At 43.1% G+C, this 52,093-nt stretch overlaps 1 protein-coding gene across 4 annotated transcripts; it reads right to left on the reverse strand.

Annotated features, from left to right (window-relative positions):
- Positions 1-452: 452 nt before the first annotated feature.
- Positions 453-38,521, reverse strand: ETV5 (ETS variant transcription factor 5). 4 transcript variants are annotated; one of them, XM_060242026.1, is made up of 13 exons: positions 38,370-38,521; positions 36,239-36,367; positions 36,008-36,095; positions 35,847-35,894; positions 35,706-35,756; positions 24,446-24,575; positions 21,911-22,219; positions 15,559-15,815; positions 12,948-13,016; positions 9,857-9,925; positions 9,288-9,457; positions 3,739-3,840; positions 453-2,427 (listed from the first exon to the last, which is right to left on the reverse strand). In XM_060242026.1, exons 2-13 carry the CDS (start codon positions 36,281-36,283, stop codon positions 2,206-2,208), a joined length of 1,560 nt encoding a protein of 519 aa, XP_060098009.1. In that variant the 5' UTR covers positions 36,284-36,367; positions 38,370-38,521; the 3' UTR covers positions 453-2,205. The 4 variants fall into 4 exon arrangements, with proteins under 4 accessions (XP_060098009.1, XP_060098010.1, XP_060098011.1 ...); XM_060242027.1 differs by lacking the exon at positions 38,370-38,521 and adding an exon at positions 37,874-37,978; XM_060242028.1 differs by lacking the exon at positions 38,370-38,521 and adding an exon at positions 36,518-36,542.
- Positions 38,522-52,093: the final 13,572 nt, after the last annotated feature.

Below are 52,093 nucleotides of genomic sequence, written 5' to 3' on the forward strand. Positions count from 1 at the left end.
AGAAGCTGCATCAATAGGATACATATGATTCATTTAATACAGGATAGGTGTTGGGTAGATAACACAGAAGTGAGAGAGAAAAGTGAAGAGATAACTGCATGAGATTCGGTTTTTAGAAAACCATGAAAAGGGAAACTAGAAATATTAGAAGGGTAAGAGAAAAGAGTTTGAGTCAGATTCTTGGAAATGAAATGGGATTTTAATGATGACTAGGCTGCTACATCTCAGGATCACACATTTTGTGATGATGGACATTTTGTGGGGCCTGCTGACTTCAATGGCTATGGCATCTGCTGTGTTTGGGAGTCCCCTCAAGTCAGCACAATTCTGGCAGAAAGATAACGGGCTGCCTTCAAGGACTGAATGGGTCATCAGAAGCACACAAACAGAGGTGATAAATCCAGAGTACCTGAGTCAGGGAGAGGGAAATGAAAAGCATAGCGAGCAGTGCCTGAACAGAAAGCAAAAATCCTTTATTGTACACAGTACAGAATGTAATGCAGCTTTGCAGGAGATATATTATTATAGCCCTGCTCAGGCAATAGTAATTTCACATCAATCCTCAGATTAACCCTTTTTGCACTATAGACTTCCCATGCCAAATTTAAAAACAAAAAGAAAAAGCAAACCCCGTTGGCTTGGTTAAGCCCTGGGGCATGCTGGGAGCCACAGCAGAGTTTGCTGTCATCATGTGCTTTGTGATAGACCACTTGCGGCCACTGGATACATTCTGGGGAGAGTTGCTGAGTCGTCCACGAAGAGTTAATCTTCATATTCATACTTTTTTTCTTTAAAAAAGTGAAGTTAGTCAAAAACCCAAACAAAGTTATCAAAGCAGAAAAAGAAATCCTATACAGCATTTACAACAAAACACAGAGCCCGCAAGGGAAGAGACGCATTGTGGGTAAAGCATTGTACAGGTGTGTGCCAACGGGCTCACAACAAGAGAGATGGCTCCTAAAGGATCCAGAGAAGCTTTATATATACTGAGTAACTCCAGCCTTCTTCCTCTTCCTGCATTTTTACAAAATCAAATTGTATTTTTTTCTTTTTTAAAAAAATCCTCTTAAAATATGTGGCTTGCATAAAACATCGGAAAGAGGGAAATGCAACTTACAAATTAAGCTAAAATACACAAGACATCTCTTTCTCCCTTGCTTGAAAGCTCAGTGAGTCCAGAAATGTCAGTTAAGCGGTAATATGGCAATGGAGTCATAAGGTCAGAACCTGGGGATATTCAACAGCTGGGGCTGCCATGTATTATATACATACAGTTCCCAGACAGAGAAAAAGCCAAGCAGCTTGCACTCTGCTGCTGCACAGAAGCATACTCCAAATGCACAGCATGCTGTGCAAAATGTCCAGGCAGGATCCAGTGCAGGAAAAGCGCAAAGCAGATATGAACACGCTGGGCCAAAGAAGCTCCACCCAAGCAGCAGTGCCCTTTGCAACAGCACTGCCAGAGGCAAGAAAGCAGCAGCTTGGCCAGAAGGTGGACTTGCCACAGATACAAAACCTACAAAAATTTAGTTAGAAATGTTGCCCCACAACATAAAAAGAGTTTGGCCAAGCCCCCCTTTCTCCCTAAAAGCAAGCCATCCATGCACAGCCTTGTTAAAGAGAGGGTGGCCAAGGGCTTGCTGGGCTCTTAGGGAGGTGGTGCTTAAGTGCTGTTCTTTAAGTTGGGTTGTTTACTGGAGACTAAGAAAGGCTTTCCCAGACTGAGGAGCTGTGCACTGAGAACCCAGGAGGGCTGAGCTAGCCCATTCCCAAGGACTTACACTGCATTGGTTCCTCTTCCCCTCTGCAAATCAAAGCCCTTTTCCATTTTGCAAGGTAGATACAAGGATTGTGATTGTAACAGAGCACATTTTCTTAACAAATTTGCTAATTGCACACAGTCTATTCAAGTCCTGTGGACATGTACATCGCACCTGTCCCTATCTGTTGGGCCTAGAAGACAACCCTTCCCAATCTCTGTTCACCCCACAGCTGCACCCAATGTGATCAGCAACTGGAGGTTCTACTCACTAGCCATGCTATTGTCAGTCTTCACATGGAGGGCCTTGAAGTGTTTTAGGCTCTTCTTGTAATATTTGCAAAGAGCAGTTTTATGAACAGCAAAATTTTTGTCTTTACAAAAAAAAATTGCCCTTATTACTTGGAACAGGAGTCTCTCATGTCAGAATTCTGCTGCTTCCCAAGTCAGTAAGCAAAGCCCTCTGCATAGGGGAGGTTGCTGCAGTGATCCAAGTCCAGGAGGTACGCAGAGTTGTCTTCAAAATGTGTCAGAGGTAAGGTGTCATCTTCATTCACATGGCAGTCTGGTTCAGCTTTCAAAAACGGGCGCTGATTGTCAGGGAAGGCCATGGAGAAAAGGGCATCAGGATCACAAACAAACTTGTAGACGTACCGCTCTCCGGCCACCTGAAAGAGCCAAAAGGTTCTGTTAGGTGGTGAAGTAAGGCAAGGGGTGGTGGTGATATACACATATGAGTAGATAAGATTGCCAAGGAAGACCAATAAACATGCAATTATTCCTTGCTCTCGGATAGTCACAGAAAACAACTGCAACTTACAAAACTTTTCCTCCTCCTTCATTTTTTGTCAACTTCTCTTCACACTCAGAGCCTTTGCCAGAAAACTCCTTTCACAGCCCCCCTGCTCAAAATCAAACTCTTTTGGAACGATCTCCAGAATAACATCTTTCCTTTCCGGAATATCCTTACAAGTTCTTATAGTACCATACCCAAAGCTTTGTGTATACTAAGATTCTGCAAGCACAAAGCAGGGCTGATTTTAGTACTGGGAGCAGAATTAATAATCAGAGCTTTGTTTTATTTTTTAAAATTTAAAAACCTGCTAGGGTAGCAAAGGTTGATGGTACCCTTTCAAACCTACATTGGGTAAAATCTCAGCTTCCATGGGCAGAATTTTCAGGGATCTGGAAAAGGATTTCAGGGCTCTGTGAAGTTTTTGCTGTCAATCTTTATTGTAATTATTAATATTCTGTTATAAACCACACAGAACACTCTGCCCTGGCAATACCCTCCTAGAAGCAACCAAATTGGAGTGGGGATACACTTGGAAATGGATAATGTTCCTGTGTGATTGATGGCACAGTTGTATAACTTTTTTGTTTCTTAAAGTTGGATGATGTGTATGCCAGAAAAGGAGAGGAAGAGACCTTATCCTTCATAATAAGTGAAACAGATTAAGCACCCATAAGGAGTTTACCAGTGTTTACCTTGGCAGCAAGCCCTTGATAGAGCCTAGACAAGCTGTTTGCCAACTTTTAGTTAGTTTCGGCTTGGTGGCATTACTGTAAAAAGGGAGCAGACAAAAGGAATCCGCAGCAGACTGCTTTAATACATAGTCCGTTTCATCTCTGGTTGGTGTTCTAGCATAGCTAACTTAAAGCCAGTCTAGTGCAGAGGTTACAGTATCAAATTAGACTCTGGGAGTTCCAGATTCGAGTCTTCATTCTGCCATGGAAGCTTGCTGAGTGATCTTGGGCCAGTCACTCTCTTCCAGTCTAACGTATCTCTCACAGTTGTGAGTATAAAATGGAGGAGAGGAGAATGAACTTGTCAGCAGCTTTGGGTCCCCCATTGGGGAGAAAAACTGGGTACAAATATATACCACTAATTAGTACTAAGTCTCACCCCGAAGTCAGTTTCTGTAGAATAACATCATTCTCATGTAGCTAGAAAGTTCACAGGGAACAGAATTACTTGCCTTTTGCATGATGCCTTTTTCATAGTAGTAGCGAAGGGAGCGACTGAGCTTGTCATAGTTCATTGCGGGCCGGTTTTTTTGAATTCCCCACCGGCGAGCTACCTACAAAAGTGAAAATACAATCAGGAACTTTGCCATGACTTAAAGGTGTTAGTGGAGAAGTATTTCCAGTCAAGATCCTCACCTAGAACATTTATTTACATTTTTTTCCTGCATCAGAGCCACCAAGGTGATTGAACACATGACTGCCTTATATGGAATTGGACCACTGCCTCAGGGTCACCAGCAGAGATCTTTACATCACCGTGATCCTTTTAACTGGAGATGTTTGCATGCCAAACAGATGCTTTCCCATAGAGCACAGTCCCCTTCCTTTTTCAACTACTGTCCCTGAAATATGGCACTTCCTTCCCCAGAAGTAAGGTTGGTGCCATCCCTCCAAGCTTTCCAAAGGAGTGCAAACATTCTTCTTTCAGAAGGGCAACTGATCAAGATTAGGGAATACTGCTCGGTTTAATTTTCGATTTCATCACTATGATGTGTTTTTATAGATTTTTATGGATGATTGTGATTTTAAAAAATGTTCTGAATAAATCAAAATAAGTTACTTGCAATACAAAGGACTGAAAACATATTCCCAGATATGATGGGGGAGCAGATTTCTTTGTAAAGAGTGTTTGTCACAGATTCCCAACAATCTGGGACAAACACTGCAGTTTGGGAGATTCAGAGGATGCTTGATTTTATCTTTTTAACATAAGTATGGGGGGAAATTAAGATGGAATATAAACTGGCCTTCAACAGGGCATTTGTACAATAACTGCATAATTTGTCTCCATTAAATTTCATGGATAACCTTTTCATAATATTGTCCCATGAATGCCTTCATCGGATCACTTTAAAAAGTGACATAGTACCCACTAAATGCTACACCATTACCAGGTAACTCCTTGTTGGGAAATTAAGGGGAAAAATTACAGGTTGCAGTTAACAAGGACTGATGCTCAACTTGTTAAACAAGCCTATTAAGGATCTATCTTTTGCAAGGCTTCAACAATAATAATGGTGTAAATCTGTTTTACTAGCATTTGATTATAAGAGCTTAGAGGACGTGCATCACTCATTTGTGTTCACCTTGCAGTAAAACAGAATAGCAGAGATGTCCAGGCATTAGCAACCTCAACTAGGTGAAACAGTTGCAGAGAACCAAATCAGTTTCCTAGAAACATACAAGGGCTGCCTGCTTGCCTGCCACTCTATCAAGTCAGGGGACTGGCCAGATTTGTTGGTCAAGACACAAAGTATCAAGTGCAAATCTATAAGAATATTACAGTGGAAAAGACATGATTGAGAAACCCAATGAAGGCATAGGCGTGTGCTGATTTAGCATTGATTCAATTCAACATGATTTCTTGAACAGTTGTTAGCAGTCATTCTAGCTCTCTTTGGGAGCAGGATCTGATGACATCAGTCTGTTGCCAGCCAACCAACCAACTGTTTCTCAGGGGATTTCTGGAATGGACAGTCAGCCAGGCACTCAGAGAAGATTAACAGGATTTCCTAGCACTAAGTGCACCAAGACAGTCCATGTCCACCTGAGGCCCAGAAGAACAGCCTGAGCCAAATGCATGGGGTCTTTCCAATGGTCTCATCTGCTAAACAAGCTAACTACACTCATGCCAGCCAGACAAGTTTCACCATCACGGCAAAGAATAGGGAGGAAGTGATGTGCAGGGATGAATTAAAGAAGGGCACCGTCAGTAGAGAAAGCAGAACACGCTTAGCACTCCACAGCACTGCTGTTCTCTCATACAGAAATCTATTTCTCACTGTAAACTTCTCTATTTGTTCTCTGACTACAGTACTGCTTCCAAGCAAAGCAACCAAAGATTACTTCATTTCATGCTCTTCTACTCTCATTCCCCCAGCTTCATTCTCTTTATCTTTCATACAGCCTGAGGAAGATTGTACTGGGAGCCCGCTACAGCTGTATGCACACAGCTTCGCCCTGTAAACTCAGCAAGCACCTTAGACAGAAGAATCGGGGGTGGGGGGTGGGCAGGGAACAGGAAACTCTGCTACGTTGCTTCAGTTATAAGCTAGCACATTGCAGTATGCTTTCCAGTAGCATACAGAATTAAATCTTTTGTAACTGGCTCGAGGGTGGAAGCATGTTCAGTAAATATTCTGCATGTTTAGACACAGGCTCTTTTGCATACATATGCCATACCAGGGAAAGAGCCAAGAGCATGTTGTCTATGCACAGATTCCTAGGAACCCAGTAGCTATTGTTACATAATCATCCCCTGGCACCCAGGCTTTGATTATGGCACAAAGCAGTGAAAGAACTTCCTCTTTACTGCTGGTACAGGCTGGCACAGACAATAATAAACTCAGTTCAAAGCCCTCTTCATCCTCTCAGTGGACAGGATTGCCAAAAGTAAGGTCAATTCTCAGCACTTTGATCTTTTAAAAGGAACCCACTTCTCTCTGTTTCTGTCTTGGGGAGATATTGAGATCTAAAATGTCAAGCCAATCATGCTGTACATCAGGAGCGAGGTCACACAATGTGGCTGTGCATCTCCTACTCACGCTCTCTTGGCCTTCTCACTTACAGAACAGCCAGCCAGGACAAGATTCATGGTGAAAATATTTTCAAGTTCAAAGCGGTGCCTTTTCATAATGCAGAGGGAGTGAAACGGCAAACTATCAAAGACCTTCGTCTAGAGGGGGCTGCCAAATTGCTGTTTGAAAAACCACAATTTCCATGCAGAGCGTACTGTATATTATGGATAATTACCCACCATGCACTGCTTGGCTGTGCAGCTGGTTTCAATTATTAGTCAAACAGCTTCCTCCTCTGCATCATTCAGCACAACCCAGTGCACCACAAGACTCCTCTCAGTAATTGCAAGGGTTTATTTACAAAACCAGTGTCTCCACAGGGCAACAACAGTGCAAAGCCTACAGCAACAGTGGAAATTAGCAGAAAACCTTTCTCCAAGACACAGTTCAGTATCTGAAGTGTAATGAGAAAAGAACATGCCCTAGAGCTGCTGAATGGGAATATGTTGTGTGAGCTGTATAAAGGGACTGCAAGGGTGGGGGGAAAGAACAGAAAACAAAGAATGGGTTCTCAACAGGCTCTTTGCATGTGCTACCAACTTTTAAAAATTTGCAAGCTTTTACAATGCAAACTATGATGACCCTTATCCACTTTCCTCCCTCAGAGGCAAGATTTCCCCAGTTCCCTTTCTGACTAAGCATCCCAAGTGGTCTGTTTTCTTCTTTCCTGAAGAACTTCGGTTGTCCTACCCTGGGCCAGCTCAGCCCAGGAAACAGGCAATATAGATAACTCTGTGGTAAAACCAGTACATGTACAGATTTTAGTTCTTATGTTTCAGGTTAACGAGAGTTTCTTAAGCTATTCAGAGTTACTTAAAATCTCTATGTTGAGAGGCTTTTGTTCCAGTGTTTTACCAAATACTCCAGTACACTTTGAGTATTCTCTGACTCTTTTGGTTTCCAGAAGGCCAGTGCACTCTTTCCAGTGCCCAGCCCCTTCTCTTGAAACACCAGTACTCATCTTGAGTTTTAGCTGACTCCTAGGTCTCTTAAGGCAGTTTCTAACCACACCAGGCCAGGGATCACTGCACTCTTCAGAGCTAACACCATGTTTGCCTGGGTAGGGAAACTCTCCTCTCACTAGAAGATCTATCTCCCTTTTCTGGCCTGAATGGGAGTCTGTCTAATTACCCACTTGTTCTTGCCAACTTTCCCCAGTTCTCCTGTCTGCGCTAAACTGCTCTCAATCAGGGCTGAATTCTGAAACTGTCAGTAATCAACTCTTCTCAGTTATGGCTGAAATCAGACTGAATTCTCCTCAACAAGTCTTCTTCTGCTAAGCTGATGCTAACCAATCAGATCTCGTGGAACAGCCTGTCACTCAAGGCTCTCTTAAGAATTAATCCTTCACAGTCCTTTATCTGTTTATACACTACTTCTATGCTTTTTAAAAGTGCAGTCCATCACACAAACATAAGACGGTGTGAACAAAATATTGTATCTCACCCTAACTCATGATTTTCCCAAAATTATAGCCAAAAAATTCCCCAAAATATAGAGCAAAATTATAGAAAGAAAGAACTAATGAAAGGGTAGGTCATTATGTAGAGAAAGAGAGAAGGTAAAACATAGGCTATAACCAGTGGAATTCCAACACTGACACAACCAACTTCCATCAAATCAAAGTGAAGGTTTCAGAAATCTATCATCCATATACCTTTCTTGTTTGTATACTGAACATGAAGTATTCTGTCTACTTGCTGCTCTGTATTAGGAGAGTGGAGAGCTTTTTGACGTTGATGTATCAACGAGTTTCTAACAAAGAAGGTTTTTAAGCTCATAAAGTATGAGGTTTGGAAAGCAGCCATAAAGATGGACCACAGCATATACACTCTACTTGTGGGATCACCTGGCTGATACTTGCCCTCTCAATGAAGGACACATTTAAAAAATGAAGTAAGAAGCTAGTCTAGCTGGAACAGAACTTTTCTGAATCAAGAGAAGTCTAAGATCCAGTGATGCTGGCCTCTCTCTGTATTCCAATACCTTATTCTCCTTTATGTATAAACAAGGCTCAAGTTCAATTTCATTTTAACTCTAATAAAGATTATATATAACATTGGAGGGATAAGATTATCTATCAGAAGATAATCTATTAAATTAAGGAGTTGCTGCCAGTAATTTAGCTGTGTGCCAGTAATCTGGCTGCTACTAGACCAAGCAACTTTGAGTCCAACAAGTTTGGTGACAAGTGTGAAAGGAGGGCCTTACACATCAGCTCTGTATTTTTTCCATTTGATCTTGTTGTTGACTGGAGAAGATTCAATTAGCAGATTTACAAAGGGCCAGAAATGTCTTTATTTACAGCTGTTCTACCTCTCGTTATACCCCAAGGTACCATTCATAAATTAGAACTGCCATTTTGAAGCTGGAATAAGCTAATAATCAGGACTTACTATTGAGACAAATCAATTTGTATATGGATTGACCTTGTCAAGATGAAATATAAACGAGCCTTCTAGTGCCTCAACCTTCTGATAATGTAGAGGCTGCATCATGCAAAATGATACCATAGGTAGTGCTAATGCAGTTCTGCATGAGGGAGATCAGCAAAGTGCCCTTCACACATCACTTCTGTTTTTCACCAGATCCACATGTGCTCTTGACACACCAAGAAAGAGCCACCAATCCTGCACTGACCAGTACCTCAACTTCCTGCAACCTCAAGTCCCAACTAATGTTATTTCTATTGTACTGTGCCAGCTTTCAAGTGGCAGCACTATGTTGCATCTATCATCTGAAACTACCCTCTGTTCTTGACAAAGAGAAGAGGTATTTGACAGAAAGCCACAGCAGCTAAGAAGTTCATTGTAAATAAGCCATTCCTTTTGCCACATTCTAGTAGCCTTTTGTTGGACAACTCAAAAATAAACTATCATGAATGGTGAACTTGGGAGGCTCCCCTCTCTGCCCAAGTGTTTTACCTCTTCAGGTTCAATCAACTTGAACTCCATGCCTCTGCCAGTCCAAGCAATGAAGTGGGCATTGGCTGGATCATCCAGGAGGGTGACCAGGAACTGCCACAGTTGGAGTGATCCTCGTCTCTGGTAAGGAGGCCCTTCACGATACACGGTGGGCTCTTGCTTCACTTTGCCTGTTCAGTACAAAACAACACCAGTTAAGATTCAGCATCCCCAGAAGGAAACAACAAGCCACTGCAGTTTTCCCCAATTTCTCAGAACAACCTCAAACATTTTAATAAGCCAGGTGAATGCAGAAGTTACAGCACATTTGACCATCTGGCTGGCAGCACTCCTTTTGAATATTCATACAGTTTCTCTCAACTTTCCTATTTGACAGTATTAATCTGCTAATCAATGTAGCTTTACAATTGAAGCCCTGAATCATGCAGTGAGTGGAGACAGTTTCTCCCACAATCTATGACATAAATGAAACAGGGCATCTTGAAGCACACAGAAGGGCTGCTGGTTATCTAATCCACATTCTGGCTTCTCCAGAACTCACTGAAGTCCCTTCACAACCAGTCCCTTACCTTCCAACCTTTCTGGTACAACACAGGTATCATCAAAGTACAACCGGGCATCCTTCTCATACAAGAACCCTAAGAGGAAAGAAGATGTCCAAATTAGCTCATCACAAGTTTTATTTCCTCCTTTGTGAGGAAACATAGATTAGGCCATTTCCTCCTGGACAGCTGGTTTTGTGCCACTACTTTGTCTGTTGGCAGCAATTTCTGAGCCATTTGTTAAAAGCCAACAGGTATGGCCTCGCAATGTTTGCTTGTGAATGTGCCAGCTACTCTGCCCCGCCAACTCCAAGGGCTTGTCTAGACAGCAGGTTCCCCCATGCCTGGCTTCACACCAAAGTGTGCAAACTGTAAGCAGAGGGGAGAGAATTGCAAAGAAAGAGGGACCAGGCCCTAAAAGTCTACCTTGTGCTGTAGTCTCTCATTTGGATTGTGACACCTTGCTAGTCCCTGGCCTGGCACTCAGAATGCCAGAGAGAAACATGGGGATCAGCACAGTCCCTTAATGTGGCTTGCAGGTGTATCAGCTTGAGGCCAGCCCTCTTCCACTCTCAAATCCAGTGGACCCCTAGGCTTTGTTTATACTAATTGTCTGAACTACATAAGCTAGTTCAGACTGAACTTTAAAAATGTACCTTTCATGTAGTCAAACAGCACCGGTCAATCTTATCAGACATCTACATTGTTATAAGGGAGAAAGTTCCTCTACACACCCAAATCTGCACACAACATTAAAATGCTACAAAGAGTAGCAATCATGCATCTAGCCCTGATAAGTGGATACCTATAGATACACAATGGATGGAGTGCCTTGCTACAGGAAGAAGGCACTCTCTGTTCTTTTTTCCTTATTGCAACTACTCCTCTGCATTGGTAACTTTTCAAAAACAAGAGCCATCTTTCAGTTCCACAAGGCCAGCAGCTTTAACCTCTAGCTCCTTCTGCAAGATGAATGACAGGTAAAAAAGTCTCTAAGGGCCAATGAGATATGCCACTGACATCCTGTGAATGGAGCATCTACTGATTTTTTTTTAATGCACACTGGTGGCCAACCAAGCCTGTCACTTAAAAAAGGGGTGGGGGTGGGGATGGGATGCATTAGGTTTGCCAATCCCCAGGTTTGGTTCTCCCGCTTTCCCAGGCTCCTTCCTGCCTCCAGTCAGCTGGCCAGCGGGGGGAAGCCCCGCTCCCACAGCCACCATATGACTTTCCATCTCCGGAGGCTTCAGTCTCTGATTTGAAAGGCTTCCTCTTGGGATGTGTGCCTGTGTTACTTTGAAGAAGTTGGCAGCAACTTGTGAGTAGAGATGCCAGTCCCTCGCTTCAGAGTTGCCAGAAACGGTGGGGTGCGGGGGAGGGAAATGTATGCTGGGCACTTCATTATTCCCTATGTGGAGATCGATTCTCATAGGGTTTAATGGGGAATTGATCTGAAGGTATTGGTGGCTATGGGGGGGCTGTTTTTTGAGTTAGAGGCACCAAATTTTCAGTATAGCATCTAGTGCCTCTCCCCAAAATACCCTCCAAGTTTCAAAATGATTGGACAAGGGGGTCCAATTCTATGAGCCCCAAAAGAAAGTGCCCCTATCCTTCATTATTTCCTATGGAAGGAAGGCGTTTAAAAAGGTGTGCTGTCTCTTTAAATGTGATGGCCATAACGCCCTTGGAGTTCAATTATGCTTGTCACATCCTTGCTTCTGGCTCCACCCCCAAAGTCTCCTGGCTCCACCCCCAAAGTCCCCAGATATTTCTTGAATTGGATTTGGCAATGCTAGGAAGCATTCATGGAATTTCAGTCTACACAGCAGCTTACTCCCATTAGCCTTGCTGCTAGTTCTGTAATAAGAAAAAAACATTTTCAAAACATTATTGAAATCCTTCTTTGGTGGAAGCATGGTCTAGCTACATCATCACTCTAGCTTTCATGATAATTGTGCCATTTTTGAGGGATACTTCACATGTGTGCCTGGCTCCTTTACTTTTTATTTTTAAGAGGAAGTTGAAGACAGTTTATTTAAGATTGTATTTGATGAAATTACTAGCATTCCTAAATTGTGATTTAAAAATTTAGTTTGTTATATGTACACATGTGAGAGATACTGTTTGCTCAGATGAGGTTCCAGTGATGCTAGTCTTTTATTAGCAGCATTAGCCACAAAGGCAGCTGGGGTTGGTGGCACCTAACATGCCAAAGAGAGAGACAGGAAGGAAGAATCAGTTCTGTGGGTAAAATGGAAGGCGTTGTATCAGCAGCTAAGGAGTGAAACTGGCAACAGGCATACTGAATTTCCCAACAGGTCCCAAACACCATTATCAATCTGCTTGCAATGCAGAAAGGGAACCAGGATGATTTACAGTGAGAGGACAAGACTATAGCAGAACAAGATAACATCATCATCTGAAAAAAACTAGCTTCCTTAGTCCAATTAATGTCTTCATGCTGTGAGATGATCCAGTTCTTGCACCTATGCATTTTCTTTTTTGCTTCTAGGGACAGGAGGGGGCACTCTCTACCTTGGAAGACCTCACAAAGCACTCACAATGTACCTCCATCTTCTCGCCAAACTCATAGTTTTGTTTAAGCAGCAGCAAACAGCAGCGCTCTCCTCTTCCCAGAGTTTGCTGAGCATTGAGCTCTCACCCCCAATCAGACTAGTGAGGTTCACCTCAGAAGACAGTTCAGGCATCAACAAGGAAAGAGCCATAAAACTGAGCTCAAAGACAGCAAGAGGAGCAAAAGCAACACCTCAGACCCTTCATCCGTAAAGAAGGGATAATAACACAGTCCTACCTTTCAGAATTGCTATAATGATCGATCATGTTACATGAAGAACTTTGAATGCTTCAAAAGCTTATAACAGTTTTTAATATAATGATTGTTAGCAGCTCTGAGTCTTGTTCTCAATAACTCCTCCTACAGTACTACAAAATGCCCTCAAGCAGAAACACATCAATCAATTGTTTCTAGTTTCATGGGAGAATTTTTGCCCTTACTCTTGGAATAACCATGTACAGCTCTAGAGTGATGTACTTTTTTAAATTTCATGTGCACAGATATACATGAGCTCATTCGCATTTTTGTTCTCCAGCCACTTACCATCATGGCTGTTGGGGAAGTAGCCACCTCCTCCTCCTCTCACATATGCTGACTGGCAATTAGGCACTTCTGAAATAAAGATGAAGGGAGAGTTCATATTGTCAGCATTTCATTGTTTTGTTCAGATTTTATCACTGAAAGACCTATAAAGAAAACCCCAGATACACACCACAAAGAATATGTGGCCCACCTGGTAGTTTCTGGGAAAAACTGTGCCCTGGAACAGCACATTAAACACATGAAAGCACCTCATTCCAAGTCAGACCCCTGGTCCATGGTCCAGGGTTTCAAGCAGAGCTAGGGCATCCCTTAAACCTGCTGCTCAAGATCTTTTAAGTGAAGCCAGGGATTGAACCTTCAACACCCTGCACACAAACCACATGACACAGACTCTCCCTACACCGCGTGGTGAACCAGTTTGTACAATCTAACCAGGTGAAGAAAATCTTAGCTTGCCTGAGCAATCCATTACCTGTTAGCTGTACAGCCTGGTCTTTTAGCTTCCTCACATCAGAAAGTTGTAAACCATTTGAAATTAGGGTACCTGTCTCCTTATCAGCCCACCTGAGTTTTGAGATCCTCCTCACAGGTCCTGTTCTGGGTGCCCCCTCCACTTTTGGACATGAGTGGCCTTTCTGTCAGGGTGCCCGACTTGTGAACAATGTTTTGTTCCTTTGCAGATTTACTCAAGCACCATTTGCTTTTTAGGTACTATTAAAACATTAATTCTTCCAGGCATTTGAAAGCTGATGCTTTTATGCTGCATTTTTTCCAAAGTACTGCTTATTACTTTTAATGATTCTTGTTTTTAGCTATTGCATTGTTGTTTTATCATGTCAGGCCTTGGGTTGAGGACAGCAATGGTTTCCATCTTGGCTGGCACCCTCTTTTGCTATCTACATATACCTCCCCCCACCCCCGCTCACAAAGTAGCTGGCGGGTGGAATTGGGATTAATTAGTACCTGCCATCTGATTGTTAAAATGTCCTGTTAGTGTTTTAATTTGTTTTATCTTGCTGCTCTTTTTATGGATACTGTACATCATCCAGAGCAGGGATTGGGCAATTCATAAAGGCTGCTGCTACTACTATTATTTGCAAACAACAACAATAATGCATTTTAAAAATTGTATTAGTTTACATTGTTAGGTACCTTGTAGGCTTAGCAAGTAGAAAGAGGAGGTTATTGTTTTAAAATAAGTACAATTAGAATTAGATATATAAATACAAAAATAAATACAATTAGAAGTGAACCTCTGCAAAAAGCAAAAGACTTCAGAGAAAGACTATGTTTCAGTTGTGAACTACCACTATCCTATTCTCATGTACTAAGATTATTTACCTCCTGGGATTAGGTGTTCAGAGGCACAATGAGCCACTGACTAAATAGGAGAAGTATTGAATTTGCAGGCATTAATATAATCCGTTGAAACCAGGCACATCATATTGTTCCTGGAAGAAACTACTCAAATAAAATCTCCCTCATTGCTGCAGCTGTCTTTCCCCAGAAGGCAAAAGCTTCCTGCAATCTTTTCCACCGGCACGTGGAAAAAAAATGTTTAAAACATGCAAAAAGAATATTTAAACAACCCAGAGAAGCATGAACTAAAAGTTTTGTCCCTCTGAAAACACATGAGAAACAAGAAGAAGAAGAAAAAAATCCTTTAACTTTAGATCTTCTCCCATCTGTTCCAGCCTGCCTCTGAGAGGTCATGGTATTTTTAGGTCTAAGGCGATTTGTAGCTATGCGGTGGGACCTGCCTGAGCAGCAGCTGCAGAATCTAATGTGATCAGGCCTCCCCCTCCACATCCCAAGGTGAGCATTCAGCAGAAAGCCAAAGTCAACTGCGGGTTCCAAGAGATCCCCAAATGCAGCCTGACTCTTGCACACTAAGAGTCCCCAAGACAGAAAGTAAGGAAGGACAGAAAACTTTTGCACATAAGCACGCAAAGCTGCCCTCCCCTACTGCCAACAGTAATGCCTTTCAGATTATGGAAGCTTAAGTCCAGCTACATCTGTTGAATGCTTGATTTTTAAATTTATTTTTTAAAGCCACAAACAGATAATCTACCATTCTAAGTAGGTTAAACATGGCCACAAAAAGGCAGCTGCTCCCTCTTCCCTGGAAATGTGCAGAAGCAGCACAAGCCATAATTTTAAGGGAATGGTATAAAAAGCCTCTGATAAAAATCCAGCAGTCAAAGCATAGGAGGAGCACATGGAGGGACTGTTGAATACTACAGTAATATTATGGCTTCATCCTCTGTTTCCCTCCCTGCAGGATCAAAAAGGGAGCAGTTGCTACAGAATGCTGGTGTAGAGCAGAACCACTGGAAATGGTTGCAGAAACACACAGCATGCCCATCTCCATCCAATAGGTATTGAGCCATCTCTAGCAACCACACAGAGATCTCCAAAGGTGCTCTGGTAGCTGAAGGCTGCAAAGAAGCATGCTGTGTGTACAAAACTGCATGAATGTTCAGTGATTTTTTCAAGGACAGCAATATTTGCCCAAGGACTGCATGAAAACTGGCTGATTTGACTGCCGATGGTACTGGGACTTTGTAACCCTGACAAGCACCGAAGGATGAGCACCTGCTAGCATACTCACCTGAGTCAATGCAGTAGTCCCTGGGTTCTTGCTTGATTCCCATGGGAGACTGGAATCCATGCCTGGGTGGGCCAGGGATGCCTGGGACACCATGATCATAGAGGGGGTCATGGTACTCTTGCTTGAATCCCTGGGGAGGATGGGCCGTAGCAGGAACAATAGGCTCTGACATCTGCCTGTGGTAGACGGGACGATTGTCTCCAGAAAGCCCCGGTGGCGGATAAGGGTGGCAAGGTTCAGACATCTGTCTCTGAAATCTTGATAAACACAAAACAGATAGGGAGAGACAGTTATCAACCAAAGCTAAGAGAGCAAGGACTCTCAAGATCCCCAGAGTCAATTCTCAGCCCCCAGAACCACACCTACAAAAGCCAGCTCATCTGAAGTACAGGAAGACTCTTGCTTTCATTATCAGGATTCTTAGCAATTCCCTGTACAACTTTGGACCCCTTTCTAACATTCTAGATAGAATAAGTTCATATTCCAAGATGGTGAGCCTTAATGATGTAGGTTTAGGGAGAAAGGTGGAGTATGATGCATCCTGGGGCACTATCTACCAGCTTTCAATCAACAATGATCTCCCACCTCCAAAAGCAGAAGACAAATGAATCTTGACCCTTCCTGAGAAACAGAGATCTTCTACACTATCCTTGTCCTTTGGCAGGTAATTGAACAAGTGGAGATGGGGAGAATTTAGCAATATGTAGAAAGGATGAGAACCCTCCCCTGACTGAATCTTCCAATATTTTAAATTTTAAAGCATGTAGGTAGCTCTGAAGGAGATCGCAGCATGGTACTGGGGCATGTTTTGATGTAGTCAAAGCTATATTTCTGCCACAGGGCTGGAGAGGGATTATATTGGAAATGTGTTAACTTTCTGCTAATTAAAAGAAAGAAAAATAGCAAAGGTAGAAGTATTAACGCTCTTCCACAAGTGCTGCTGCTCCAATCCAATGCAGAGCTTCCTGTTACTACTGTTAAGTAAAAATAAATATATTGGGAGATTTAATCATAAATCTCCTGCATCACTGCACCCAATTAGCTCCTTCTTGTACTTAGCAAAGGAACTGGTTTCTTATCTGCTTGAGCTATTTGCTGACTTTATGGTTGTGGTGGGAGGAAGAGAGACTCTAGTGGGATCTATTGGGGCAGGTTCAAATAGTGTGAGTTTCTATGTGAATATAATTCTCCATAAGAAATATCATGAAAGCCTCACACAGAAAACTTTGCTCTGTGATCTTCCACACACAGTGATTTTTGCAATCCATTTAGGAAATTTGTTACATTTGAAGCATTCTTGTTATCTATGCAGTAGAGCTGGCTGAAAATGCCAACAAGTCAGGAACCATTTATCATTAAAAAGAAGCTCAAGGACACTGAATGACTTGATTTAACTGCCATAACACAAGGCATATCCCTCTCATGCAACCTAGACCTACAATTGGACAAAAACATTGCTGTTAAGAGCACAAAGAGGTTCAATCTTTGCTGGTGAGATAGAACCTACTACTTTGCCATGGCTACGCTTTGGTCAAATGAAGCAAACAAGTGGTTACATAATTCTGAATCTACTCAGCCATCTGAAAAAATCAAGTGGCTGCTAATCTGCCTATAAGGCTAAGGGATTAAGCCTTTCCATGTGTGGAGGGAAAATGTGTGCTTTCTGAAATGCTCTGGTGCTATAAAGTACACACAAAGGCTCTGCATACCACATGATCCTGATAGAGAGCCCAGCCACTCTCATGCCAAGACAAAAACCTACTGAGTGCCTTGAGACTCATATGTCAGAGAGAGACTGGCTGCTATGTTTTCAATTAGATGGCTTCCTTTTTTGCTTCTGTTCCCAGAAAGCAAAGGGTGCAATCTCATCATAATAGCCACACCCTGTGGCCACTGAAATTAGAAAAATGTCCTACACAGACAAAGATACCTTCAAGAAAAATCCCCACCCCAGTTGTTTTTTCTCATCCAGCCTGACAAACAACTCTGGAGGTCTTAAAAACTTGCACACACTATGTTGTCTTATTTTGGCTTATCTTAGTAAAAGATAGGGCATGGCCTTTGGTCCACAGCAAAATCCAAAATCCAATGTAGCCACCTACTTTTGGGAGGAATTTTCAGTATCTCAGCAAAAGAATTTTTAGGATACAAGGGAAAGAACTGTTTAACAATAAATTACTCTTGTTTAAGGGAATGTCCAGGTATTAACTTAGTTTCTGAGGCAAGAACTGAAGGTTTATTTGACACAAAGAATGTGGGAAGTGTCCTGAGAGAAGCAGGAATATTTTCCTTGGATGCTCCTGTTTTAGCAAAGGAATCAGCAGTGGGACAGCACAGCTACACAGATCCCTGTCAACTGTTTAAACTCATTGGGGGGTGGGGTGAGGGATTAATGCAAGTCTAGTTGGCAAGTATCTGGAAGTGTCCTGAACCTCCAAATGAGGTGCCTCTGAATGTGTCTTGAGATGGACTGTACAAGTGGTAGGATGGGACAGAGGTCCCAGCAGCCCTCCCACTGAAGTTTAGAGGCAATTAGGCAATGCATGTTCTCTTCCCCATCTCCCCACCCCTGCATTTTACTACCTTGAAAGGCGACTGTTATCAATCAATTCCTTTCCCAAGCATTAAGCTGCACACAAACTCCATTTGGCTTTGTAACTTGATCTTCTGCAGCTGACAGGCCTGGATTACTCCACTTCCGATTGGTGTCCTTCTAACCTTCCAGAACGTAACTCTAGAGCTATGCTGGTATGGCCTCTGCAGGAAGAGGCACTTCCAGATGGGACCAGGCTGAGTATCCCTAGCATAGCTTTAAGGTCATTTGTAACTCAGGGCCTGGAGGTTTAAAAGCAACTTTAGATGCCCCCAATATAGGGGAGCTGCTTTTTTAGTGGGCAGGGTGGAGATAGGGTCACAGTGAAAGATGAGAGTAGACATATCTATGAAAGTAAGCTCATCTTTTGATGCTTTAATGTTGATTTATGTCCCCATGGTTTCCTCACTTGCCCAGATTAGAAAAGCATTTCACATCTCATTCTACACAAAACAGATCTGCCTAGCTTTGCATGCCAACCTTTTAATTCCACCCTCGCGGCTTTTTAAAGAGCCATTGCACATTTGTTGTCTACCCAATATAGGTGTTCCCCTTGCTTATGGGGAAGAGAGGCACAGAAGACCCCCTATACATATGGAATGACTGCATTTTCCAAATGTGCACCATTTCAAACAGCAAGACCTACCTACAATTATACGTTATCTATGCAAAAAAATTAAGATAGTTTACGACCATATATTGAATGAGGCTGGAAAATCTGTAATGGCCAAAAGCACAGTTGTTTTAACAGCAAACATGGAACCTGCATTGGTTCTGATGTTTCATTCCTTAAAGGGGCTAGGGCAGGACCCTTAGGGCCTTGATCTACAATCAGGAAACTAGGAAGAGCCAAGTCTCTGAGGGGGACTGCACAGAGCAGTTGGAAGAAAAGTTATGCAAAACTATTAGGATCCAGGTTGCTGGAAAAAATGGGGATTTTGAAAGGGACGGAAAGTCTCAGTATAAAAGCAGTTCTGTTGCCTGTGTGGACATGGATCCATCCTGTGCGGTGCAAACTGCACTGTTTGCCCATTGAGTACTAGGTGCAGTTCAAGGTGCTGGTTCTTCCCTTTAAGCCCTATACGGCCAGGGGCCAGCATACCTTCGAGACCGCCTCTCCCTGTATGAACCCCATCATTCATTAAGATCAGCAACCCAACATCTTCTGGAGGCCCCTGGCCCTTGAGATGTCTGACTGGCCTCAACCAGTGTCAGGGCTTTTTCAGACATGTCCCCTGCCTGGTGGACTGAGATGCTGCTGAAGATCCGGGCCCTGTGGGCCCTGTTTCAGTTCTGCAGGGCCTATAAAACAGAGCCTTTCCACCAGGCTTTTAGCTGGGGTGGTGGACAACACCTGGTGTTGGTCTCCCCGCCCCCCTCATTCTAGAGATGAGGATCTGTTCTGGACTGATAGGTCATTACTGTCAAGGCTGAGTTTTCCAGCTTATTTTAAAATTGGTTTTAATGTTTTAACTATTATATTGAATTGTAATTTGTTTTAATTTATTGTTCAGCTCTGACGTAACCTGTCCTGAGCCTGCCTTGTGGGGAAGGCAGGATATAAGCCGAATGAAAATAAATAAATAAATAAATTCACATGCAGTATAAAGATGCTAGAACTGAACAATTAAAAATCTTGGGAAATGCTGAGATAACATTTCTCTTGGGATAACTCAATGCATCTGGACTGTATCTCTTAGGAGAGCCAGTTTGGTGTAGTGGTTAAGTGCGCGGACTCTTATCTGGGAGAACTGGGTTTGATTCCCCACTCCTCCACTTGCACCTGCTTGCATGGCCTTGGGTCAGCCATAGCTCTGGCAGAGGTTGTCCTTGAAAGGGCAGCTGCTGTGAGAGCCCTCTCCAGCCCCACCCACCTCACAAGGTGTCTGTTGTGGGGGAGGAAGGTAAAGGAGATTGTGAGCCGCTCTGAGACTCTTTGGAGTGGAGGGCAGGATATAAATCCAATATCTTTTTCTTCATCTTACGGGACATGTTCCTGTAAGAAGCACAGCCCTGTCAAGAACACCTATGCCCCTGGCTCAGTGGTTTTATAGCCAACAATGGAAAATGGTAGGTATTAGTTGGCAAGAGATAATGCCCTGTAAGAAATATTAAGCCATCAAGAGCTATCTGAAGTGGTTTGAGCTCTTTCACGACATGGTGCTGGAAACAGTGATCAATATAAAGATCAGCGATAACATCAAAATAATCACTACAGGTACAAGAGAGGATGGAGCAATTTACAGCCATTCTGTGCACAGGTAAAGCCTAGTAGTCAAGGGTAGCATGGAAGGCACTTATCAAACAGAGCATGTTGGGTAGGGATACACAGGAGCACCAGGTTTCCAAGTGTTTTCTGCTACCTTGACTAATATTCATCAAACCTAAATAAAAGGAACATGCACAGAATATTTTTGGGGGGCGGGGACACAACAGCTGGGCTCATGTCCAGCAATCATTTATCTTGGGAGGCAATTAATCTCTTGAAGAGGAAAGGAGCTTACAGAATTTCATTTAAAAAACATCCTCAGTTTAAACCATGACAAGCGCCACAGTGGACATTAACTTAGGAGAAACAGATACTAAGAAACAATCACTGTATTCAAATACCACAACAAATGAGCCTGCCTCAGCATAAGCACTGTCAGTTATGGACCTAAAAACAGTTTGTTGCCATGGGGTCCCCTCTCCCCTCCCCTCGCACACAGATCTGCTTGACTGCAGGCTTCTGGTATTTGGCAGCCTTGAATCAAGTGCCAGGTTGCTGTGAGGAATGAACATGGGCACCTTTAAAAAAACCTGGAATTTGTTCTCTCCTGCAGCCTGGGATTCAAAGTCCTAGTTCAATCGCAGTATAAAATCCTGATACATGTATGTGTGTGGTTTAAATTTGCCAGGGCCCTGTATTCAGACATCATGATGAACTAGAGACTGATTCTAAGATTCTCAGACTCAGAAGCCTTCTCTTGTTCTCTGTGTATGAGTGGAAGGAAGAGGGAGCATGTCAGCATGACAACAAGTTCCATCTGCACCTATCTCAGACAAACCTCTATTTGTCATGACATCTGATTGCAAACAATTCAATGGATATAAATTGCTCTGAGTTGAAAGTCAGGCCTAAGGATTCATTGACTGGTATTTTATGAAGTCATAAAGGATAGTCTCCTAGAGTAATACATTTACTCTCAAAAAAAGAAACCACTCAAGCCCCTTTCTCCCATCACAATGAGATGCAGAACATAAATAGCCTGGCCTTCTACAGCAGAAGGTGAGTGAAAAAAGTCAAGAGCTCCTTGTGGCCAACATGGAATCACAACACAATGATAACTCATTAGGAATTTCACATCTGCCTCAAGATATAGTTTCCCCCTCAGGGCAGGGCCGGAATACAATTATTTGCCTCTTCGTAGAAAGCCACAGTCTTTAAATTCCAGACAGGCAAACATCAAGTAGAAGCCAATTGAGGTCCTGGAAAAAAGTGAGATTTTGCCTATATTCAAAACAACTGTCAAACTCAAAAGCAGCCTGGGGATACTGTTGGTAAATGTAAATTAAATTCTATTATAAGGCTAAGGTTTGGTGTGTCAAATTTCGTGCCATGTCTTGTGCAGAATTACATTCACCCCATTCTGAATATGAGGTATGTGAAATAGCAAGTCAGGACTTTATAGTTCCTTTTCAGACTCATTTATTCAGAGGATGCACATCTAGACTCCCAATTCTCCCCCAATACCCACCAGGCCTCCCCCTCTCTTTTACCTGTGTTCTGTGGGATACTGGTTTTCAGGCATCATCTTTGGCATCTGAAGCGATTGATGTGGTGGCCGAGGCACAGCAAAGGTCTGCTGCTGCCTTGATTCCTGAAGAACATGAGGGGGGGCTGGAGGAGGCGGAGCTCCCTGCAAAGGGCCTGCTGTGGTGGCGACATGAGTGGGAGTCTGCACAGGTGCTGCAGGCAGTGGTGGTGGAGGAGGGGGAGGAAGGGAAGTGCTCTGGAGTGCAGGTGATGCAGGGGTGGTAGGCGGAGTTAATGGCTTGAACCCAGCAGGGGGCTTCCTATCATAGGCACTGTGGGGACAGAAAACAGAGAGGAGCTCAAGTACATTGACAACAGCTTCAGCCTGCTTCTCTTAACAGCTCTAGCTTGTTTGCATTTCATAGTTGTCAGGATATAACAGTTAAAGTTGCTCACAGCCCCAAGGGAATCTTTGTACTTCAGGCAAGCGACAAACAGACTGAGTCATAGAGCTCATTTTAAAACACTTGTCTCACAACTTTCTGTGAGATAATTGTAGTTTCTGATTCTTGTTTTTCTTTTAAAAAAACTGATTGTACTGAGAAAATTCTCCCTATCCCCAAATCTTATAATCAATAAGAATTTAGGGCCAAACTAGATGTGACAGTGTCCTTGCACCACCATGAGAACGATGCCATTTCCATGACGCCTTGCCACAAGGGCCCAGCCCTGATTGGGTCAAGGTGTGACACTCTTGTTCCCCCCAGTTTTTCAATTGCAGAAACAACACAGATATCTGTGGGTGTGGTAGTTTCTGCATTTGTTAAGGGGGGGTGGGATGGAAGCACCTCAATGTGCTACAGGTCTGATCAGGGTTGGGTCCTCATAGCATTTTTAAATGGCTTTTAAATGGTGCCTACAAGGAAGAAGACGACTGCAGATTTATACCCAGCCCTTCTCTCTGAATCAGAGTCTCAGAGCGGCTTACAATCTCCTATATCTTCTCCCCCCACAACAGACACCCTGTGAGGTGGATGGGGCTGAGAGGGCTCTCACAGCAGCTGCCCTTTCAAGGACAACTTCAGCAATAGCTATGGCTAATCCAAGACCATTCCAGCAGCTGTAAGTGGAGGAATGGGGAATCAAACCTGGTTCTCCCAGATAAGAGTCAGTGCGCTTAACCACTACACCAAACTGGCTCTCCACACCTGGATGCTGTCATGTCTAGTTTTGCCCTTAATGAAGCCAGAATCATGCCTGCAAGATGTATTCAATGGGACTTTTCCCTCGTGTGTATGTGTGTGTTGGGGAAGCATACACTTGACACCCATGTTTGAAAGTCACAAGTATCTATTTTGCTGCAATTTCATACCAAAACAGCCACATGCAATCTTTGCAACACAAAGATAAACAAGTGCTTTTTCCCTCCTTGGAATTTATCTAAATGTATAAAAAATGTCTTTTGAGAAGCAGCTGTGACACAGGCAGATTTCAAAATTGTCCTTTACAGTCATGAATACATTCCAAGTTCAAAGGAAATGCATACCCTTTCTGACAACAAGTATCATACTGTATGGATCCACAACTGCCATCTTAGTGAAGGACTCCGAATGTAAATTTTACTGTTACTCTTCACTCCCAAACTCTATTCCCATTAGTCACACCACCTGAGCATAGTTAATAATTAGGATCATGCACAGGGCTGTGTGTCCTGACCTGGATGGCACAGGCTAACCCAGTCTCCTCAGTGCTGGTTAGTACTCAGATGGGCAATCAAGGATGTCCAGGGTTGCTATGCAGAGGAAGGCAATGACAAACCACCTCTGAACATCTCTTGCCTTGAAAACTCTAAGCTGGCTGAAACTTGCTAATAGGGGTCTGCATTTGGAATCTGCATTTGGCCTCTACGGATAAATGCAAATCAAGGTTACTTCTTTACCAATCTTTCAGACACAGCACTCAGATGGAAAGCTTTGATTCCTGAACATGGGGTCTGAGCATCATATCCTCAGCAGCCCCCCGAGGAAGAAGGCAAATAAGCCTGTTACAGTGTGACCCTATGCAGGTCTACTCAATGGATGTGACTGTTAGAAAAGTGTTCTTAGGACTGCTTTGTAAGTAACCCTTGGGAAGTACTTGACTGAGGATAATGTGATAAAGAGAGATTTTATTTCTCCCAGCAGAAAGATCTGTTCTACAGAAAGGTTTGTACTCCTAATTTTTAAAAAACTGAAACGTTATGGTTGGTCGTCTTATATCTTTTCATGCATCCAGAAGCCAATGTTAATGCTAAACAGCTATAGTCACAGCAGTACCAATAGTTTGATAAAATAGTTATTTTAGCAACAATAAAAATAGCTGACTGATGTATTCCATTTCTCCACTTCCATCTGTTCACAGCTAGGTGGTTTTTTGAGCTGGTGTCATTACAACCAAGATAAGCTTGCAGCTCTGGCAGATGGGTTCCTTTGGCTATCCAGATGTGCCCAGCCTAGCTGTCATACTCCCCAACCCACCAAGGGTTTATCTGTTATGCTCTGCAAGCATATACTACCTACCAGTAGTTGTAGAGGCACTTTTCTCCATAATGAGCACAATGCACCTGTTCATGGCTACAGGTAGACAACTCAGAAGAAGGGCTATGGAGTTCCCTCTTGATCTTTGCTGGGGGTGGTGCATGAAGTACCACTGAAAGCAGAAGTGGAAGAAAAACAAAAAAATTTTAAGTATCAGCATTAGTAATGTATGGCAGCAGGCACAGCTCTTCCATTCTCTCTTCTTGCCTTCAAGACTTAGGCCTGATTCTAATTCCAGAGGGACACAAGAACATACTCACATTATGTTACGTGCACCCATCATCTCATTTAAACTGGACCCTTAGTCACTACATGTGCAGTGTTAGGATGCTGCAGACCAGTAGCCTGGGTGGGCATTGCATTGGCATGTTATCTTTGTGCATAAAGTGGGATTGAATGCACAGTGGACCAACAATGCCACACGGATGAATTCTTCTGTCCTGCCATCATCACATTTATGTTAGGCCTTGCTCTCAAGGTTTGCCTTGATGTTTACTGTTTTTTACACTGGTGGACATTGACACTTCTGTAACACAACGACAGTTCTATGGAGGGTTATGCATGGTGATACCATCACTACTAGATAATGAGTGAACAGGTCTCAACACCTTCCTCTTACACAGTTATCTGAAACACTGTCACAACTTCTCATTCTTAAGGTTCAATCACAATTCTTTTGCTACATTCCATGCTGGCAGGAAGAGAAAAGAAGAATTAGAGCTAGGATAAATGAGTGTGTTAGCTAGAAATTCTGAAGTAGCTTATGCTTTGAGTTCATAATCAGAACCACATGCAAACCTGAGAGAGAATTCTGGGGTACATCCTCAAGAGGTGCCAAAGAAATAGGGTGCTTTTAGAAGAAGCTTAACACTTAGATGCATTGCCAGGGACGATCAATGACAGATAAGCTATTGACCATGGAGGTCCACTGACCTCTTGGGAACTACAGAATATAGCTTGAAAATGCTGCAGTAGAAATAAAGAGCGATGGAAAGCCACCTGTATTGATAAATGTCTGTTCTCATACATTACACTAACTCAATCACAAGATTTCCATAACCACTTGGATGCCAACACAGCTCCTCTGTAATTGAAATTTGCTTTGGACAAGCATCTATCCTGAACTGCCATGGAGAGAAATAAGAGCAATGGGCTTTGAAGGACTCAATTAATCCCGGCACTCCACACCAACATCCCTTTAAGCGAGATGCATCCTCCAGCACAGGACCACATCCAAGCAAAAGCAAAGTTCTGTTTGTCCTCTTTTGGAGACAATATGCTGCAGCTATGCCAATGTTTGTCGACAAGTTACAAAGTAGGAAATGACTTTGTTCAGACAAACACCTTGTCTTGTCAAGGGTCATGGTAACTTTCAGCTTTGCTGGTTCTAAAAATACAACATGCTGAATCCACTAAAGGTCTTCCTGCATTTGGTCAGTGGCTAAGTTGGGCCTCTTAGCATTCTAATTTTTTAAAGTAGCACATTCTTGACCTCCCGTCCCAGGGAGACCATCATCACCTACATTCTATACTATTTCACAAGATAGTTCAGACCCATGCCAAAGTCACATGAATACAAATCTCTACACTGGATATTTTAATTAAATACACACAAAGATCTCTATCAGGGTGAGGGCTGGATTTATTCCAATATTCTGGCTACAGATTCTGGTTCCAACAAAATCTGGAGGCTTTAACATCTTGCCTGCCTTCATCTAGTTAATTTGGAGGCCAAGAAGAGAAACACATTTCTGTGTGGTAAATTACCAAGATCCCTAAAGCTTGCAATGGAACTCAGCTCAACAGAAGAAATATTCGCTCTCATACTGGCTTGGAATGTTTTGCTCAAGATTTATTACTACTGTTACTTATACTGAACACATCCCTTGTTCTGCTGACACTGTGTACACATCTATGGATGTCTTGGCAGGCACGTTTTAATCTGGAAAACACTGGATCATCTGTTAGGGCTGTTTGAGCATACTGGGTCATCTCAATGCAAAGGTAAGGATCAGATGAACTCTATACCCTTTTCAAGCTAACGACTATAAGAGCATTACTTCCCCCCCCCCACCCCACCCCACACATGCAACCATCCTCAGGCATGAAGAAAAAACACACAGAGAGAACAGATAACCAATCACCATTGCTACAACTCTGCAGTTGTGCTTTTTCAATCTGCTGATTGCAAAAACTGATATAATGAACTGCCTATTTATGCATTGCTCCATGAAAGCATGTGTCCAAGATAATTTGAGAACACCTGTACAAGTATGGCCTATTCCTTAGATTCTAAATTGGAACATTTGCATTGTGAGGTTTAGTTGAAGCTCCTTTTTGGTACCACCTTTATTTAACAAACCAAGAGCCCCGTGGCACAAAGTGTTAAAGCTGCAGTACTGCAGTCCTAAGCTCTGCTCAAGACCCGAGTTCGATCCCCGGCGGTAGCTGGCTCGAGTTTGACTCAGCCTTTCATCCTTCTGAGGTCGGTAAAATGAGTACCCAGTTTGCTGGGGGGAAAGTGTAGATGACTGGGGAAGGCAATGGCAAACCACCCCATAAAAAGTCTGCTGTCAAAACGTTGTGAAAGCAACGTCACCCCAGGAAACAACTGATGCTTGCACAGGGGACCTTTCCTTTCCCTTATTTAACAAAGCACAAGACAACACAGAACAGAAACGTGAAGCTAGCCCAGTTATGTCATTAGTAGCCTCACTCCCACTATCCTTTTCTAATGAGGATTCTCGATCACTCTTAGTACCTTCCATGAAGAGACTCAACTAAAAGAAGAGACTCAGCTTGAATCGTGTTCATTCATCAAGACTACCACCAAACCCACCTTAGGCTATCTGCCCTCACTTCTAGTCATGCCTCTTCTCAATATGAGTAATCATAAGCTACTGAAAAGGCAATGGGCATAGATCCTTCAGTGATCACAACAGTTGTTCCCTGTTATTTAATGCCAATTATGGTTACTTCTTGTGGAGACTTGAGACAGCTTTCCAGAATGGAATGCTGGGAAAACATCTCCTCCTTGAACCTACAAAATCAAAGAAATGCTCTGCCACAGGGTTCTGTGTCTTGACCATTCCCTGTACAAATGCTCTCCAAAGAATGAAGATACTAACAAAAATTGTAACCCTCTCCTATTCTCAGTCTGTGGCTAATAGAAATAGCTCATTCCAACTTACACCCATTTTTCATGATTTTTGATTTGGAAGCAAATTTCAAAAGGAAGAGTATTTAGAAGATTATAGTGAATGGGAGCTGTAGAGTAACCACCCACAGAGGGTGAGAGCTGCTTCTGGCCACAATGCTCCAGCATGGAGTAGATGATACATACAGGGCTGACCCTAGACTGTCTGGCACCCTAGGCAAGGCTAACTTGTGGCACACACACCCTGCACTGATAACATCACTAAGTTATGTGGGGGTGCCTAATTCATTGCCCCCAGAAGGCCAGCGCCCTAGGCAATTGCCTGGTTTGCCTACTGTGGCAGGGCCAGCGATAGATAGATGATAGATAATGGATGATAGACTGATATATAGAAAATAAATAGATGATAGATAGAGAGATCTAGCACTCCATGCTGGAGCATATATATATCTAACTAAGATATGCTTAACCTAATTAATTTCTAAAAGAGACTAGGCAAAGGCAAGTGCGTCATAGTGCTGTACCTAAAGAGTGATTGAACAGCTTGGCTTAGTCGGAAGTGGAGCATTATCTCTGCAAAGGCAAAGCACAGCCTGGTTACACCATGAGAGGATAGCTTGGGTCTGACAGCTTCCAGCCATCACTGCCAATTAGCAGTTTCCTGCATTCTCTGTGCATTGAAGAGACACACACAAACTCCTTCTGTACAGTCAGACCCATCCCAAGAATGATTGCTAAACTTTCAACTAAGATCCTTTCAAAGGCTTCTTTGCAAGGGAGGGCAAAGAGCTGTGCTCCAGAATCCTCAAGCAAAACTGGACAGAAGATCCAAGAGGGCCTTGAGATACTGCCAGCCCTTTAACAGCAAGGTAATATTCAGACATGGCCTATGGGGAGATGCTGCAGCTGCTCTTTATCAGGTCTGCAAAAAAAAGGTCAGTGCACAACAGAGTTCATTCACCTCTGCTTTTTAAACAGCAGCAGCTGCATTTCTCTATATACATGATGTTCCACTGGTTCTTTTTTGGCATTTCAAGTGTTAATGACTTCCCCCCCCCCAACTGCCTCCTCTCCCACCCCCATGTTCCTCCTCCTATTAGGCATGGCCTTGCTGAACAGCAAACAGCAGGAAACTCACTTTGGAGGTGTTCCAGCTGTCAGTCAGAGGCATGTTTCTTTCCAACAGTCTCTGTGTTGTTTGAACTGTTGTTTTTCTGCCAGCAGCACAATGGGGCTTAGTTATTCATTGAAGGGGGGGGGGGGGAAGTCTGCAAGCAGGCACCGCCCTCCATTCACAACCAATTTGGAATACTCTATCCATTCACAAAAAACCCTCTCTCCCCCCTGCAGCTGAGCACTACCAATCAGGAGAAGGGAAATGACACTTAAGATCATAACAGAGACCAGCTGTCCTGCACAGAGAAGCTTGTGCTGTGGGCAACGTTTATGTAAGGAATTCAAACACTGTAGGAGAGGCCTACAGAGTTTGGAGGGAGTCAGCCTATGAAGCTTGCTGCAAACCCAAACGATTGCACAACCTCACTTGTGGTGAGGTCCGGAAATGCCCTTTGGCAAGGGGGAAAAAAGTAAAAATAATTTTAAAAATTAACTCCCCCCAACATTGCCTGAAAGTGGGCAAAAACAAAACAAAAACCAACCAAACAAACAAACAACACAACTTCCTCTAATACTTGAAATGCCCTTGCCCCTTGGTTCCAACTCCAACTGTTTCTGCCACCTCTCTATTTATGGGAAGAATTAGGAAGATCTAATTAAGCCCACTGCAGCACAACGGACTTGTTTGAGGACCCAGAACTTGTGAATCATATAGCAGACTGCTGCTCCAAAAGGGGGTAGGAGGGAGAGAGAGGGGCCCTGGAAGAACTAAGCCAAGACATATTTCTAGCTAAATGCTATAGAAGAAAATAGAACATCAAAAATTAACTTCTCTAGAAACACCAAAAGACTGCCCACAAACAATACTCAGAAACATTCATTACCAGGTTGCCACAATCATGCAATACCAATCTAACAGGAGTTACAATGACTGACCATTAGCTTTTAGCATAATTCTCATTTTTGGTGTTGAACTTGAAAGCTTCCTTTGGTTTGGGCTCTGCCTGCCAAAGTCTTCCTGTAATTTATGATCATGGGGGATGGGGTAGAGGGGGAGAAGAGAAGCTGCATCAAATGTTCACTCCAAAGGGCTCCCAGGAACAGGGCCTTTTTATGACAGTCCCATCCCTCTGCAAATTCCCTGTTAGAGGCTCACAAACATTCATCCATGTGAATGATTAGGAGGCCAGCCAAGACTTGTCTGTTAACTGACTAGCTTCTGATGTCCCAACCACACAATACTTGGGATTGGGAAATCACTATCCCTACTGTACATAAATACTGGGGAGAAGAACAGGTGGAGGAGGTTTTTATGGATGCAAGGGATCCTTCATGTATGGAGGAAATTTTTTTTAAAGCACTGTCCCCCATACTGTTCCCTGTTCCTATTTAGATGTGGGGAACAGGACTTTTAGCACACCCTCAGGCCCAAAGGATTGTTTAAAGCAAGGGATCCCTTCCTTGTTCAACCTATGGGCGCTTCTAGGACTTTAAGAATGGGTATTGAGTGCCATAACAAAATGGCTCCTGTGGGAATGTGGCCAATCACAAAATATTGGGAAGCTCCACAGAACATTAGGCAGTTCCAAGCCAAGCCTTCTCATGTGATAGAGGCAGCATTTTCCTTGGAGCATTTACAAACACAAGGGTGATACTTCCCAAGGCATTCTCAAACATTCCTTGTTCTAATGAGGTGGAGGAACACCAGGATTAGCTCTTTGCTTTGGGGAAGAAGCCAGTACCAGGAAAAAAAAACACTGCCAGGGCCATGACACCTATGAGCCCTGCTTTGGAGTCCACTGTTTTAAAGGTCCAAGCACAATTTATTCCTGATCCCCAAAAGCTTCTTTGAGTTCCAAGGTAAGGTGGGGAAAGAGTAATTTCTTCTCCATTTGAAGAACTGCAGGGTAACCTGGATGTCTGCCCATGTGCAGGTATGGTCTGCATTACTTTTAATGTACATCTCCATCCATGTAATGATTTGCACTTGGATACTTATCCAACTGTGCATCCCCTGAACACAAATCAGAGCAGACAAATTTAAGCTTGCAAATCCTGATGTGGCAAAAAAATGTGTGTTGAGTAGGCTGATGGAAAGCAGTCAGCTTCTTTGATGGATCAGGTATAGAAATGTGGGTGGGAGAACAAAAAGAAAAAGAGAAAAAGCTCCCCTTCTCCTTGTCCCTGTTCTCCCTCCTCCATAAAATATCCCCTTTGTGACTCGACAGTAGTGAAGTTTAATATAATGTAATGGGTTTTTTTTATTACTCTGCTGTACTTTAACCGGCACATAATGGAGCATTTACTACTGTACTGCATTTAACTCTAGCTTTGTAGATATATCTACCTTTTGTTTGTGAACAAAAAAAAAGGCACTATAAAAACAAAAGAATATACAAATCCCAATGCAATAGCCCAATAGCACCTCCTTGGGAATGGAGCAAGGAATCAATGGAACTTGAAAGGTCCTCCTCTCCTTGCCACAAGGTCTCAAAGCCAAGCACAAAACAGAAGCTGGACCTGCCTCATCTTGATCAGTCTAGAACCAACTCACAGAACAGGAAGGTGAGAGTCCAGCAAGGGCAGGTTCCTCACTAAGGAGAACTGTAGCAAAGTCAGAACTAAATCCTCATCTGTTTTTTGACAGCTGCAACCCCTGAAGCTCTGCCAGGCAACTGGGATAGAAAACATAACCAAAGTGCTTTCCTCTGGTACTGAAATTGAGGAAAGCACACGGCAGCACCTAGAGGAAGAGTGCTTCAAAGGGTGTGTGTGCGTGTGTGTGTGTGTGTGTGTGTGTGTGTGAGAGAGAGAGAGTTCTAATTTCCCTGTTATAATATCCTCACTATAATTAGAACCTGAGCAAGCAGGACAACGACAGGAAATGTCTTGACATGCCAAGGTATGGAGGAAGTCAGGAATGTAGTGCTACTTGGATGGGAAGCATCAAGGGTTTTGCCTTGCTCACCAGCATACTGGCAGCAAGGCAGGACAACAATGCTGAAACAGCATCAAGGCACTGGGCCTTCAGTCCCTACAGGACCTTGCAAGCACAGAGCTTTGTGCTATCATAGTGCTGTCTTATTCTCTGATGCTATGGCATTGACCCCATAACATTGTCTTTACACTGGGTTATCCTGCTTGCCCCACTAAACATGGAAAGATAGAAGTGATAAGGGGGCAAACCGTGTTTAGAAGCTAGCCACAACATCCCTTCAATGGCAGCTGCAGCAATTAGACCATTGGCCACCCTTCTAATCACTTAATCTACTCTACTCTAATCTAATCTAGTTCTTTTTGTTAAAACAAAAGGAGCTAAAACACACAGCCCTTCTGGCTAGAATGTACCTCTTTTGACATCAACTTTCAAGTTCCAACACACCTGCACAAAAACCCCTTGCACATAGAAAGCTAGTATATAAATGAAAGAATTTACATCTCATATGATAGCTTTCTAGATGTAGGATTTTTTAAAAAAAAGAAATTGCAAGGCATTTACTTATTTCATCAGCCATGTTTCTAACTTAATTAGGCACCCAAGGTATCATTCAGTGAACCACCTGTAGCCTCTTGATACAGATCAACAAGAGCTGCACCAGACAGTTCTCCTGACTGCACACAGCAACTTATTGTGTGTACAAGTCTCATTTTTCAATGTATTTATATACTCTTTACAGAGAAAACTCACAGTACCCGCAGGCTGGAAAAGCAGAACTGGAATAAATGACTTGCCTAATTTGGACCATGAGTGAGCTACAATTGACCCATTTTAACAGACTTTTCAGAAAGATCACCAGATTAGGGGTCGCAGTTCTAATAATAATAATAATAATAATAATAATAATAATAATAATAATAATAATAATAATAATTCTAGGTTCCTTACTGTACTATGCCTAATCTAGTCATATCCCCATTAGATGGCAAATATCTGTTTAAAAGCCTCTTTGCCTGTTTGTGTGGTACCAGCTGCCTGACCATTAATTTGCCTTTTGGAGAAGCGCAACCTTACTTTGCAACCATAATTTCCCAGGTTACTGTGGATTCCCTACTAGAGCAATTTGTTACTCAACTCCAAACTAATCTGTATACACAGTTGCTTGGCAGCAGTTTGCCAGGAAAGCCAATTGATCTCTCTCTTGGGACACACCTGCTTACCTCCAAAGCACTTTGTCACCAAGCAATCTGCATGGGAAGGATTTACAATCCTAGGAGGTTACTGCTTCCACCATCAGTCCAATAGGCAAGCCCCCTTGAGATAACAGTCAGTCTCTTATCTTTGGAGAAATCAGGCCAGAGGAGACAGGGGACAAAGTCTTATGGCTCAAGCATCTCATACTGTTTTGAAGTAATCCCACACTGACCAAGACCTTTGCTCTGCTTTGCTTTCCATAGGAATGCTTCATCTTTTGGTGTCCGAAGGAGTAGCTACAAAAACATGCTGTCAAGTCTCAGAACCACTGGCTAACTTCTGAAGTAAGTCATGAATGATCCATCACTCAATGCAATGACCTATTCCTGCCATGCAAGAGTTCTGATTCTTGGGACTCAAAAATTGGTCCCTCATCTATGGCTTTGGATAAACAGCCTGAAATTCACTCAGTCTCAAGGATTTTTTTTTTCAAAAAGCCACACAAAACAATGGTAATATCTTGTAATTGGGACAATAAAATAAAAAATTAACAAGACAAATAACTGAAGTAGTACTAGAGAGGGGGAAAACCTAAAACTTTTCACAAGGCAACTGTTAGAGATCAAAATTCAGACCAGTAGAGACGCAATACTCCAAAATAGTTTAAGCGAGCATGAGGGTGTCACAGCTCCAACTACAACAATAACCAAGAAAATGAATTCATGTGATGACATACTAGAAAGCATCAAGAGAAAAAGAAAGCCCACAACCAAATGAGAATGTGAACCCCTGTGCCTTTATCCCAACATATAGCAAAATAGCTCTCTGACACAAAACAAGTCCAACTGGATCATAAATGCCCAATCCAAAACACGTTTTCTGGGCTTTGAGCCCACTGTTTAAATGAAGCTCACTTCCAAAGAAGTGTGTTTAAGATTAGTGTGTTAGTCATACAACAGTGGATTTCTGCACCAGAGACCACAGTAAGCATGGATAATTCAAGCCAGTGAGTCATCATAGATCAATGTATGCCATATTAACAAAAGCAGTTTAAAAATTCTTCCGTTTTCCAAAGGTATTCCTTTCAATCCTTATGGTTGTTCACAGATTTCTTATAGCTTTTGGCACCATCCCTATAGACTTTAATATCATGAAACAAGCTTCACAGTAGATGCTGTTCTGATAGTGATAGTAGAATCCTGCCTATTTTATGGATGTTTAGCAAATCTCTACCTTGTGCTTAGAATTTAGGTCTCTGAGAAAGCACAGACTTTTCACCAGGTTTGGTGGCTTGAACTACTAAATGATTGAGAGTTCTGCATGAATGCATTGTTCCAGTAAGCCTTCATTTTGCATTGCAAGATCTATTCTAGACAGGAAGCCATTCATTCATAAATAAACAGCTTCCAATGGGAACTCCTCCTGCCATTGACTTTATTTTCCACAAACACAGAATGCAATGAGTGTACTCAAACCACATAGAGGCCTTTTTTTTTTAAGCGAGGAACTCCTGCAGTATTACCAGGTTTGCTGCAGAGGCCCAGCATTCCAGAGAAGCCATTTTGTTACTTCCACAATCCTTCAGGTTACAGAGATGTAAAAGCTTGCCAAGAGGCACATTCAAAAACACCTTTGCCAACAACACCTCCTCCCCCGCAGATTGACTGCAGTTTATACTGCTTCAAGCAAGAACTGGAAGGGCTGGGCTAGAATGTCAACAGAGAGCAAAATTTCTGACTCCAGGCTGCCTTTCATCTCAAGGAAGCTGAGGAGGAGGAGAACAAGGGGGGGGGGAAGAGAGCACAGCAAAACACCGCTGTCTGTCTGAAGAAGCTTTCATGGCAAGCTTCCCATTCACTTAAAAGTAATCAAAGGGCAATAATTAACATGCATTTACTGTAGCAGAAGATACTCCACTGCATGTTGTGACAGAGTCTGAATGAAGAATCTGTCCCACTGCAGGCTATGTTTTCCTCCCTGCACATTTCTCAGTCATCAAAACCGCCTAGCCAAAAAGCACACCCCCCACCCCCATGCCAAGCAAGGTTTGTAGTTAGCAAGTCAGAGAGCCGGTTGCTTCCATTTAAACCTCTTAACACCCCAAGATCAGAGTCTAAAAATATGCACAGAACATGCAAGCTTAAGGTGCTCACTGCATCCAAAGAGGCAAAAATAAACAAAGAACACTCCCCAACCCCAAGACCCAGGTGTTGGTTCTTAGACCCTGCAGGGAAAAGAAAACTCTCTCCACACACCCCCCCCCCTTCCGATGTAGTGCAAGAGCGGGAGAGGTTTTCTGAGCAGCCTTCGTGGAGTTGCTGCCTTGCCAATGACTAATGCTCCCTGAAGCTGCTCAGGTTTCACCAGCAAAGCTTTGTCCTTCACAGCTTCGCCTGCAACTGCTCTAATAGCCAGAGAAGTCATTGAGGGAATTGAAGGCACAGAGCTTGGGAAAGCCAGAGTGCTCTTGTGCTTGCTGTCAAATGGGTTTTCATATCTTTTACATTATGAAGTATTCATGGGGGTTTGAAAGGGTTCTGCAGAGATCAAGGTTAATCGGCAGCCCCAGAGATAACTCCCAATATATCTCCTTAGTTCTTCAATGCAAAACCAGACTGTTCTCTCAAGCCTTCTATTGTCTCACTGGTTGATCGACTCCCTTCTGTCCAAATCCCACCAATTCTACAAATGTGTCCAGATACAAACACCTATATTTTTATTAATAAGGGCAAAGAAACAAAAACAGCCACCTAGGGAGGGATCAACATGTGTTACATATTTTGCAATGTATTTGCAAATTTCACAGCAAGCAGGCATGGAAGAGAAGAGTTACTTACAGTTATCAGACTGGAAATCTGGGACAAATTGTTCATCATCAGGAACTTGGGCTACAAAATAAAAGTTTTGCACTATTTTAGGCTCCCTGGATTATCGAAGCACAAAAAGATCTAGACAACAGTATCAACAGGGATATTTACCTTCAGCTAACCAAGCCTCCTGCAGCTGGCTAAGATCCTGAAACAATTCTGAAAAAGAAAAGAACCATTTAAGTGACCACTCCACATACATGAAAGGCTGTACATCTGGGTTAGAATGGTGGCAGGCATGGGCATGCATGTGGGGGAGGATTCTTTATTACCTTCAGAATCATGGGCCAGGTCAGTGTCCTGAAACTTCCGTTTCCTGTCATTCACTGGCCTCCCTCGACACTCTTCAGTGCAAGGTTTCTGGCAGAACCAAATAAATAAAATGGTGCAGTTAGAAAAAAGACCTGAAGAACAGAGTCAACATGAACAGCATAAAAAGGAGAGAAAAATGCAGTTTTATGCTGGAAACACCATACAAAAAGGTAAAACCAGACAAGACCTACCCCAGGGACCATGAAAGGGACTTGTTGATCATAAAAGCCATCCATTGTGCTTGCAGATTCTTTAATATTCTCTTGAATGTTTTTAGCATTGAGTAATTCCAGGGTGAGAAGACTTTTCAGAATCTAGCTCTGGCAAATTTAAATGGGGGGCAGGGGAAGAAGAGAGAAAAATTAAAACATGTTCTGTCTTCAAGCCATTTTTAAAGACTTCTTTTCTCTAACAGAATCTCATGAACTGTAAACTCTGAGGATTATCTGTTGTGCTTTGCTAACACATACCAAGCATTCTTCATTGAAAAATCAATCCACTGCAGTGGTTTTCCCCTTTCATTCACCCATTTGCTATGATTGCTCATGTTCATTCATTAAGTTACTACCATAACCGCCTTATCATTTTTTTGTCAGCACACAAAGGTTTCAACCTTTAATCCTTGATGTCATAGAGTTACTACAGAAACAGCTGTGACATCATTAACGACTAATTACAACTGTTTAAGAAGAAACATGGAAAGACTGCCATGAATAAATAGAGATCTCATTGCTCAGAGTGCATTTTCTCCCTATGTGATCAAAGGATAAAATATATAAAGCAACAAGTTTGCAGAAAATGGATTCTATTCTGCAGCTTTTAAAAATGAGGAACCTTGACTAGATTATGGGAGAAGAGCAAGCACTGTTTACCCAAAAGTAAGTTCCTTCAGTTTCAGTGGCACTAACTTTCAAGTAAGTGTGCTGAGGATAGCAGCCTTTCAGGCATAATTGGAAGTACTACTATTTTAACAAATCTCAACTTTTAACTCCCAATATACATTTAGACTATTGACAAGGAAGTTTAAATATGCTGTAACAGAATCCCCATGTTCAGCTGACATTGTAGGTCAACATGAAATGGAAAAACACAACTCCCTTGTTCTTCTGATGCAACCCTTGCTGTTCCTCCAAGCAGCCTGTGTGCAATACGCAAGAATCAAGTCTTAATATGCATGAAGGAGCCGTTCCTTGGCAGTCAGAACCTACGCACTTTTACTGAGGTGCAAACCTCACACGCTTCAAAGGGGTTTACTCCAAAATAAAACAGAGGGATGCCATCAAAACAGAAACCTAAAGATCTTAAAGTTATGCCCAAGAAAGTTTTGTATTGCAATTTCTAAGCAACTAGGACGTACACAACTTTCATTTTTTAGTTAATTCTACAGAAAAAAATATCAAATCCATGATGTACAAAAGTTTAAACATGAATTTCATAACATGAAATTTCATGAACTTCCCAGAGGACCAACTGTTGCAGACTGCCCCTAAACATCCACTGGGAGCATAAATATATAAAAATGTTAAATAAAAACCTCCATTTATGATTTTCCCCTATCGGTTCTGAACAAAAGCTCTCCGATTTAAATAAACAAAAAATCACTATCTTTAAACCCGCTGCGTACTTCAGCCGCTGTAGTTCTCTTCCTCCCTTTCTCGTGCCCCTAGGCAAACCCTTTAGCACAGCCAAACAATACAATTGCCATCCCTTCCCCCTCCGCGCAAATCTGGCCTAAGTTTTAGGAATGGTAGGGGAAGCCACGGGAGCAGGTAGACTGTAACTAGATCCCCAGTGTAGGGCCCCATTCACAAAAACAAGGCACGCACTTTCCAGCTCCCTCCATTCATGAAACGCCTTCAGAAGTGCCCCCACCCCCACAGGCCTGTTCAGAACGCCGCGAAAGAGACTTAGCCCCCGCCCCCGCACTCAATGCTTCATTCACACAAAACCAGCTCCATTCATAAAATCGCCCACATTCACAAAAACTCTCGGCAGAGCCAATGCCTGCAGCAGCCTGTGGCGGCGCGGCTGTGCAACTCTACGCACTCAATGCAACCCCCAGGCACCCTGCAGCCCCCAATCCACCCCCTCCTGCGGCTCAAAACTGCCTGTTACTTTCAGCTCCCCCAGATCTTCTCAGCGCCCTCCTCGCAGCGACTGTATCCCGAGCCCAGCACCTTGCATCTTAAGCACCTGCACCCCGGCTGCCCACCTCCCGCACCGACCCGCAGCTACGCGCGCCCTTTGCTCCATAGCGCCATCCCGAGGACCCCAGATTTTGGCCCCTCACCCCGCCAGACGGATGCCCTCACCCCTCCTCACCTGGCCATAGAACTGCCGATCTGCAGTCGCTAGAAGCCCAGTGTCTTCTTTGGGTTGCTGCCGGAGCCCCCGAACGGCCTCCAGTGCCCGCCCCACCCTGTCCCTATTGGCCTGCAGCTCTGCCAGAGGTTGTCGATCACAGCTTGTTTACCCTACCAGGCACCCAATAGCGCTCGGATGTTACAACGCCTCCTGGTTCTGATTGGGTGCAGCTGCCCAGCGGCGCGTGCTAATCCCGCCTTCTCGCAACGATGAAGTGCCTAATTTTTCCTTTGGGGGAATAGAACCAACCGAGGCAGTCTGATTTACATACTTTTTCGAGGAGGGTTTTCATTCATAAAGAAAGATCGCGTTCCCAGGGCGAGGCAGCCTCGGCGAAGATTTAAAGGGAACGCGCACCGCGAGGGGCGGGGGGGGGAGTGTTGTAGCCTTTGCGGTTCCGAAGATTGCCCGTAATAGCCTGTGTCCAGTCTCTCCTTTTATGCACCGGTTCTGCCCGAACTGGTGGCCGCAGGCAGGCCCCTTTGCACCCTGACACAGCAGTAGCTTCGAGAGCTTGAGCCAGAAAAAGAAGGTCACCCATCCTCGATCTCGGAATCTCAGCTGCATGGGTCTCACTCCCAGACATCTGAGGTGCTCAGGCCAAGCCACCCTTGGGTTGCGGTAGGAAAATGGGAAGAAGCAAAATGCTGCCGTTTGGAATGGATTTCGTTTCATTTGCACACTGCAAGCAGCGAACATTGGGCTCTGACGTGCGTGCAGACTCGCTGCGTGTGTGTGCTTGTGCGTGTGAATACCAACGTCGAATTCTTAGACACCCGGAATTCTGCAGAGGATCGGTTTGCACAAGCTGCGGCGACTGGCCGCAGCCAAAATCAGCTTCTAAATTAGTTGGCCGATCCTATGCGTTTTTCTCCAGAATAAGCCACCCAAGAGTTCAGTGGGACTCTTGGGCTGCAGACGACCTCTGCATAGTTAGTTGAGACTGAGTGAACTGAAGGAAGAGGACTACTTTGTGAGTTAATATGCAACGGGTCACGCACGCTGCGGAGTTGGAAGTCTATTCCCTCCTGTACTTCGAGACCGACTAACCTTTCAAGATCCAGCTGTGCAAATTCTGCTTTGTGAGAGGCTCTCGCTAAATGGGATACTATTCTCCGTTTTAAATTTTGCAGTGTCAGCTAGCAAAGCACAATTGCTGGGCCGGTTTTCCTGCTGGGATTGGAAGAGGCTTGACCAAAACAGGGAGATGCTTTCCCACTTCATTGGAATGTCTTTCTGTGGGATAGAGAGCACCGAGCAAAGACAAAATAATGAGTGAAGGCTTGCTGAACTGCAGTGGGAGAATATTCTTATGCATATTGTTTATATAACTCTTCTGCATATTCAAAGTCCTTTGCATTCATTAATAATAATTCAGTCATAATTATTCTTACAACAGCCTTGTAAAGTGGTCCGCTATTATTATTCCCATACAGCTGATGAGTAGGCTCAGATTAAGACATGTCCAGGCCCTGAGAACTATGTTAAATTTAAGAGGCCATAGCATTATCAAACATGTCTTAATCTGAGCCTACTCATCAACTGCATGGGAATAATAATAGTGAACCACTTTACAAGGCTGTTGTAAAAATAATTATGACCCTACACTTTGGCTTGCTCACTGTTTATTAATTTAGCATATTTCTGTGCTGCCTCTTCAGAATCCTGCTGTGCTTAAGGCACCTTACAATTTAAAACATCAGTATTAAAAACAGAAGCCATTAAAACACCCATCACTGCACATTATGTTTGACATTGTGATGCCCAACGGGGACTTGTAGCAGGACACCACATGTGAATTCTCTGTGGCAACTCAATTTAGAAGTGTCCCAGGGGCCTGGGCCTGGTTGGGAATGTGGTGTGAAGGGTGTCATTTTCCTGACCCAGAACAACTCGGGGGGGGGGCATTATTTGTCCTATTGGGATTGCACATGCATTCAGTGTATATGCAGCCCCCCACTCCCAATTGGGGCAAATAAGGCTCTGTGTGCCCATTTGGGGTCAGGACAATGGGACAGGAAGAAGACAAGTGTCCCTCTCCCCTGAACCAAAGTCCCAATCTGAATCAGGCCCCTGCAATGTTTTTAAATTGAGTGGCCACCAAGAACTTTCAGTTGTCATATAGCTGGAAGTCCACATGACAATCATATCATGTAGTGTCTTCTCTGGCCTAAATTTATGCATAAATCCAGCTCTACCAGTGAGAGATTGTGGCAGAGGCAGAAGTTTACCTAAGTCTGCCTGATGGAGTTCGTGGCGAGGCAAGATTCAAACTGCAAACTTCCTAATTTGTAGCTGACAGAACTATCCTAGATCAAGATGGGTAACCATATCTGTAGCAGTAAAAAAGAGCAAGAGTCTAGTAGCACTTTAAAGACTAACAAAATTTGTGGCAGGGTATGAGCTTCTGTGAGTCACTGCCACTGTTTCCTCTAAGCTGCAAAGTCTTGTGAGTAACAATTCTTTGTGAGCTACTGGCATTAAAATTGTGTGAGCTGCTGAATAAATTAGTGTGCTCTGGGGTCATCTTTCCTGAGCGAAGACAAAAATGTGTGAGGTGGAGGCTAAAAATCTGTGAGCTAGCTCACACTAACTCAGTTTAGAGGAAACACAGTAGCACACAGAATTTGCTAGTCTTTAAGGTGCTACTGGAGTCTTGCTCTTTTCTAGAGCCATCCTAGAGTTATTCTAAGCCCGTTGAAGTAAATGGTATTTAAAAAGGTAAAGGCAGTCCCCTGTGCAAACACCAGTCATTTCCGACTCTTGGGTGACGTTGCATCACAACGTTTTCACAGCAGGCTTTTTACAGGGTGGTCGTGTAATTCTGTTTAGGATGTAGTTCTTTGTTGTGGTATGCCAGACGTATAAATTAAAATAGAAGAAAGCAAGAAATGTATCGCTTTAGCCTTTTGTAGACTGCATGTTGGACATAGATGCTGCTAATATTTAAATGTGTACTATTTTATTCTGCCTATTGTAAGCCACATATTGCCCACATTACAGAGGGACATATCCTCAGTAAAGAAGAGTGGAATTAGCTGGCTGCTTGTACTTCTGTAGGACTAGTCCATGCAAGCCTTGCTTAATTTGTAGAAAAATGGAAACTTGGGCTCAATTTTATCTGGAAATTCTGCTTAATTTTAAAAGAGTTTTTCATAACTATTACCCCAATATCTTAAGAGAGAGAAGATGGGGAAAATTATTACAAATCTAGATGGGAGGAAGTAGTGGGAATCAATTTAAAGAAGATACATGCTAATATCACAGCAGTTCCATATATTCCATTCAGGTTCTGAGATATTTAATTGTTGCTCTGGAAACATACCCTTCTAAATTGGCAGTCTTCCCTGTCTTATCCCTATAGAGTGAGGATTCTTTCTATTACTCGGTGATAAAAGAGATGTACTTTGCACCTGCTCAAGAATGCCTTAATCTAGTTTTACTTCACATAGGCCAGGGTTAAGCCCTGGAATTTAAACACAGGACACCAGGACTGGACCCTGTAAAGCAGAATGGCAAACAGGGGGGATTGCTGATTGTTTCACTGGGGAGTGTTTGCTCCAGGGGATCAGTTAATGCGGAAACTGCAGCTGGGCCAATTGTTGGGAGCTTGCTGACTTCTTGCCAGTTTCAAAACAGCAACATTGGCTGCCGGTTTGTTTTTAAGTTCAGTGAAAGGTGCAGGTTATGAGCTTCACAGCCCTTTGAAGCCTTAGGCCCCATCTTGTCATACGTCTCCATGAACCAGTCGTGGCCCCCAGCTTACCACTTACAAGTTTCCCCTGTTTGGGGGAAGACTGTATGACAATGCTAGTGAGGTATAATAGTCAGCCAGGATTTAATTTTATCTTCTGTATTAATTATATCTTGATATGTTATAAAATTGTCATTTTCTCCTCTCAGATTTACCATAGCAAGCATAAATTGGTGACATTATAGATGATGTGGGTGGATTAATTCTTGTATTAATGACCACCAAGTTTTCAATGAATTGTCTCTGATAACATGACTTTTCCTTTTAATTTCTTTTGAAGTGTTTTTCCAGTTTTTAAAATCCAAAGATGGCTTTGCAAACCTTCCATCAGGTCCTCAACCTTCAATTTAATCAGTCTTTCATGTGGATTTTTAATCCAATCAGAAATCCATACCTGCTTGGTAATATAGCTTAATATAAGGTAAAGCTAGGCCTTCTGTTTTCTTCTCATCCTGCAATACTTTAAATCTGACTCTAGGTCTTTTATCATTCCATACAAATGCATTTATCAGACTTTGCCATTTCTCTGGTGTTTTATCCAGAATATCAATTGGAAGTGTTTGAAATAAGAATTTTATTTTTGCTGAAATATTCATTTTTATGGTGGAGATTTTGCTTATGCCTTTTTCATTGTAGCTCCCTCCATGTGGAACAGGCTTCATGGGCAGGTGAGGGGTTGTCATCTCCAGTTGTGCTTAAGAGAGGCACTTCATGCTTACTCTTTATGAGGATTTTTAATGGGATGTAGGCCACCAACTTTTTTTTAAAGGGAGAGATCAGGTTTTATTATATTTTTAATCTTTTTAAAATTGTTGGCTGCCTTGAAATATGGGAAAAGTGGAGTATAAGTATTTAAATAACTGACTGACTAAATAGATCCAAGCTATTTGCAATTTGTCAAATGTATGCTGATTTGCCTGCAGGGTGAGACAGAAAGCAGCTGGCTTAATCATTTGTGGGATAGTGCCTGCCTCATGCCTGCTTGTTCTTGTCTGTGCCAGCAAAGGCAGGGCTGTTGCTTTTCCTGTCTAACAGATGCTGCTCCCTGACCATTGCTTTGGTGAGGAGGCAGGATGTGTGGCTGACCAGACAGAGTGATGGATAAATGACTCCTGCCCCCGTCTCCATCTTCATTTCAGAGGGAGGGAAGGAGATGTGGCTCAGAAGTAGAGCATTTCTTTGGTGTGCAAGAAGGTCCAAGGTTTAGCCCCTGGCACCTTCAGTTAAAGGGACCAGGTAGCAGGTGATGGGAAGATCTCTACTTGAGACCTTGGAGAGCTACTGCCAGTCAGAGTAGACAGTATTGACCTTGACATATCCTTGATAAACATAGACCTCTGAGTTGTTATATGGCACCTTCATACATGCATTCAAGAGACTGCTGGCAAAGGGAATGTGCATGATCCTATGATGGTTTTTAAAGAAGATGTGCCTGTCAGTAGCTATTAGTCATAATAGCCAAAAATTGAATGTATGTGTTCAGAGGCAGTTTGGCTGAGGACAAGCAACTGAGAATGCTTGCATATCTGGCTGGATCTAAGGTTGCCACCCTCCATGGAGATCTCCCAGAATTATAACTGATTTCCAGATTACAGAGATCAGTTCCACTGGAAGAAATGACTGCTTCGGAGAGTGGGCTCCATGGCATTGTACTTTGCTAAGCGCCTTTTCTCCCTAAGCCCCACTCCCCTGCCCCCCAAATCTCCAGGAATTTCCCAACCCAGAGTCAATAACCATAGCTGGGTCACTGTGGGAGTCCAAATACTGGTCCAGATTGTCTTATTCAACAAGGCCATTCTTGCTTTCTTAAGTAAGTGAATCACTGAACACAATTTACATCTGTGAGGATATCCTGAATAGACACTGTTCTTTAGTACTTCAGTGTGCACCATTGGACTGCAGTGGTTCTAGTTTTAACAGGTAGTACACCCTACAAATCTGAAGCCAGCCCACGCCTGCTCTTGTGCTATTCCTGGGCCACATCCTTTCCAGAAACTACTGTCTATCTATATCAAGATGAGTGATGAGAGTCCGAGAGCCAATTCACATGACCTGATGGGTGTGGTGCACGTCTGGATTGTGTAAATCTGGGCTGGGTAGAAATTGTGGCATAGTGATGGCCTGATTAGCTGGCCCTGAGCATCATTTGCAACTCAACCCACATACAGTACAGATAGCTTAGCTGTGGCATAGTCAAATGAGCAGTAAGTTGTGCTTGCAGTGAAGCAATTGCACCACCATTTTTGCGTGAACACAACTCAAGCCAGATCTGTGCATTCTCACCACACCCATTTGGTCAACTAAGTTGACCTCCACTGTGCAATGCTGGACTTTCCCCTTCTGCAAACACCTTCTCTTTCAGGTGAAGAGTGGCAGTCTGGTTCCCTAGGACTGCGCATTTGCATCTATTGGGAGTGCCTGTCATGACTCCTGCTGGGTGCTCCATGGCCTGGAATCATCAGAAGAGACCTCTGAAGGAATTGGGAACATTGCCTGAAGAAGAGCAGGGAGTCAGGGAGACTCCTGCACCGTAGCAGCTCCCTCAAATCCTGACCATCAGCTCCTTGGGCTGTTCTCAAAGAGCCTGCTGTTGAGGCTACTGGGTCAACTATGCATTAGTTGACATGCTGGGTGAGGGCCTGGACTAGTAGCTCACCAGATTGTTCCCCACCTAGCAGAAACAGTGGAGACAGCTGAGAAGACCCAGTGCCAGGCTGGTGGCCGTAAGCAAGACCACTGCTTCAGCTGACTTCATCCCCTGCAGGATTCTGGTCCTGTTAGTACCCAGCCAGGTGAATTCCAGGACAGCTGTGGCTGCCTTTCCCAGAGCCTATTTCAGTTTAGGGAGAGGGAGGAAGCTTTGCGGGTTGAATTAGTTTGTAAGGCCACTAGCCTTGTGCCCCATACCTTGTCTGCTCCTGCACACGAGACCTGACTAGACTGTAGTCAATTTCCCACCAGTAGGCTAGGAAGCCTGAGGCAAGAATTGGGTCCTTTGGAAGAGTGTGTTGTTACAAAGGGATTGGGAGTGCATTCTCAGTCTACAGGGCCAGCTGGTTTATGAAATGTCACTGTTCATAATACATTTTAAAAACATTATTCTGATGTTAAGAGACTGATAAGAAGTCAGCTGATATCAGCATAGCTGATCTGTAGCAAAATTTGGATCTGGGCCAGTTCTAACTCATGCTTTGGTGTCAGCTGTTGCTGCAGAAAAGACTTGCTGGTTAAAAGAAGAACAGATTGTTTCCAGGTTTTGCCTTATTGTGGAATTTTTCCTTCTTGGTTAAGGCTTATTCTTTGATTGCATATGTTCCCTGGAAATTATTTAAGTGTGTCTGGTGTTAATAACGGTGGACAACCTCTGAGATGACATCTTGGAGTGGATTCTCCAGTTCTGTTTAGTCTCAGGGTACTTTGAAATTTTGGGAGTAGAGAATGCTAGCCACCACAACATGGTTGTTATAGGACAGGGAGAAGGGATTATGAAATGACTGTCATGGAATGTTGAGGCTAATAACAAAGGTGAGAAGAAGAAGAGATTGGATTTATACCCTGCCTTTTATTACCTGAAGGAGTCTCAGAGTGGCTTACAATCTCCTTCCCCTCCCTACAATAGGTAGGTGGAGCTGAGAGACCTCTCCCATAACTGCTCTTGAGCAGAACAGCTTTATGAGAACTTGTGACTGACTCAAGGTCACATCAGCAGGTGCATGTGGAGGAGTGGGGAATCAAACCCGATTCTCCAAGATAAGAATCCGCACACTTAACCACTACACCAAACTGCCCCCAAATCTCCAGGAACTTCATCACCCAGAGCTGGCAACAGTGCAGCCTTGCACTGCAACCTTACACTAAGTCATTCAGGGCTTCAAGCTAGCCATCCCTCTAAAATGGAGGCAACTGTTTCTGAGTGGATCTGCCCTGCAGCAAAAAGGATTCTTCTGAAGCACTGCCTACTCCAGTGAGGTGGAGAAGAAGCAAAAAATGACTCTTTACTTTAGGGGAAGGTATGCTTTGTAAAAAATGCAAATGGGTGCCAGGAAACCCATTGGTGGGTACCGCTGTGTCTCCCAGAACTACATATTTTATAGAGACAAGGTACATCTCTTTTTGGTTGCCAAAGCAGCCAATCTGCCACTGAAATTGAATGATTGCTGTGCTTCAGGGTTATCTTCCCACACAACTGAGTGGGCACCGTCAGAACCTATCTTTTGATTCACTCTAGGTTCCATGGCAACACTGCAGGATTATAAAAATATCTGATGAGGAGACAAGGACTTTTAAAAAAGAATGGTTTCAGTTGGAAGTGTTGTTACGTGTGTGGTTCTTCAGATTAGACTCTAATCTGAAGAACACAAACATCTGCACACTTTGTGACCCTTCAAGCCAAAGTTAGGCTGTCAGCTACTGCAGCCTGCAAGGTGTTTAGCAATCACTATGCGCATCTTATATTTTCTGGTTGATCCTGTTGGATCACTTGCATAGAGGATGACTTGGTGGGTCACAAGAGCAGCATGCGTTGTTATAGGATCTTGTGTCAGATGACTTCTCAGCTACTGAAAGCTATAGATCCTCCAAATGTTAACTAGGGTAGACAGTAGCAAATTATGACACTAAGAGGGAATAACTTCCTATCCCCACATTCACAAAGCCTCTGGGTGAGAGATGGCCTTTACTCAGAGTGCTGCTGCTCCTGCCACTCAGGGCAGAGAGAGACCACTTGAGGGAAGGGGTACTAGGCCTTTGCTCTCTCACTGGAAGTTTGTTTCCATTGTAGTTATTGTATATTACTGAAAATAAGCCAGGGCAGGAATGTATTTGGTGTCAAAACTCAAATTTATATGCCATGGAAACCAAATGCTACAATAAGAATAAGCTATACAAATGAAAAATGTTTATGTATTGTATGTTAGGAAAACAAGGTTCAGGTTTTCAAAGAATGTGAATGTTTGGATGGGAATGGAGAAGTGGAACAATGCAAAGTTATGGGGAGGAGGCAAAGCATTCATGGCCACTGGAACTAGGGGGAGAGAAAGGCAGAGAAAAGTATGCATGGAAAGGGCTAAACAGCTGTACAGGGGACCAATGTCCCATTTTATGGCCAGTTGATTGCCAACTAGTGTTGCTTAACTCCTGGTAAGGCCTCCAATTCCTCTGGAATTACCGCTGACCTCCAGACCTAGAGATCAATTACCAACTCTTCTTTTTCTCTTCTACATCTAGTACAGCTGCTCTTCTGTTCTTATGTAGTTCTCAGGATATGACATTAATCATGCAGTACCAGATTTTGCTTGTGTGGTGGACCACATACATCTTGGTCTGCCTCATTTATAAGCTAGATAGATGGGGGGGGGGGAAGACTCTAAAATAATTATGTCCCTTTCGTGCTGTACTTGTCTGCTGAAGCTTTGCAGTCCCACTCTCTTGGAAAGAGGGGAGAGCAACTTTGACTAAATTTAGCTCCTTCTCAACAAAATCTTAGGCTCTAAATTTAACACAATACCTTCCACATGGAGCTTTTTCTTTGGTTTTGGTGGCACGTGAGTTCTTGCCTGCTGCTGCTTTTTTATTTTTGTTCTCTAGAGGAAAGGCACTGATTATTTTTATCTGAAGCTTTGATTTATTCAGTGACTTAAATCAGGCTTTGAAAATGGCATGTGCATTAAAAAGTGAATGGAAAGTTTAGGGATGGTGCCCCACCTAAGATGACTTCTACAGCTGCCTTCACTGACCTCCTCGTCTTTGGACTTCACCTGTGTCCAAAGCACAAAGAAAAGGAAACTCAGACATTCTGGAATGCTGACAAATCCAGTCTTGTTTGAAATCCTCCCTTCTGCAGCATCACCATTGTCTGGAGAAAGACTATCAGTAGACTTTGGAAAATGGAGGAAGATTCTTCATAAACAGATTTTTAAAATTTACTTAGCCAATTACATTCCAATTAACTCTCATTTTTGACAGATACATGGAAGGAAGCATTGCATAAAGGCCATATGGCATAGTGGCCAGAACAGACTCTCCTGTCTTTTTGAACTTGTGGGTACCTTTGAAATTTTGACACAGGGTAGTGGGCACAACAACAAAATGGCTGTTCCAGAAGGTAGAGTCAATAACAGAATTGCTGCTATAGGAGGCAGAGCTACATACATAGAGGAACTATAAGTTCTGGGGAGAAGAGGGATAATTTTAAAAATATCATTGGGAAAGAGGAGAGAGAGGGTGCAGCCAGACGTACCATTAGTGGCGATACAGCTCCGTCTCGCTGATGGATTAAATGTGTTCGTTCAGACATCCACATCTGGCAATCGAGCGTATTCCAGTGTCATCCCGGCTTGCTATGCATCTATGGCGCATTAATTTGACAGCACATAAAGTCCGGTCCTTTTTCAAAAAAGCTGCACAAGATCGGCTTTTTCCTGTTTGGACAGCTCACGTGCGATACTGCCTCTCACCTTTTTTTTTTTAAAAAAAGCCCCAGCAGACATGCGCATTGCCAGATCATCCAGGAATCTGAGGTGACGCTTCTGCTTCTCCAATCAACACAGGATCGGGAAGGTGGTGGGGGGGAACATTATCCCACTATTTAGAACAGGAAAAAAGTCTATTTTTTTCAATGTGGAGGATTTCTGAAAAACTCCCCCCCCCCTGAAGTAACGTTTGATTTCCCACCTCCAAACAGTTGGGCGCATGTTCAATGGACCCCCCCCCTCCCAGAAATCACCACCTGATCACGCATGCTCCAAGAAAAGAGCGTGATAGTATTGGATGTCTGAACGCTCAACAACAAAATGAGTCGCATTTTTGGATGCTCGTCTGAATGGCCCTGCATCGAATCAATATTCAGCTGTTCGAATTTGAGCGCTACCCACACGCTTTTAATGTGAGGTGTGACCGCACCCAGAGAGAATAAAACTGGCATTGTGATGGCAGCTACCATTGAAACAACACAATTTTAATCTGCCCAGCCAATTGGATCCCACATGGACTTGCCCACTTTCTAAAAACACTTGTTGGGCACCAGGAAAAGTGTTGGTGGGCCCCTGGGCTAGAATGTCGGCCCACTTGGACTTAAGAGTCTTTGGACCATATCCCTGTTTATTGTGGTATAGTGTCAGCCTAGATCTAGGAGGCCTAGATATAACTCTCCAGTCAGGTCACTGGCTGACCTTGGGCCAGCCACATATTCTCAGCTTCGCCTTTTAACCTTTTTTGTATTCTGCCTTTCTCCCCAATGAAGACCCAAAGCAGCTTACATAATTCTCCTCTCCTTTGTTTTATCCCCACAACAGCCCTGTGAGCTAGGTTAGGGTGTGAGGGTGTGAATGGGCTAAGGTCACCCAGCAACCTTACTCATAGGGTTGTTGTGGTGAGGATAAAACGGAGCTGGAGAGGAGAATAACATTGTAAGCCTCTTCTGTTCCCCACTGTGTAGAAAACCAAGGTATAAATATCTATAAATTCATTCACCCTTGAAACTTAGTGAGTGACCTTGGGCCAGTTGTTATTTTGAAATCTAGCTTAATTCACATGGTTGTGAGAATAAGAGATGTGAGGGCAGAATGTGGAATGCTGCTGTGAGTCTTTAAAAGATAAGGAGTTAATAATGTATAAGGACAGGGATCTAAAAAAGAAAACAAAGGGGGATGGATTGCCTAATATGTTCTCAATGAAAACAGTGGTAACAACAATTTAAAAAATATTTTGGTAAATATGGTTTTGTGATCCTCCAGACATAATATACTCACTTTGTACGTTAGTGTACAATTCAGTTTTGAGCCTGATGAAAGTTAAAAAGTGAATTAAATCAGTATTGCTGTTATAAAGCAGGAGGAAACCTTTTGTTATACAGGGATGTGGGCTCTAAAAATAGCACGAACATTTAGAGGATGGCAGGAAGGAAGGGTGCAAAATATGAGGACTAGAATAGACATTTGAGGTTTTTAATTCAGAAAACAAGATTACTTGAGAAGACGTGATTGAGAGGTACAGAAAATTGCAGGGCAGGGTTGCCAGGTCTGTGTTGGAAAATACCTGGAGACTTTGGGGTTGGATCTGGGAGAGGGTGGGGTTTGGGTACGGGAAAGGCTTCAGCATGGTACAATGCCATCAAGCCCACCTTTCAAAGCAGCTATTTTCTCCAGGGGAGCTGATCACTGCCAGCTGGAGATCAGTTGTAAAAGCAGAGGATCTCCAGGCTCCACTTGGAGGCTGGCAACCCTATGAGAGGACAGATAAAGAGAAATCCCTGCTTCCATCATAATACTAATTTGGAGTCAACCAATGTATCATGGGTCAGTAATGATTCAGTAGTTGAACAGGGGACTACCTTTATCTTTTTAAATGTATCTGATTGATAATAGGGTCAGAGCTGAAAAAAGGCAATATTATTTCATGCAACAAACAATTAACATATGGAACCCACTGTCACAGTATACGATGATGGCTAACAGCTTGCATGATTTCAGAAAAAGTTATAGACAACTTTATGGAGGATAAGATATTCAGCTATTATTTATTTATTTATTTATTCGTGATTTATATCCCGCCCTTCCCACGAGTGGCTCAGGGCGGCTTATTAGCCATGAGAGCAAAGTGCATTCTGCAAGACCAGATGCCAATGACAGACTGTGGTGAGAGGGCTGTTGCCATCATGTTAGCTTTTTAGGTACATGGGAGTTTGCTTTCTAAGTATGACTTGCTGTCCTATTTCTAAGCATAGCCTCAGTCCACAGAAAGTCACACCTAATTCCTGTTGAAATCAATAGGACAAGTCAGTCTTAACTCACTGGTCCCACGGATTGCAACAGGACTTGGATGCAGCTAATTTGCTCTGGTTTAAGGAGTGAGGTATAGTGGTGGTGGAGAAGTGCACTATGCAAGTTTATACTTGTATTTGTCATATTTACACCTCACCATTCCTCCAAAGAACTCAGAGACATTTTAGCTCCATGGAATGTCATGAGGAAGCTTTGGTTGAAATACTGAGTGGGTCTGGTGAGGAGATACTTTACTCCTGGGAGAGAGGTGTTGCTGGAGCAACCACTCCTTCCCCTCTTTAAATGAAGCAGAGATCCTACATCTATTTTAATCCAGCATATACTTGTCCCTGAAACACAGCAGCTACATTCTGACATCAAGATACACTGTGATTGGACCAAACCTTGGTTAGGTGTGACCTCTGAATGCAGGATATCCAATCAATGAAAGTCTGAAACGACAAATTCAAGCAAGAGGTTGGATCCTTCCAGTTTTTCTGCTAGTGAAAAAGTGAGGAATGTCTTCTTTGCTGGAGATCATAGGACTTTCATGGACAAAAGCCATGTGAGACAGGGGATGTAGTAAGGGGGGAGATTGCACAAGATAGAGAGAAAAAGCTGGTTGGCTCCAACCCAAGGTTTGTAGCAAGTTTGTTAACTATAATTTTATACACAAACCACAGATAGTTGAATGGCAGCCACAGAGGCCCCAGTGTAAGGAAGATGTATTTTCTGCTGGGAGATGGAGAGAGATGCTGGGAGATGAAGGCAAAAAGCAGACAAACCAGAATTTGGGCACAAACTAGAATATAGTAAACGAACCAGAGTTTATTGCACAAATAAAAGTTTATTGGGGCATTTGAATGCAGCCAGAACTTGTCAAGAAATAAAATCTCAAGATTATTGGTGGGAAAAGGATATTTGATTAACGGACAATGTTGACCATCAGACTTTGTTTTGCTTTGGGTGCCATTTGTTGCTGTTGATTGCCATAGGGATTAATTGTATGTTTCATTCTGCCAATGATTTGCAATTTTAAAAAATGCAGACAAATTTTAAAAAATGCAGACAAATTTAAAAAAATGCAGACAAATTTAAAAAAATGCAGACAAATTTAAAAAAATGCAGACAATGGCATGAGAGCCTAAAGAGAATAATTTTACTAGTTG

This window comes from Heteronotia binoei, chromosome 6, assembly GCF_032191835.1.
Source record: "Heteronotia binoei isolate CCM8104 ecotype False Entrance Well chromosome 6, APGP_CSIRO_Hbin_v1, whole genome shotgun sequence".
NCBI classification, from domain to species: domain Eukaryota; kingdom Metazoa; phylum Chordata; class Lepidosauria; order Squamata; family Gekkonidae; genus Heteronotia; species Heteronotia binoei.

Coding starts and splice junctions, on each gene's coding strand:
- ETV5 (XM_060242026.1), bottom strand. CDS start 36,283: ATGGATGGCTTTTATGATCAACAAGTCCCTTTCATGGTCCCTGGG. Junction 36,096..36,238: donor TCCCTTTCATGGTCCCTGGG/GTAGGTCTTGTC, acceptor TGGTTCTGCCAG/AAACCTTGCACTGAAGAGTG. Junction 35,757..35,846: donor GGAGGCTTGGTTAGCTGAAG/GTAAATATCCCT, acceptor TTTATTTTGTAG/CCCAAGTTCCTGATGATGAA.